This window comes from Lycium ferocissimum, chromosome 3, assembly GCF_029784015.1.
Source record: "Lycium ferocissimum isolate CSIRO_LF1 chromosome 3, AGI_CSIRO_Lferr_CH_V1, whole genome shotgun sequence".
NCBI lineage: Eukaryota > Viridiplantae > Streptophyta > Magnoliopsida > Solanales > Solanaceae > Lycium > Lycium ferocissimum.
Window position 1 is genome coordinate 4,752,736 of NC_081344.1, and position 72,089 is coordinate 4,824,824.

At 34.8% G+C, this 72,089-nt stretch overlaps 3 protein-coding genes and 2 pseudogenes across 3 annotated transcripts in view; 4 read left to right on the top strand and 1 right to left on the bottom strand.

Moving 5' to 3' along the window:
• Positions 1-1,240, top strand: part of LOC132049384 (uncharacterized) — a 9,986-nt gene extending 8,746 nt beyond the window's left edge. Inside the window, exons 3-4 of the mRNA XM_059440152.1 lie at positions 5-86; positions 802-1,240. Coding sequence (XP_059296135.1) covers positions 5-86; positions 802-950 — 231 coding nt within the window. The 3' untranslated portion in view covers positions 951-1,240. The remainder of the gene's footprint in view (positions 1-4; positions 87-801) is intronic.
• A 2,993-nt stretch (positions 1,241-4,233) lies between these two features.
• LOC132050847 (F-box/kelch-repeat protein At3g23880-like) lies at positions 4,234-6,469 on the top strand (annotated as a pseudogene).
• A 3,872-nt stretch (positions 6,470-10,341) lies between these two features.
• On the top strand, positions 10,342-19,823 carry LOC132049386 (rhomboid-like protein 15). Its single transcript, XM_059440154.1, has 13 exons — positions 10,342-10,558; positions 13,899-14,064; positions 15,522-15,825; positions 16,085-16,117; positions 16,209-16,300; positions 16,467-16,540; positions 17,520-17,614; positions 17,696-17,768; positions 18,482-18,651; positions 19,117-19,168; positions 19,253-19,309; positions 19,425-19,496; positions 19,575-19,823. Exons 1-13 carry the CDS (start codon positions 10,535-10,537, stop codon positions 19,578-19,580), a joined length of 1,218 nt encoding a protein of 405 aa, XP_059296137.1. The 5' UTR covers positions 10,342-10,534; the 3' UTR covers positions 19,581-19,823.
• A 3,279-nt stretch (positions 19,824-23,102) lies between these two features.
• On the bottom strand, positions 23,103-41,179 carry LOC132049387 (ubiquitin C-terminal hydrolase 12-like; annotated as a pseudogene).
• Positions 41,180-70,165: 28,986 nt separating this feature from the next.
• The window catches only part of LOC132049388 (myosin-binding protein 7-like), a 5,146-nt gene continuing 3,222 nt past the window's right edge, over positions 70,166-72,089 (top strand). The window contains exons 1-2 of the mRNA XM_059440155.1: positions 70,166-70,494; positions 71,213-72,089. The exon at positions 71,213-72,089 is cut by the window's right edge and continues 737 nt beyond it. Coding sequence (XP_059296138.1) covers positions 71,426-72,089 — 664 coding nt within the window. The 5' untranslated portion in view covers positions 70,166-70,494; positions 71,213-71,425. The remainder of the gene's footprint in view (positions 70,495-71,212) is intronic.

Below are 72,089 nucleotides of genomic sequence, written 5' to 3' on the forward strand. Positions count from 1 at the left end.
TCAGAGTCAGGAATGCTTGGAGAAAACTGCTCAAACAATTTCTTTTCTCATGAGACCAGGACAACCTTACTTGCTTTTACTCACAGGTACGTACTGAATTTTATGCAATGTTTTACGACCTGGTCTCCCGTTGTTCATTGTGTTAATGGGTCATTGAATCTAGTTATTTTTTCCCAAGGATCATTAAACATTAAATCCTGTTATCTCTGCCTGTCTTCATTCTTCATGGTTGTCACGAAACTGCTTACTAATTTTATCATAGCAAATATTATGACCTTATACACAAAAAAAAAAAAAAAAAACTAGTAGAAAATATATAAAAAAAGTCGAAACTATTGCTCCCTCCGTCCATTTTTACTTGTCCTGTATTGACTTGTCACTCCCCTTAAAGAGTCATAAATAGAATGACAATTTTACTATATCACCCCTATTATTACTAATGATTGAAATCAATCAAACATACTCTATCACCCCAATTATTACTAATGATTGAAATCAATCAAACATACTCTAAAAACAATCAAACATACTTTAAAATTTGTGTAAAAATGGACGGAGGGAGTAAATGATTTAGAGACAAGATTTATCGACTTTCAGCTGCCTCCAAAGCAAAAAAAAAAAAAAAAAAAAAAAAAAAAAGAGGAGGAACAAAAATACAAGAACAGAGAGTGAGAATTCTACTGAAGAAAAGAGAAAAGATAAAATGACAGGAGAAAGTGAAGAAGGATATCCCATCTTGAAAATAACCAGAGTGAATATCTTGAATGTTATTTCACTTCTCTTTCTTTTTTGGTCACGTAGGTGAAGTGCAAAGGGATAGGGCTTCAGAGCTCTTGGGTTTACGTCCATGCGCTTTTAGGCCACATCACTCCAGCAAACTAGGCAATGAGTTTCGACTGTTTACAAACTATGACCCAGGGACAAGGCTAGGTGGCTGGGAACAGACGTAGCAAACACTTCTCCAATTGGAAATCTTTAGGTTGAGATTGGTTTGTTGTGATCGAAGCTTTTTCGAACATACTTCAAGTTTCGCATCTTTTCATGAAATATTATCTCTAAACCTTCTTCAGTTACCTAAACATACCTAAAAGAGCAAAAATATTAGAATGATATAGTTGTATTCTGGTTTCTCGTTCAGTTTTTTGTTTCCTTAAATGGGGACCATTTTGAGGTGCTGGAAAACCTATTGTCTATGCAACTTGTGAAATTTTGTCAGTTTTTACCTCTGTTCTGCCTTCCATCTTACCTAGTGTTCATTTATAATTTTTCCATATATTTTACCTTGTTATCTTCATGTTGTACCTAATAAGAAAGATAGATGATGTACCTCCAATCTTCTTCCTCCTCCTCCTATAAATTACTCATGTATTTGCAGTGCCCATGCTCAATTTGTTGCACAGTTTAGTTACATTCAAGTTGGTTTCTTAGTAGGCGTTTGGCCCTAGATTCCAAATATTTTTCACCTTATTTGGAATTTATGGAGTTGGAGCTGAAGGTGGAATTGTGTTTGGTTGTACTTTTTGCAAAGAATATTCGGGATAATGTTCTTGCTCGAATGTACTTAAATACAACTTCAAAAGTGAAAAGTGAGTTGGAAAACATGTTACGTATAAGTTGTTTTCCAAATTTGAAATTTCATGGCCAACATTGGTTTTCAAATAAAGTGAAAAATTGTTCTAGAAAAAACTGAATATTTATATGGCCAAACGTGTCCTAATCTGAACCCTAACATAATTATCTAAGACAATAATGTTCAATATGGATCCCAAGTCCTACTGAACTACTCTGCAATCAGACTCTTCCTTTCTCGAGTCAAATCTTGCGTGTTCAAGCTTTGTTAGCTCATTATTACTACTGACTAGGGGTGTACAAAGCAAACTGACAAATCGCACCAAACTGATATAATCCGAACCAAACCGAGAAAAAAATCCGACTAATAGTTTGGTTTGACTTGGTTTGATTTTAAAAAGAAAAACCCGAACACTATTGGTTTGGTTTGGTTTTAACTAAAAAAAGTCAAACCGAATCAAATCAACCCGACATTACATTTATAAAATTTCAAACATATTTTATACATAAAAATATTTATGTATAATGTAATTTATAAATGTTTCTTTAACTTTTTCATAGTTTTTTGTTCTTTTAACATATTATTTTAAGCTTGGAATTAGAATTTTGAATGATCCAATAAGTTTTATAGCCTAATGATATTAGTAACTCAAATAAAGCTCAACAAAAATCAAATCAATACTAATGCTAACAAAAGTAATTCATATCTAACACTGGAATGACAATAATGTTTATGTATTCTTTAGTTTTATATTAGTTTAGAAAGTGAAAATACATTACTTAATTTTATTTTTCTTTAATAACTAGTCATGTAATTAATACTTATTAGCCTTACTTATTGTAGCATAACTTAAGATTTTTAGATTATGATCATTTTCTACATGCCTCATAAATTAGCCGTATTTATTGTAGCATTACTTAATACTTTTAGATTATGATAATTTTATTTTATGCAATTTTCGTTGAATATTTTAGCACAATGTCATCTCTCATCTCACTTTTTGTGTTATTGTCTTAATAAATATCTTAATTAGATAGTCGTATCTTACTAGGACTAAAGAAATATTTGAAGTACAAGTTATATGCTTTGTATGAAGACTTTACCGGAAAAAATCCGAAAAAACCGAGCAACCCGAAAAAACCGAGAAAACCCGTGGTTGAAAAACCTAACTTTTGTTGGTTTGGTTTGGTTTATAGATTTAAAAACCCGAGCAATTGGTTTGGTTTGGTCTTTCGAAAACCCGAACCAACCCGGTTCATGTATACCCCTACTACTGACACCAGGACGTATATATGCAATCGTTTCCAATTTTCAACTTACTTAAACTCACATCACGTCTTAATTTTCCTTCTATTTTCTGTTTCTTCAACCCCTGGAAGTATTGTCGGAATGGCCCTAAATCTTACCAAGGCAATAACAAACCAACATACCCAGCGTAACCAACAACATCGTATTCTTTTAGTTATATGTTATTAAGAGCATCTCTTATATAGTCAACCTATTTTAAGCAAGTGGGGTAAAAAAATTGGGTCAGGTTTAGGATGGATTGGATCCTAAATAAATTTAGTTGTCATGTCATTAAGTAGGTACCGGATTATGGAAGCTAACTAAGTTAAGTTAGATGACTTTTGAAAAACAAAACAAAGTTAAGTGATTTTGATGGCCAATTATTATAAATTGAGCGATCATTCAGGCATTCAACTTTCAAAACAAACACTAACCCTCTGTTTGGATGGTTGTTTGCCGCGGTTCATTAATGTAGTATGGTACGTGCATAAGTGTTGTATTGTATTATCTTTGTATTAATGAACACAATGTTTGGATAGACCAGTATCGTATGTTGTGATTTAATAACATTTGTATTATTTGGTTTTCATATGGCATCTATAATAACTTGTAAGTTTACTAAAAATACCTTAACTCTTAATTAGAAATTAGTTTATATATATTAATAAAACTCGGGTAAAGTATAAAATAGGAACTTTAAAAAATAAGTAGGTAGTGAGTGGGGGTGGTGGAGGGGTAGGTGGTGTGAGGTGGGTGGTTGTGGGATGAGGGTGAGGGTAGTGGCTGGTAGGGTAGGGGTGGGGTTAGGTGGTGGTGGTGTGAAATGGGTGGTGGAGGGGTGGGTGGTGTGAAGTGAGTGGTTGTGGGATGAGGATGGGGGTAGTGGGTGGTAGGTAGGGGTGAGTGGTTGTGGGGGTGGGGTTGCGTGGTGGTGAGGGGTAGTGGGTGGTTGTGGGTGGTAGGGCGGGGGGTGGGGTGGTGGTGAGTGGTAGGGTGGGGTGGGCTGGTGGAGGGTGGAGCGGGGGTGGGGTGGGGTGAGTGGTAGGGTGGGGTTGATAGTGGAGGGTGGGGTATAATGAAAAAATACGTAACCACGAAAAAATCACCAAAAGTAGTTACAAAAAGTGAAATTTTTCATGGTTATGTAACCATGGGATGAACCACGGGTTTTTAAGAACACCATACAACATAATTTTAAAGAATAATAAAAATAAACATGATTTCATATAAAATCATACATTAATGAACCACGGGAAACTACCATCCAAACTGGGGGTAAGATGTAAAAAAGTGAAAAAGGAGGTCTTTAGGTCAACAACATTTCAGTTATGGCACACAAAATAGAGAAAAAATTAAAATAACATATGAGGGGAAAATCTATCTATTTCAAAATATAATATAATTTTGACTAAATAAGAAAAATAACTATTATCAGCCAAAATCCAGAAGGTCCGTAAAATTATACTCCTACTAATAATTTTCAAACACACGCTGCTAATAGTTCTTTAAGTCATGCCACTTGGTAAAAAGTTTGAGAATACAGCGAAAAACAAAAAGAAAAGAAAGAAAATTGTTCTGTTACTTCCACGAAAGAATATCAAAACCTGGTGGAGGAAACCCTATTGGAGTCTCATGCAAAACGATGCAAACCAAGATGCCACGGTCAATTTTCGATGCAAAATTCAAGCTTTAAAATTCCTATTCTGCCGGCAGAACTCATCATTGAAATCCTCTCACGGCTACCAGTGAAATCCCTCTTACGATTCGGGTGTGTTTCAAGACCATGGCGTTGTTTAATCTCTAGCCGTAAATTTGCCAAGACCCATCTAAACATATCTGTTAATAACAAGGACTGCACCCACCATAGACTCATCATGAGATTTGTTCAACCTCACCACAATCTTATGGACTGCTCCGCTAGCTCTTTGCTTTATGACTCGGTTGCTAGGACATTTCGCTTGGATTATCCTATGAAAAATCCCCGTAAACCTGTTTTGATTTTGGGTTCTGTTAATGGGTTGATTTGTTTTTCCATTCATAAAGACTTCATTATCTGGAATCCATCAATTAAGAAGTTCAAGAAATTTCGTGATCCTAAATCTGGTTACCATTTCTTGTATGGTTTTGGAATGATCAGCTTCATGATGATTATAAGGTTGTGCGCATTCACAGCACTCCTCATCATGATGAGGTCAGAATATATAGTTCTAATACTGATTCATGGAAAACTATAGTAGATGATCGTCAATATCAGGGGCTATTTACAAAGTCGGAGGGTATCTTTGTGAATGGAAAGCTTCATTGGGCTAATTCTCCTTCTTAGGATTATCATTCATATAATGGTTGGGGCATCACTTCTGTTGATGTGACTGATGGAAAATGGGGAAAAGTGGAGAAACCCTCTTATGGAGAAGGAGATTGTGATTTAACGCTGTGCGTGGAAGTGTTGGGAAGCGGTCTTTCTGTTTTGTGTAATAATCAGAGCATTCAAACAGATGTGTGGATTATGAAGGAGTATGGGGTTAAAGAATCTTGAACAAAGATGTATACCATCAATCGTCTTCATGATCATCAACCTAAGGGATATCAGCTTTTTCCACTCTTTTGCATGTCAAATAAAGGTGAAATCTTGTTTGAGGGTAATCAATCAGCTTTCATGATTTACAATCCAAAAAATGACTCCATCAGATGTCAAAAGGTTACCAACAATTATTTCTTTTGGGACGCAAACATCTATATTGAAAGCCTAGTTTGGCCCACCTGCTAGAAGGAAACGATGCAAACACAAGGTGCGACAAATATGAAGGCTAAAATAGCAATTAAGGATGCAACAACTACAAAGGTTGAAAAAGCTTAGATGAAATCGGCCTAAAGCTAAATTATAATAATATATCTTAAATCTGTTTAATATAACTAGTCACTTAGTACGTATATTGCACTCATTATAAGATAAAACTTAAATATAAGACAAGTTATAAATTAGAAATTGAGTATGCGAAAAGTTAGTGTCGCCTTTCATGTTTTCGTAATTGTAATTTATGACTATATTATTCTTATGACATAAAATCTCTAGCTTCACAACGAACATTTGTTTTAATAATATTTATTTATATTATGAAGGGCTTTGAAGAACAAGCTAAATTACCTTATTTTGATGATATTGGTATATTCACTCGACATATGAGAATCTAACACATTATATTGTATAAACAAGGTGTTGGGTTTTGAGCATTTTAAGTGCTACCATTAAAAGTGTCTAATGGGGCTTCATTTCCCACGTTCTTTGGCTGAGTGTAGCCATAAGTTTCTTTGTACTCTTCTCACCTTTATCTCATTATTCTCCCACATTCTTATAAACCTAATACCCCACTAATTCATTCTTTCATCCAATAGTCATCCTTACTTTGTGGTGTGTAGAGAATTATAGAGTGCATGAAAAAGTGACTTAAAAGAGAGAGTTTTATTTAGTTAAAAGAAGGTGTTCTTATGGTGGAGCTTTGGACTCTTCAACTAGTGTGGAGTTGTTTGAGTCATACGACGTTGACGGGCTGTTGTATCTTGGAGGGGACAAGTCAGAGTTATAAAACCTGGACCAGTGAAGATTATGCCGCGGTGGGCTTGAATCTCTTTAAATAGAGCGAGATATCCGCGTCTCAGCCTGAAGAATATTTATTTTTTTATTCATTTTTGTTCATTTTATTTTTCAACTGTAATATATTGTTATTTGTGGTATATTCACCGACAAAATGGTATTCTTTTTTATATATATATATTTATATATATATATATATTATTTTCTTTTGGGCTAAAACCAAGCTTTATTGATCATAAGTAACGTTACATAGTAGAAGTTGAACACAAGTGTTCAGCACCTAAACATAAGTGTGCAGCTCCCATAGTAGTACAAGACAACATAGGGAAAGTAAAAGACGGAGGGTTAGTAGGTAGTAGTAAGGCGAAATCATCCATTAAAGCCAGAGATTTTCTATGTTTTGCCAGTGCATCGGCCACTCCATTGCCCTCCCTTGGGATGTGGCTGAAGCTTGCAATTTGTAGATCATCCATGAGCAACCTGTCAGGAGGAAAGCATTTGTGAGTATTTTGTAGTGGGATTCTTAAGAAGATGGAGAAGTACTTGTGAGTCTGTTTCGATTAGTATCGGAGTCAATTTGTTTTCAGTAGCAATTTGTAACCCAAGCAGCAAAGCTTGGAGTTCAGCATAGATTACAGTGGTATGATACAGGGGTTTCATATAGCCAACAATCCAATGTCCGTTGTGGTCTCAAATGACACCGGTCGCGCCCCCTTTATTTGGATTTTTGTCAAGAGCGCCATCCGTATTGAGCTTGTAAGAACCAGGTGGCGGAGGGTGCCATGTTGTTGGGGGTCGTGGAGAAGGTGGCGTTTGAGGAGTGGATCAATAAGGTAGTAGAATTCTAAAACTTCAAAGATAAGGGTAGAAATGGGCGTCGTTTCAGCGGGTTTATGGGGGAGGATTTTATTACAGTTGCGCCATAAATGCCAAAAGGCAAAGGGAAGAAGATGCAATTCGGTGCTGAGATGGTAGAAGTTAGGTGAGTCTTTGTTGGAGAATTGCAGGTGACATGGAACCATTTCATATAGTGGTTTAGTGGAGGAGAAATAGAGAAGTGATGCCAAAATTGAGTAGCGATGGGGCAGTGAAACAGGATATGGGGGAATATCCTCATGGTGGTGATTACATGAGGAGCAGGTGGCATTAGATCGAATTGTTATGCAGTGTAAGTATGCGTTGGTGGGAAGCTCAACATGAAAAATCAACCATAGAAAATATTTGATCTTGTTAGGAGATATAAGTGTTGTAGAGCAACTTTTTGATAAAGGAAGGGAGATCAAAAGATAGAGCAACAAAATTCCGCAAGTTATTGGCAAAGAATTGATTAAGCTTAAGGGTTGGTTCATGTCGTAACAGGGGTCCTGCAATAAGCTGTCGCAACAAAAGAGCCGGATAAATCCAATTATCTGTCCAAAGAATGATAGATTCACCTGTGGCTATGTGCGATGCTATTCCTTGTTGACAAATGGGGTTGGCACGAATAATGGATTTTGGCACGAATAATGGATTTTCATATGTAGGAATGATGGGATTTTTTATGAAGAGGTTGAGAATTAGCAGAGTTGGAGCAGTATTTAGCATGGAAGAGTTGCGATCAAGGAGTAGTTGGATTGTGCTTGAAAAGCCACGTGAGGCTGGCTAGTAAGGAGAGGTTTTTGTGATACATTTTAGGAATGCCAAGACCACCTTCTTTTTTTTTCGGGAGGAGACAGTGTCCCAACAAACAAGGTGTAGTTTACGGTGGTGAGAAGTAGAGCCCCACAGAAAGTTACGTTGCAATTGTTCAAGGCTGCGAATTATTTTTGGAGGAAGAAGATTGAGTTGCATTGCGTAGGCAGGGATTGTGTTGAGAGTGGAGCGTGCAAGAGTAGTACGTCCAGCAAGGATAAGAAACTAGGTTTTCCATCCCTGTAGACAGTGTTGACACGACCAAGTAAGTATTGATAGTCAGCAGGGGCGGAGCTATAGTGTTACACGGCGTTCGGCCGAACCCAGTAGCTTTTCCGTACACCCTATGTTGTAGAAAATCCAGAAAGTATATAGAATTATTTACATGCGAACCCACATACAAAAGCAAGTGTACGGTTCAGTGGTTAGTGCGCGGCTTGCAAAGCCCTTCTATTTCCAGAGATCTTGGTTTGAAACTGGTCGGTTTCATCTTTTATAGTTCTTTTTTGCTATATGCTATCTCTTTTTTCAGAAATAAAGCAAAATAGCTCACTCCTGCATAAGTGTTTCCTAGACTCAACCAACTCCTAAGCTTTTTTCTTTCTTTCTTATACGTAGGTTTTTTTATTTTAACAAAACAAAACATAAAATTGATAATTGAAAAATAAAAAAAAGCACCATCTACACTAAACAAAACATCCGACTGTTGGGTTTCTTCATAGACGCTCCAAGTTAAACCCAAAATTTGATTGTCAAAGAAGCTAAGAGTTCTAACTTTTGTTGATCATCGGCTCAAGCTTATGCTTATATAGTTTTTAAGTAGTTTGCTGCTTTTTTTTTAATATAAAATATTGGTACTTATTCGTTAGTTTAGTGGTTGTTACACATAGCTTGAGGTCATTGTCCTGTCTTAAAATGCCAAACCCCCAAACCTCAAATCCTGGCTCCGCCTTAAATAGTCTGTCGTGTTGGATTGAAGATTAGTCATGGAAAAACCAAGGTATTTCCCAAAATGAGTTGATGTCGGCATATTGAAGATGGAACTTATTTGATCACGTTGATGCAGGCAAGTGTTATATAATTACTATTTCATGTTGAATCTTATTCCAGTAACTTAATTAAAAAAATTATCCTTTTCTTCCGTACATATGTCTAAATAAAATTGAAATCATTGCTAAAAGAAAATTGGAGGGAAAAGGCTAAATGTCGTTGAAGTATGGAAATGTTGAGTGAACTTGCGAACAACATAGGCAATATTTGTCATCATGTAACACCTTTGAACAATTTATCATCAAAGGCAGAATGAAATGACACCAAAAATACAAGTGAATAATTGAAAACACACATGGTCACCTATCTGGTAAAACTTGTGAAGTGAACAATTTAATTTAATAAGATAGGTGGACTAATAAATTTTGCCCGACAAAACTTGAGGACAATTGAACAACACAAGTATGATTTTTTCATTTGACAAAATTTATGAACAATTTAACTGTATCAAGTTTTGACTGTTTGGCAAAATTGGTGAACAGTTGAACAAACATAATTTTTCAGCTTTTCCGATTGTGTAACACCAAGTCTATGTTTTCAAAACTTCCTTAAACGAGGACAAGATATAAGCAATTGCCTCAAATCATATTTGTGCAAGTCTCCCCGTATGTATATAAATTTATTCCCAAAGTTTAAGTAAAATCGGAGTTCGACAATAGAAAAGTAAAATGGAAGATGATTTACTTTATTTTCTCAAGACAAAACATAGTTAAGAAATTAGTACATAATAGAGTACAACATATAAGAGTTTTCATATCCAAACTTTTGCAAAAATTAATGGAACAAGCTTCAGTAGATGAAAGTCATATTTGACTTTATTAACTATTACTGTAAACATAATAATATTCAATATAGATAGATAATGAACAACTAATACACTATTCCAGCCTCCTCGCAAAAAGATGTAGTAGCAAACAGGTCATAATTTAATTGACTTAACTTATAAAATAATTTTCAGCAAATAAGTCATTTCTTATGTCTGATTATCAAAAAATATTTTTCACCAAGGAGGGAAACGGGTTCCTTTATTTTTGGCATAATTCATATCATTGTTCCAACCAACGCTTTAACATCATCATTATCCTATACTAATATTATTATCAACTTCTAATAAGTACGTAGTTTTTTGAATTTTTACTCTGTAACAAAACATGAATTTTTGTTAAGAAAATATATCTTTTAAATAAATTATTTTTCGAAAAATATTTGTTAAATCTTGGTTAGTTGCTAACAAATGGATTCGGGTCGGAAATATATTAATGACCCGACCCGAAACCAGGAGTATATATAAATGTTAGTGTTGAGTTCTACACTCTACCTGAAAAAAACAAACGTTCGAATTGGAAATCTCGAAAGAAGGAAAAATGAGACCAAACATTGTTTCTGAGGTACTTTTTTAAATCACTGTTACCAAAAATTAGATCTACAAGTTGTATCGAAATGCAAATGTTAGGGTTCTGATTGAACTTTTGAAAAGTAGTGGGGGGGTTTTAAAGAACAAAGAAATTGCTTGATTTTTGATATTTGAATATCTGATCATGTCATTTATGGAGAAATAGAGTAAATTGAGGTTATTTTTTAGCATTATTTGACAATTATATGGGATTATGTTAATTTTTTTTGGTCATGTAAATTGCAATTTATTGAGGTAGTTTTTTTTTTTGGGTCATGTAATTTATTGAGGAGCTATTTTTAGGAAATGGGGTATTCTGTTGACTGTAAAAATGCTTGATTTTTGAATCTCTGATCATGACATTTATGGAGAAATAGAGTAACTTGGGGTTATTTTTTTTAGCTTTATTTGAAAATTATATGGGATTTTCATGATGGGAAAGTTAGTTTTTTTTTTTTTGGTTATGTCATTTATTAAGGGACTATTTTTGGGAAATAGGATATTCTGTTGACTGTAAAAATGCTTGATTTTTGAATTTTGAATCGCTGATCATGTCATTTATGGAGAAATAGAGTAATTGAGGTTATTTTTTTAGCTTTACTTTAAAATTATATGGGATTTTCATGATGGGATTTTTACCCTTTTTTTTTTTTTTTTTTTTTTTGGTTATGTTATTATGAGGGGCTGTTTTTGCGAAATGGTGTATTCTGTTGACTGTATGTAACTATGGCACGTGCTATATAGTTTGATGATACAGTTGGAAGTTATTGTGATTTATGAATGAGTATGTATTGATTTCCAGTACAGAATATCCGTAATGATGGTGGCAAGTGATGTCTGCAATTGCATAGAGTTCTCTCCTTTTATTGCATGAATCTTTTGACTTTATGCTCTCCTAGTATGATCGATTTCAGATGTTCTTACAAAAGTTCTCCTGGAAACTTTATTCAATAACTGTGTTCTTTATATTCCTGTACTCATATACGTGATTATATCACTGTAAGGCTGTTGTGAGAACAATAAGCTTTTTATCACTTTTGGAGAATGATTATTCCTCTTGTATTTGTTAACATTTATTCCTTAAGTGATCCATTATAGTAATTGATTGTCCGGTGATATTTCTTGTTCAATCTGTTCTTTTTATTACGACTCTTATATCTATCTTTTCCTTTGTTCAAAAAAATTCTATTAGCTCTCTGTTTTTAAGTTTAATTCTGAAGCAAAAAGTGATATTAAGATCTAGGACTACTCGAGTTATTAGAGCCACCATTTTACTTTTATATTCTATTGATAAGAAATGTGTGGATAGGGGCCGTTTGCATTAGAGAAGGTTGCCAAAGTAGGTGTTGCGGTCTCGCATGTAGGTGGCGGGGTGGGCATCGCAGGGACTAGTCGTGGAATGGAGAAGTCGAGGAAGGTGGAAGGCATAAGTGGCATATGCGAAGTTGGTAGAAAGCAAGGATGAGGAGAGACGGACGAATAGGGAAAGATATAAAATTATAAGAGGCAAAGCTTGGCGAGTTACGGCAAAGCCGGCGACTTTTGAACCGGCTGGCCCATGCGGAACTAGAGGACAAACGCGCGGACAAGAAGTTATACACGGACTAGCGAGCGAGAGGAGAGGCGCGTGACTGGATCAAGTGAGTACGTCAAGGACGAAGACGGCAGAGTGCGTGGAGGATGGAGTGCCAGGTAGACGGAGATGGCGGTCGTACTTCGCACAAACTCTTAAAACAAAGAAACGAAGACACGTATGTTCAGAATTTGGAGAAACGCCTTCGAATGCTCTCGCAATTTGCCCCAGGTGTGTAGGAGTATTAGCCGGGATGCGCGAGGACGGCGGCGTGCCTAATGAGGGTTGAATTTATTGGAAGTACGCAGGCAGGGTTGGTTTGGGTGGCTGATTGGGTTGTTTAATGTGCAGGGCTGGTTTGGAGTAGGTATTTGGGTTGTTTAATGTCATTTTTAAGACGGCGAAAATGCGAGGAATGGAGGAATCTGATGATTTCTTTGTACAAGAATAAGGGTGACATTCGGTACATGGCTGTTAACTTATAGGGGTATCAAACTACTAAGCCACACCATGAAGGTTTGGGAGAGAGTGGTGGAGATGAGGGTGAGGAGATGCGTGTCTATCTCCGAGAACCAGTTCGTTTTCATGTCGGGCGTTCGACTACAGAAGCCATTCATTTGGTTAGGAGATTGGTGGATCAGTATAGGGAGAGAATGAGGGACCTGCACATGGTATTCATCGATCTTGAGAAGGCATACGACAAAGTTCCAAGGGGTTCTTTGGAGATGCTTGAGAGAAGGGGTACCACATTTGGCGTACACCGGGCGATCGAGGACATGTGTGGGGAGCTAAGGCCGGGATAAGGATAGTGGGAGCAGACTCTGGAGCATTTCAGTGGTGATGGGTTGCGCCTGGGGATCGGCTTCTTATCCCATTTTTTTATTTGCCTTAGTGATGGATGGACTGACGCGACAAATCCAAGGTGAGGTGCCATGGTGTATGTTATTTGCGCATGACGTAGTTCTGGTTGACGAGACTAGGGTTCGGACATGTGCAGAGGAGAAGTACGGATGCCCCAGTGCGGAGGTGTGAGAGGTTGGCTAGGGTTGGTTTTAGTAGAGGCAGAGGTATGTCGAAGAAATATTGGGGAGAGGTGATTAGACAGGATATGGCATAAGTCTAGCTTACCGAGGACATGGCCTTAGATAGGAGGTTATGGAGGTCACAGATTAGGGTAGAAGGCTAGCAAGTAGTTTAGCGTTGTCCTACTTAGTCTTAGTATTATTCTTGTATTTTTTTTTTATTTGGCCTTCGATTTCTACTACTTATCTGTTGTTTCTTGTACTTCGATTATCGTACTACTATATGGTAGTTACTGCTTCTTTGTTTTTTTTCCAGACGGCTTCTTCATGCTTTTTACAGTATTTTTTTCATGTCTTTTATATACTGCTTGTCCTTGTGCCGAGGGTCTACCGGAAACAATCTCTCTACCTCCCAAGGTAGAGGTAAGGTCTTTGTACATTCTACCCTCCCCCGACCCCACTATGTGAGATTTCACTAGGTATGTTGTTGTTGTTGTTGTATTCTATTGATAAGAAGCAATTAGAGAGAATACCTTCTTAGCTTAGCCATTTGAAGGGTCTTTCCATCAATGAAGGGAAGAAAAAGAGAACTTGTACTCCACATATTCCTACATCAAACAATTAAAATGGCTCATATTTCTTATACTGCATAATGTCTAGCTTGGACATTGAAAGCAAGATGAGTATCGGTGGGAAAATAGCTTTCATCTGGACTCTCACCTGTTTCAATTTGTTTGTAGGCGGGATTGCAGACAAGGATGGGACAGTGGTGGGAAGGAATTCCTATACTTACATCTGCAGTGGTGGCTGTTTGTGGGGTAATTTACTTGGTTTGCCTTTTGGTTGGGTATGACTCGTTTGCTGAAGTATGCTTCTGGCCGTCTGCTGTAATTTCTCGATTTCAAGGTACACAGTTATCTATAGTGTTAGTCATACATCACTTTTGCTTGTTAAGAAGAAATCCTGTTAAGCTGCATTCAAATTGCTCTATTCTTATCTGGAAGATAAATTTGATGGAATTTTTTCTACTGAATTTGGGGATAATTATGCATGGATTTGCTTAGATCATTGATGAGTTTTTTTTTTTTCTTTTTTTTTTTTTGGGGGGGGGGGGGGGGGGGGGGCTCTCATGGTCAATTATTTTAGTCGTTCGCTATCTCTTTCTGTAAGATTTTGGCACCTTCCTCTTTCATGTAATTTTACTCATCTCTTCTCGTGCATTTGCCACACGGATACTCAAATTTCAGGAAGACACTATCAAACCTTTGCAAACTACTTTTGATAGGTTAAGGGCAAACACTGATTGAGGAGTTAGAGAATTAAGGCTAATTGCACCTATTTTTAACTGGCATCCTTCTAGGTTACCGTAACTTGTAAATTTGCTGGGTGCTATATATGCTAGTTTATGCCTAAGAGAAAGGTAAAGAGCTAGTATTTTCCCTAGGATGAGGACAAAAATGGCAATCAAATATTTAATATGGATATAGCAGAGGAACTTGGGTTTCATATGAGGATTTGGAATGTATCTATTTATGCTCGTCACTGAAGTTAAATAGGAGCTAAAGTTTGTTTCTAGTTCTAACTCTTAGGTCTCCTCAGTTGTGTTTGAGAACACTGATGTTCTCGAAGTCCATTAAACCATGATGTTTGAAATTATTTAGCAGTCTAGGCACAAGTTTGTTTCTAGTTCTAACGCTTATATACTGATGTTCTCGAAGTCCATTAAACCATGATGTTTGAAATTATTTAGCAGTCTAGGCACAAATTATATACTACTACTACATAAACCACAAAAAAGGACAGCCTGGTGCACTAAGCTCGTGCTATGCGCGGATCCGGGGAAGGGCCGGACCACAAGGGTCTTTGTACTACATAAACCATGTATAGTAATTTAAGAAGCATTATTAAGTTTGTAAAGAACAGCTATATTTGAACAACTGATGAGAAGGGATTATGATGTGAGGTTTGCTTACTTTATTCGTTTGGGATGAACAGTAATAATCTTTGACTTACTATACATGGTTTAAGACTCACTTATAGCATCTCAATGATATGTTTCAATACACATAGCTTGCATTGCCTTGATCTGATTAGCATCCGACGGAAAAGCTTGGCCTATGGAATGAGTTAATATTTCTTGCTTAGTTTCCAATTCAGATACATAATCATTGTAATAACTCTCGTATTTGTCAACCATTATTGATGAATCACGTAATTCAACTTTGATTTGCTTGCTCTGTAGTGCATGAAAGTCTTTTTTGTGGAGCTATAATTTTGATATCCTGTCTTTCCTTATCATTTTTAGCATAACTTTGTATCTTAGTTGTGTTGATACTGATTTAGTTTTTGTGTTTCTGTTGCAGTTTACAGGATTTTCACCTCAATTTTGTTTCATGGTTCTCTACTGCATGTTCTGTTTAATATGTTAGCTTTGGTCCCTTTGGGTTCTGAGCTGGAGAGGATTATGGGATCTGTGCGCCTGTTATATATAATTGTTCTGTTGGCTGTTAGCAATGCCTTAGCCCATCTTCTTATTGCATTGTTGGTTGCGCATAATCCCTTTCATCCTTATCCATATTTTATGGACGAGTGTGCTATAGGTTTCTCAGGGATCTTATTTTCAATGATTGTAATGGAGACAAGTCTAAGTGGGGCCCAAACTAGAAGGTTTGTTTGCTTTCCTGAATTTGCATCCCGTTTCCTCTTTTCAAATCATTAAATTATGATTTTTCCTCGCTTCCTTCCCTTTGTACAAGTTTGGAATTTCTTGTATAAATCAAATGATCTTGTATATGTACGTCACATATGAGCACCGATAATTTGCAAAAAACTGTTTGACATTAGATTTGTTGTCTGGTCACATTAGATCAATAATGAGTTGTTGAAATCATGTGTTTGTTAATGTGAGTTTTCCTTTCTTTTGCAGTGTGTTTGGGCTCTTTAATGTGCCTGCTAAATGGTAACTATTTGCTTTCTGATAATTGTACGTTTGTTTTATGTTTTGTATTATGCGCATCTTATGCTATAATATTTTGTTATTTTTTCACTAGGTATGCATTGATCTTACTGGTGGTGTTTCAGCTTGTTATGACTAATGTCTCCTTACTTGGACATCTTTGTGGTATTTTGTCTGGATTTGCATGTAAGTGACTTCCACTCTGCTGGACCCTCTTCAAGTTCTCTAAATTCTGTCCCGTGTCATTTGTGGTATCATGAATATTATGTGCACAATCTTTACATATTAATTTTTGTTTACCTATCTTATAATTTTTTTTTCTTTTTTCCTTCCGTTTTATTGATGGTACCAGATACATATGGATTGTTCAATGTTTTAATACCTGGGACTTCTTTCTTCTCGGCTATTGAATCTTCCACTTGGCTAGTAAGTTCTCCAAAGAAATGATAGTAAGATATTCTGATATTTCTCAATTTTTTGGACCACTTGTGTGCTCAACTTTGAGGTGCAAAGATATGTGAGTGCCACCCTTCTGATTGACCTGGCTTGCTTGTTTGCTTCTTTACGTTGATGCTTCACTTTCCGCATTGGTTTGTTGGCATCTTGTAGACAATTAATTCTTAAAGAGGACAAAGAATAAGTTAAGCCTATGATCAGGGTATTTGCATGGTAAATGGTCACAAACAGAGACATCACTAATAGCATGACAGGGAATGGATGATTTAATCCAAACTGGTCCTGTGGTGTTAACCAAGCAACGGGTGTAGTGTTTGCACCTACAAGAAATCATAGGCTCTCTTTTCTGCTGCTCCCTCGGGTAGTCCGTCCTAGGCGACGACAATGTCGTTAAGTATATTCTGCTTCCTTAAGTCCTTGTGCTGATGCTATGTGTTCTCTTCTCTGAAATCCAAAACTAAGTGTTTAGTAGGCCGTATTATTTCTTTGGTTCATTTTTTTCTCAATTGGTAAATGTAAAATTTTACTGGAATAGCACTCAAGAGAGTGTACAAGAACCCTAAGAGTTGATAATAGAAGACCCAAAAGATAACCAACTCCTCGAGAGATAAATTTATAGATGTCGAAAAGAATCCAAATTTTAAGGCATTCTCATGTGCCCATGTACAAGTAAGGTAAGTGATGTATCTTTTCTCCCTCTTGATTGTCAAACCGGTTACGTTCCTTTGGGATGTGTGCATTCAACTTGAACAAGAGAGAAATTGTGCTGCTCATTATATCATTATATTGGAAGTTTGGATCATTGTAAACCATTTTTAGTGGTTGAGCCATGCTTTTATAAGGCACAAAAAAACCCTCGGCCACCTCTCAATTTCATTTGTTTGGTCTGATGCACTTCAATAACAAAGTGAATTTTGCCAAAATACTTATATATCTATCTTTTGGGCAGTCAACTTGTGTGAGGAGACCAAAGTTTATAATGTGCACTGGTGGTAATGGTGCAGGATACCTACCCACACATTCAAATCAAAATGTGACCTCCAGGTGGATCCTGTTCTTAGCTTAGTAGAATATTACTGATTTAATCTGAGCATGTGCAGTAATAGTGATGTTTCTTCCTTTCAGAAGTGGAGTGCTTTCTGGAAATATTTGGGAGAACCTTTCTTCGTGGATGCCACAGAGAGAGAGCTCTGCTCAGGTATCTCAGATTATCCAGACTTACTTATCTGACTGGAAGATAAACATATGAGTGTTGGATTGATCTGTCCTTCCTACTCTTTGGAAATATAGTACATGCATGAAACTGTGTTTGGAGATTTTTGGGGAAGAAATATATGAATAGCAGTGAGAAAGATGGTAGATAAATCACAGAAAATAGATAAATAAAATTTGACAGAATGGAACACTATACTTGTTTGATTTCAATGCTGGTGATGAGTAGCTTAATGAGTAAGAATAATATGTCTAGTTATCTTTGTGACTGTTACCTTTGTACTCCATATTGCAACCCTGTAACTTATGAGAATAATTGCACAACCTGCTCAAAGTTTCATGTTATCACATTTATAGGTAATTACCGGAGTAGTGATTGAAATTAACAAAGGTGGGGTTGGGGTGTAGCTCAGGTGGTGTGAGCCCCTCATCCTTCACCATGTGGTGAGAGATCGAATCCCATGGATGTAGTATTCCACCTATGGGCTGTGAACAAGGGGAATTTAATGCCATTTTCTATCCTGTGTATTGATGAGTTCCAGATATGTATTAACTAACCCTTCTCTTGCAAAATTCTCTACTACATAACTGCTTAATAATCACTACGTACTTAGCTCTCTTGTCTGTGTGCCCTAATATATACATAAGAAGAAAAAGTCTATTGAAGTCTATCAAGATATTAACTTGTTCAAAATGCAGCCGGCGGCGGATGATAGCAGGTTTCCTGGGAGAGGAAGAACTCTTAGTTCTCAGACCACCGCTGGAAATCATGATTCAACGTTACAGGCGAGGCTCCTGAGTGGTAGTAACAGCCCTGAGCGTGTTTCACCTACAGCGACAGTAGGTGGAGAGCGGAGCTTAGCTGGAAGGTGCTAGACACAGACTGTTGTTACATGCTAAATTGTTAATAATCATATTGATTTTGTATTTGTCCAAGTCATCTGGTGGTGCACCAAGATAGATATGTTTTTAATTGCATTTTCACGTGCTGCTGCCTTACATATACTGCTCTTGGATTGAATGAGTAGCTTGGACTACAAGGTGTTTAAATTGGCCGATCCAGTAACCAAGTCTAAGTTATATTGCTACTGATAGGAAAAGCTGGAGTTTCTTCAATGTGTTCACAAAACTACAATTCTCTTACACTGTATAGTTTCTTCTGGATTTTCTGATTTCTATCTAGATCAAAGTAGAGCCTCCAATTACCATTATTTCCTGGCATTCTTATCACGGGTTGAGTTTGATAGCTCAACTTTTATTGTTAAAACCGAAGAGCTTGGTGTCTGTGATTTGCTCTAAACACAGTTATACTTTGATTCTTTGTGACATCTCAGACAATCAGCAGTAGATACTACCGCTGCAGCTACCAGACCGCTAGTACAGCAGGTATATGACCTTGACTTGGACACTTGCTAACTGTTTATCCTTACCATTATTAATGCTAAAAATTATCTTTATCTTTGACTATAGGACTCCATTCCCTCAGATGAAGCGATTCAGAAACTTGTTGCAATGGGTTTCGAGAAGGTACAGTTAGTTCGAATGCATCATTTATCATTCAGGGAACACAATTCTTATCACAGCTTTCTGGGATTAAATTAACTTCTGGCTCATGAATGCGCTAACAATCTTGATTTCTCAGACACAAGTGGAAGTTGCACTAGCAGCAGCTGAAGGGGACTTGAATGTTGCTGTGGAAATTCTGAGCCAACAGGTACTTCTATTCGGGTATTATTATCCCAGGCATAAAGGGGCTAATTCTTAACGATTCTTTCTAACGTCTCATATGCAGAGTTAATATAAAATGAAATCTTCAGATAAACATCAACATTTGACTCACAAAGCCGAGGCTCTGCAAAAACTAGTGATCTGATTGCTTGAGCCCTGGCCATTTTCCTCTTTGTTGTATATATTTGACAGAAGTTACACAATTTTTACAGAGATGGCCTTATGTGTGACTCTCACCTGACCCACTAAAACAGAGATTAATTGTATACCTTTGTGATTTTAGATGCTGTAATATCAATAAATCATTTCTCTCTTTTCTTATCCCTCCATCCAATGTGGGGATGGATTTTTTTATTTTATTTTATTTGCATTTCTGTCTAAATGTCTTTCTTTTCCTCCGAGTTATAGGTTAGGTATTCTCTTTTTCTAACACAGGTTGTACTGTACATTACAGGAGCAATTTTTATCTTGTTGGGAAGAATAATGTGCTTTAATGTTGTCACTGACTACGAGTCTAGTAGGCTAAAAGGTAAATACTTACCCGTATCGTGATGCCTACACCAAATCAGTGAATACACGACATGTCTTCATAAGCGTGGTTATAACAAAATCATACTATACCTTTTCACCTTAAATTGCTATTTAATCATGGTAAATTAGTATGGTTTCATATAAACATTCGTGCGGATAAGTTTTACCAAGCGAAACTGTTAAATAAGCCCCAGGGTTTTCGTTCCATGCGGAAAAAGATAGTGCAGATGGCAGTGTATGATCAAATCACACATCATGAGTTTGAATCTCCACAGTAAACCAAGCTTGCTATTTAAGTAGAAAAGGTTAGAAACAGGTATACACTATTCACTGAGTTTTGAATATGACAGATTCATTAATAAGTGAATAACTGCATAATGAAATGATTTTTTCCACGTGAAGATATTTGGCATCTCAATCATTAATGGATGATGTAGCCTTTATATTAATCCTTGTAGCAATAGATTGCTAAGTTAGTTTTAACATTACTTCATGAAGTCTCTTGGCGTGAAAACTTTCCAGTTTGGATTGTCAATGAGGCTTCCTACTGCTTTGTACAATTGATAGTGTTTGATTTATGCAGTATCGGTTTTGTTGGGGGGAAAAAAAAAAACAATATTCAAACTAAACGCAACCTTAAAAGATTTTTCCTTTAAAAATAACAAAGGAAGCAACTCCCAAATCAGTTGACCAAATATTTTGTTGCTCCTAATATGTAAGGTTCAAGGTTCACTTATCAACTGGTCCACATGATGACGTGAATGGGCCATAAGTTAAGGCCCCGGGCCATAATCCGCAGAGATGCGGGCTCAGTAATGGGTTATGCTTCATGGGCCTCGGAGTCCAATCTCATATTTGAGGTTGGGCTGAGACGAGGTGGAGCCTTATGACTCCGGCCCAGAAAGCCCACTTGGCCATTATATAGTTATTCACGTGGTCTAGTGTAATTACCTACTTAGACTAACTGAACGGGGCTTACGAATTACGATCATGTGGTCATCTCTTTTTGTTTTCTAACATTTCAATTTGTTGAATAATTATTGGGTAATTGGCATTTATGTCCCTATTTAACTTTTTTCGCAGGACTTATATTTTCGCTTCACAATATCCCGTAAAGTTATGCCCCTCGCCCTTAAAGAACTAATGTCCCCGCTAGACATAAGTCGTTAAGGACAAAAATTAAAGACCAACCAATTTGAAGGACAAACCGTGCAATTTCTTCATAATTATTGCTTATTGATAATTATTTTGATAAACTATATATCGTAAATATATTAATTAGTTGTTATATAAGATACTCATGTTTAACATATTTGGAGAAAAAACATAATTATGAGATTTGAAATTTCTAATAGGGATCTTTTTCTTCATTAATCTTTAGGCTGTTTTTCCTATTCTATTTCCTCTTTTCCCTTTTTGTAATTTTGATGTTTTTTAAATATATGAATTACGATAAGCTGAAGTTTTAAGAAAACCATGCTGTTTGGCTTGTACATCGTGTCAAAATGCCGACGTTCATTTTCGCATGTTAGCAATTTGGCTTTTAGGTGAGTTGCATTTTTTGAGAAATTAAACATATAGTTCAGTGATTTAGTAACACTGATTGGCTTTGTGACTTTGCTGATACAACGTGTAAAGTTTAGTGTGTTTAATAAGGATGTATTATAAAATGAAATTTAGAAACAATGTTTAGAGACAAAAGTTCGGTTAAATAGGAATCGACACCAAACTATGTTCAGAAAACAGAACAAGAACAGAATATGCAAAATCTCATGAGAAATGAAATGTCAACCAGATCTGCTATTTGCAATGGCTCGGCTATGTAACATGTTGCTAGTCTATCTATCAGTCTATGCTGGTGTAAGGTTTTTACTCCCCATCGAAGACGGGCTTAATCTAACGGTACTAGCTAAGAATGTTATTAGATGAATCCTAGTCATGACTCCAAAGACCTAAAAACAGAACTACTTTAGGCAGGTCCTTTTTTTTGGGTCCTTGGGTTTAAGCATCACATGTTGGGAACCAGTTGGCCCCAAAAATCCAATTCGCATCGGGTGGGGCCCATTTAAGACTAAAGGCTCTTACTTTAGAGTTTAGATGGGTCGCCAAACCACAACCAAGTGTTTCCTCTTGTGAAGCACTAGTCGTGTTAGATAGACCAAGCCAGATAGCATACCTGTGACCTCAAGCTGAGGGTGGAAGAAGATATCGTGCATCTCACCACATCCCTTGATGATCTTTAGGCAGGTCCCCTTATTATCCCCTTCATGCTACCAAATCCGAACTAATGAGTGCATGTAGCAGCATGGAGTGACCACCTATGTAGGCCCACTAGCTCTGACAACTCTAATTTGCACCACGTAGGAAGCACGACCACTACTTCAATCAAAAGACTAACAATCTCTACTGAAGTCAGGTTGTCAAATTACGACCGAGAGTTACGCCTCTTGAAGCGCCAGTCGCGTAAGTCGACGAAGCCACTCGCAACTTTCAGTTAAGGATGAAAAGATCTCCTTGCATTTCAACACACCCCTTGCTGATCTTTAGGCAGATCCTCCTCATCTCCTTCTGGCTTCCCGATCCAAACTAATGAGTGCATGTCATGGAGTGACCCCCTATGCAGACCAATACCTGGGAGCTATTATGTATGGTGCCCAGATATATAGCACCTTCGAAATCCTTAGGCATACTGAAGAATGGATCATCATCTAAGTTCTTTGTAGAGGTTACTGTGGCCATCCAAGATTGACCCAAGAAACAAGTGCGGCAATATTTACTAATTAACACATTCACATTTTCGAAAAAATTTCAACAAAAAAGCGCTATACGTTGATAGGCTAATATATGCATAGAATAAAATATGCATCATTCATAAATAGCTTAGGAAAAGATAATATTCCCTTCGGATGTTTTCACTTGATTATTGTTCTTCCAACTCTGGGCTTTCATTAACAAAAGAAACGAAAAGTAGCCAATAAATAAACTATTCACATGCTCAACTGCGTGTAGGTTTGTCATTTCGGCCAAAGTAAACCTACAGTAAAAACAACAAAGACAGAAATGAAGCAAAGTAACATATACCAATACTATAAAGAAATTTTACAGATCCATCCCCCACTCGTATGACATTTAAATACAACCCAAAGAGGAATGGGAAAATGGAAAAGAAGTAACAGAGTATAAGTCCAGAATGCACCCGACGACTATATCAACTATACATTCCCTTCAACCAAAATCTTATATGCAGAATAAATCATGCAGAAGACAATGTCAAAAAGACCAGACCCTCAGCAGAGTAATAGCTGAAGGCGAGGGCAGAAACTACAGCGCGCATCCTAACTAAACTAAAGGGATAAAACCTTCCCTTCCCAAACCACACCGAAGGGAAAACTTATAGCCTGCAAAACCTAACCAAATCACCAGGAGGAAGCAAAGGTGGTAAAATCCCCTATATGAAAACAATAATCATGCTAGTCTCCTCTCCATCTTCTACTTATCATCATGCCATACTACAAACTCTTTTACATGTCTCCCTTCTAGCTCATGAGGGGTGAACGCTACAACCAAAGCCCAGCTGGAATATCACAAACCTCTTTCAGTTGTATATCTTGACTGGCTTTTCAAATGCGTGGCGGTTCTGCAATTTTGAGTGTAAACTATTAAAGCATAATAAAGGTTCTTTCAACACAAAATGACAACATTATCAGGCAATAGGTAAGGTCCAGCGCACAAATGTAGGAGTTGTATACATGTAACTAGCACACCCCCAGAAGAGAAGGTCCAGAGAAATTAAACCATATCCTCAACTATTAACGGAATTTTTTTTAATTTTTAGTAAGCAATCTACTAACTGAATACCTTGTCACATAGCAAGATCTAGTTCACAATCTAGACACTAGAACAAGTAAAGACAAAGCAAATTTTAACTTGACCATAAAAGCTCCTGAAGTACTAAAAAGCATGCAGCGACAGAAGTGAAAGTAATACACACCAGGTTTTGTAGATTAAAAGAGCATAATATAAGGCCCGGACAGATCGAATATTATAAAAACTAACAGCCTTTAAGAGGAGCCAAATTAATATACTAGGATTGAACCACTTTGTTTAAACTGATATGTAAAAAGGTGACTTCTTGTATATTGAGGTCATGCAGAAACCATAAAATCTGGAGAATCTACCTGATTAACATATGGCCTCTTAGTTGTATTATCTGCATGCTCCAATCCAAGGTACTGCTCCCAAGCACCATAAACATCTCTCCTCTGCAACAGGATACAAGCATCTTCAGCTTGGGCAGAATTTAGAAACAAGAAGACGCAACTAAAGCTGACCCACAAACTTAAAAGGAAGTTCACGATGAACTTCAAGGAGAGGAAGAAAGTACAAGATAACATCAATGCACTACCTGAAAACGGCTGGATACAATGTCCGAGTCCTGAAGGTATTCTGGGCGCCCCAATGATAAAAATGCAAATTTCCACTAGCCATCAAAAAAGTACAGAGTCAAACCCCAATCCAATCATAGGGCTTTAATTAAACCATAATGCTAAAAGCATGCGAGCACATTCCATTTGCTGCAAAAGCTTTCTGCTCAAGCACTATACCTTAGAAAACTCCTCATCTGGAACCTGCAATTTCTTTTGAATGCGCACTTTAATTTCCGCTAAAGTTTCACCTTCACGAATGACCAGAAAGAAAGGTTCTCCAAAATTCTGCACTTGCTGTTGAAAAAAGATCCAATTACTAACTTTAATAATTAAAGAGACGCGGCAGTATATCAGTAACAACCAATCAAGCCTATAACCTATTTGCAATACCATTTGATTTTGTGGAGTCTCTTTTGTGAAATGGTAAACATGAATTAGACGATCATGGGGACCAAGGTTTTTCTCCTCCTCCGGTATCTACAAAAATTAAAATAAAATAAACATAATAGTAAGCAAGTAGGCAAGACTAACACATACCACAGAATATCATCATTAATTTTCCAGAATCAAATGTCTAAAGCAGAGAGGTCAGTGCAACAGAAGACACCTATCTCTGCTTAAACTTTCAAAACCTCGGCAAATTTTTTTAGAGGAGGAGAAGAAGAAATCAGCCATACAACACCTAGAGAACTTAAGAAGAAATCAGCCATACAACACCTAGAGAACTTACTTCCTCTGCCCGCAATGTCCAATATTGGTCATTTATATTCTCAATCTTTTCACTGAGCGGAAAGATCTGCAGATTAGCAATGGCAACGAAAGGATGAATTAGATACAGGCAGACAAAAAGAACACACAAGCTAGCAGAACAAGTCTTGAAAGGTCATTTAGCTGTCAAACTAAAATGTCAGCATAAATATAATAAAGGACAAAAGTATTTTTTGAGGAAGGTAATAATTGTATGAATCAAGAGCATAAAGGCTGTGCTAGAAGCTATATTTACATATTCCAATGAAGGACAAAAGTAGCTATATTTACATATTCCAATGAAGGACAAAAGTATCAGACTTATATTAGGACTGCTCACCTTATAAATCTTGTGATAGAAGACCTCGAGTAATCTAAGCTCTGCATTTGGATGGGACAACTCTACCTGTTGCAGCACACCAAATGCCACTAGTTATATTCTCATACCATAAATGGAAGCCACCATTGAGCAGAAAACATTAGAGAAATAACATTGGTGCACAATATAAATGACAGGTCTAAAACTCATATTTCCATACCAACTCCGCATCCTTTTTTTCCATTTTCTTTTGTAGATAGGAAGCAGGGTTCAGAAGATGGGGAGGCAAATGTCCTTAAAAACGCATGTAGAATGATTTTCTTCATAACATATACACCACAGAGAAACATATATTACGGTAAATTAGGGTGCAGATTCATCATCCTTTGTTAATGGTTCTAAATAAGATAATCTGATAGAAAAGAGAGTACTCCCCTCGCCAAAAAAATGGAAGATTGCCATTTCCTTAGTCAAAAAAGTTCACAAAAAGATTGTCAACTCCAGATGTCAACAAGTGATTTTTATATATTCAAGCATGTTCAGAAAAATTGAAAAGCAAAATTTGCTAACTTGAACTTCTCATGTCACTTCCAAATCTCTAAATTTTATTTTCTCAAGACAATCTTGCACTGGAAAAATGGCCAATTTGACACTTGAGAAACAAAATATGAATATCTGATTGGGGGTAAAAAAAAATTTTTAAAAAAAAGTATTATCTGAAGTAGCACAAAAGCACACACTGCAACATTGTAGGCAACGAATGCAAATACCAACTCTTCAATTATTAAGGTACATAATACAAGTTAAACAAGATTGTACCCTCCCCTATATGTTATCCACAGAACCTGAATCCATCTAATGACATTTACAGTAATGATGCATAAATCAACTAAAGAACATATAATCATTCTAGACATCAGGAATCTACCACATGAGGAAGCTGCTTATCTTATTCTGATGGGTGTGGAAATTGCTTTCATCCTTTCAGAGACTCAAAACTACAATTAAAGTTGATAAACACCTATGCATACCTTTGATTTAATTTCTTTAAGAACATCCCCCACGGTACTCTGCTTAGGCAATCTTACATTCAGAATTTCAATCTGAGAGCGATGGAAAAAAATGTAATGAGGAAAGGTAATAATTTGACGGGATAAAAAAAAATTCAATTTTAGACAAACCTCATCCTTCGTAGAATGATGGAAGGCAACTTTGAGCGTCTTCAGACATTGTAACTCTGGCAGAGGTATGTCCAAAACTTCATAATACAGAATATCGGAGATCTACCAGCACCAAAAAAATAAAGAAAAAAATGAGATGTCGTTAGTTTAGACACATCACATCCTACCAAAATACTATGCTACTGTTATGATGAGTAAAGCATTAGAAGTACCATGTACTTCCAAGATAAAGTCAATTCATGTTAACAAACCTGATTGTAATGGATAAGCATGTCTACCAAATGATCAACAGACCGATATTTGATGGGGTTGGGCTTGGGTTGCTGCGAGTAGCAGTTGTGAGGAGTAAGCCTAATTTTGGAGGGATCATCCACACCAAGCCGCTGAGCCACTCTCTCCACTACTTCATCATATGTATCACTTTTTGCTCTGTAATATTACCAACAAAAGATGGTCATAGATGTACCAGGAGCAAATGCTCTGCACCAAAGTGAAGGATAAAGGTACCAAATAAACTCACAACTCCAAACAAAAATCATCCTCCTTCGGTTTCTCCAGCGCTCTGAAATGTACAATCTGTATATAATAAACTCAGATATGAGGAATCCTAAATGGAGAAAATAAAAAATAAAGCGCCAGTTGTATGGTGTGCACAAGCATAACGCATATATTAAAGGAGAGGAGGTGAGAAAGATGTTGCAGATACAGTAACAACAATGATGCAACTCCTCAAGGCAAAGACCAAAGGAAGTTTCGAAAGTTATTTCCCTTGCACCACCATAGAGGACCATAAGCCCGAAAAATAGAGGATAAGAGAACATCAAAAAAATAGCATCAACAGCCTTGCAAAAACTGGAGCTCTATCGGGATTCACCTGGCGATTTTTTACATACTCCAGATATGAAGGAACGTCTGGAAATCGGACTTGTTCTTCAACTTCAGGAGAAGCTTTCTTCTGAAAGCATATTATATCCCCATCTTCAATCTGTAAGAAATATGTCAGCAAAGCAAATCTAAATATGAGAAGATAAAAGCTTTCAGCCACCGAGCAGGGAAAACAGAAAGGACAAAAACCTGGCTAAATCGAAATGAAGCCTTTTTGTCTAGTCTTTCACACATGACAGAAGGTTCAAATTTTATTTCCTGTAAAGAAAAAAGACCAAATTCCCATGTCATCTCGATTAATAACATCAATAAGAACAATAAGTGCATCGATAACAGAGAGAAGGCGACAATAACACACCTCAAAAAGATCAATTTCTTGGTCAGGAGCAAATCCAGCCAACTCGTTAAGTTTTGGAAGTATTTCAACAGGCTTGCTAGTATTCTTCACGAAAAGCCTACCAACATAACTGGAAATACAAAAGGGAATAAATTTTGTTGTTAGACCTTGCCACAAAAATATATCTTCCATGTGGGCTCCATTAAGAGCAAACAACTTACCGGAGCTCTTCTTTCTCAGGATCATAAAGCTTAAAGAAAAGGAGTATATCGTCTTTACTTTTGTCAGGTGGAGGACCAGGAATGAGATCCTGAAATATTAAACGAGTTGAAGTATAGTAGAATATAAGGCAAAAAAGCACCTGTCAAAAAAGGAAAGTAATCCATGACAATTTATGATCTATAAGATAGTTAAGGAAGGTACCAGGCCAAAGTCCACTTCCAAAAATAATTTTAACTCAGCATTGTTGGTCTTGGTAGAAACTTCCCTTAACTGACCAACCTGCACTTGCAGATGGTTGCCTTAGACAACAGTATACGTCGTTCAAGAAAAGTTAAAAGGGAGGAATCAATTACTGTAAAGAATCATAGGGGCAAATAAAGCACAAGTGTTTTTGTTGGACGGCAGAAGAGAATGTATGAACTAGAACATCATGCCTTCTACAAATCATCAATTTAAAACATTAAAGATATCAAAAGGTGATATACCAGGATAAAGTGAAATGTTTCAAGCACCAGAACTGAAAATCAAATTCACATACTCAAGCAGTATCCAAGATGACCAAAATATGAATGAGGCATCACTTTAATTGTTTAACACAGTGTACATTCAGGAGCTATGCGGTCAATCTATTGGATAAGTATACCTACATTAAGACTATAGTGATACTTATTAATCCACGGGCCTCATATTTCTAATTTTTAACATGAATTAATACAACAAAAACAGCAACTAATACTACCCTCAATCAAAACTAGTTTGGTTTGCTAATAAGAAGCTGTTTCGCTCGATTTACACCCACTTGATTCCAACACATTTCTACTTATTTTTTTGAGATGGTAAACAAGCTTGTATTTTTTTATTTTATTTTTATCCGTGGTGTCCGGGACTTTAAAGTGGAATTATTACCTCCACCTCGGCCCGACTAATTCCACGGGAAACCTGCCACCTCCAACAGCAACAAGTACCAAGTAACGCTGTCCACAAGGCTAGGATAGAAGAAGAAATCTAGGGCTAATTTCTTTAAAGTAGAGGGGAGACGAAGAGAGTGTGAGATGAAATCCCACGTGGTGTCGGGCCAGCTTGCGCGCGCCTCGACTAATTCCACGAAACAAAACGACTAGGATAGAAAGAGAGAAATCAAATGCTTTGGTCTCACATAGGCAACAAGTACCGCGGTAACAAGCTTGTATTAAATCACAAAAAAGTTGTTAGGCCAAATTTACAGGGAGTATGTAGCATAAAATCTAGACTATACTATATCTACTGATCTATAGAGACTCTAGGACTTGTAGTAGACTCAGTATCTTCTATGTCCTCTCGTTCACACCAAAAATGAAAAAGAAAAATACAAATAACAAAGTTGCTTTTGCCTTCAAAGCGTCTTGAGTTCCTTTCTCTCCAGATAATCCACCATACTGGATTAAACTCCATCTGCTCTTTTGTAGGAACCTGTGCTATATTCTTTTCAACAGACGAATTTTCCAGGAAGTTTGAAGGTTCAAAATCAAGATAAACGCTACATCACCTAAGAAGTGATATTAGATTACCCTCAAATTAATTCTAATTACCAATCTTTTCCAAAGAACATAACACAAGACCTCAACAAATTATCTCCTCCTTGTGGCGCACACTGATTCTACAAAAGAAAAAAAAACCTGCTAGCTAGATGAAGTAAATTTACAAAAAAAATCCCTATGCCTTCAACAGCGGAGAATAAATCCAACAGACTCAGAAATTAAGCAGTCATTATTAATGCAAAAATGTGATGGAACTATGACAAGTATTATTTCCCAAAACAGGCAAACGGCCAGTTTGGCCATGTTTATGAATGAAAATACATTTACTTGATCAAAAAAAAAAAAGGTATTACTCCGTATTTCCCAAAAACAGGGAAACACCGTCATAACAATACCAAAAAGACTCAGAATGGAATGAGAAAGATACAAGGACTCACAGTTTGTAGTTCCTCCTGCAGAGTTAATGGGCGATTGGGCCGATAAGTGTGATTTTGCCGCTTTGCCCAAATCCAAAAACGCTGGAACTGAACTGGGATACCCAATTCTTTTGCAACCTCCTCCTGCAGCAACGGATATTTTGGTCAAACACAAGGTGAGACTATCCAAGAAATTAGAAGACCACTTAAACATACCAAAGATATATACAGACACCACATATAGAAATTAGTAACTCATTGATTGTATATACCAGAAGGAAGGTCATCCTTAGAAAATATAACTCTGCTTCCTGATTAAATTCCACAGATCACATTTACATCTTGTTTTTTTGAAGAAAGGTTATTAACAAGGAATTAAATGATAGAAACAAAGAATCCACATGGTGATTAAATTTCTTGGGAAGTGGTATATAACGTAAAAAAAAGAAGGAAGAGAAAAAAAGAGAAAAGGGAAGAGGAATTGTCATCGAAATGAGACTCTTAAAGCAGTCAAAAGGAACTAAAATCAAGCATGTGAGAGATCTAAAATACTGGACGACATTGTACCTGAGGCCCCTAATCTCTTGCATTTTGGCAATCATCCCGTGCTCAGCTTTTTTTTTTTTTTTTTTTTTTTTTTTTGAGAAGGTAACAGTATATTATTAAAGTTTCCAGCACAAAGGCTGTGCTGAAGCCATAATTACAAAGAGGTACAGCCAAAAAACAAAAACAAAAAAAAAAGATGTGGTGTATGAATCTGCATATCCACCATCCACTAGGATTTTAGCCCAGGTGTGATTGATTAACTTCATTCAACGTGGCTACTCCCTTTGCTACTCTCTCTCTCACATTCTCATCTCTCCTTCGACTCCCTCCTCCAAATGAGTCTACGCAAGTCTTTTATTAATGCTAAAAGTGAGAAGATCATTTACTTATCTACACATTTAAATCAGGAATGACAACAACATACCCAGTATAATCCCACAATGTGGGGTCTTGGGAGGGTAAAGTGTACGCAGACCTTGCCCCTACCTTGGAAGGTAGGGAGGCTGTTACCGAAAGACCCTCGGCTCTAAATCAGGAATGACATAAGGGTTAAATTCAATTCAATCACTGGATGTGCTACTTGAGTCCAAACTAAGCAACAAAAATTATAGAAAGTAAATAGTACCTTGAAAAGGTTAAAGGGCATCTGTTTCTGGATCCGAAAGCTACGAACTTTGTCATGATCAACAAGATCAAAATATATCTCCTTACCAATCTGTTCTCTAAGATCCTCATCACGTGCAACCTACATACACAAGTAGATTAACACAGCATATTCAAGGAGAGAACTTATTATCGGACACTTAACACATTTGAAAATGACCTTGATGATTGTATAAAGGTGGGCTTGTGCTTTGTATCTTCTCTTGTCCTCCTTCTCTTCTTGTTCTTTCTTCAACCTTATCTAAAATGAAAGAAAAAGGCTTTATCACGGCGAACTGAATAACAGATGCAGAAAATCTTATTCTTGCGTCGAAAATCTTTGAGAACATACCCTTAGGTGTTCCGCAATGTCCTTCTCACCGACATCACAGATTATTTATCCTTGTCACTCTCACGTATATAAACAAGCATGTAAGCATTGGAGTATTTTGTAAACTTAAAGGGAGTGTTATTGAAGCCAGGATTTGTCTGTGGCAACTGTAAAAAGCAAAAGTTAGTCAGAATCAAAGCATGACACGGCAAGACACAAGATATGCTGTTAGAGACATATACCTCCTCCTCTCCACCATATTGTTCCTCTAGAGCCCTCTTAATGTCTTCTTTTGTCACCCGTTCATCATCAAACTTATACCTAACATAGAACCAAATAATCACATTCAACCAGAGCTCAAATTACATCATCACATCAATTAACTTATCTGTATGACAATACGATAGGATGCAGAATTTTTCCCTACTGCTCTGTGATCCTGCAGGAAATGTTTAGAAGAAAGAGACAGAGACGAAGAAAATGTCCTATAGAGAGTGCATACCATTGATCTGACAGTGTTGGCCTGATGAAAGCATAATAATGTCCACCATGCACACCACCACTGTGAACCAACACACTGCCATTAAGAAGAGCAAGGTGATACTCTTAGTATAAAGATAAAAGACAATGCCACACATCTAGTTAAGCCAATGCTTGAAACTATCATACCACTAACAAACAAAAGGAAAACAGGACATGATGTGAAATCATGAGATGAAATCATGTTTGGACATACAATTTGGATTTCTTAAGTTGTATTTTTTCTTATAGACATAAAAAACCCACAAGTTGTGAAAACCATTAAAACTTTTCCAATTCTTATACAATCTTACCAAATGAGCAAATCATAGTTCATAACAAAATTAATACGCTACTAGAAGGCCTTTCTAAAAAAATACAACATCAATTGATCAAATTTTAGTTCAACTACTCTTTAATATAATCCTCCAACATGGTTGGTAAGAGTAGCTTTGTTATAAATATACTACCAACTTGTAGATCTTTTGATTTTTTATATTAATTGCTGGTAAACATGATTGGTAAATACATCTACCAACTTATGGATCTTTTTTTTACAAAATATAAACTTATGGGTCAACTTTTACATTTAGAAAATTTGAAATCGGGACTTGAAATCCCAAATCATGCCTTCTTGGATGATTTGGTTCATCTCATGAGATGAAATCGCATGTCCAAACGCCTACTAGGAATCTCATAACCGTATATCCCAACATATCAGAACATGAACAATGCCCTAAAAGGCCAATTTTATCAGATTCAATGACAGTTTGTCGTTTCATCGTTTCAATCTATCCAATATAATTTTGAAATTAAAACTGCTGAGCTCTACACAATCTAACCAACAGCAGTCAGAGAATGAAAGCAAGTAACTTCATTGAGATAAAAAAAAAGAGTGAAAGAGAGAATATAAGATATAAAACTAAAAGATGAAATAAGAAATGAATCTTAGCAACTACAAACAGGTTTTGGTGGTACATTGGCTTATAAAAAGCAACAAAACACAAAAATAGATGTTTGTGTTCTTTTTTATTTTTCTTTTTTTTTTTTTTTTTGAACAGTTAACATTAAAAAAAAAAAATTGATGTTTGTGTTTGAAGCATAGTTGAGTTACGCCGAAGGCTTCGCACCATAGTCCTACCTAACTACTCCTAGCCAACTAGCTAATGGGACAACCATAGCGAAGGCATAGTTGGGATTTTGAGGACTGGGAATTACCATTTGTAAGTCGGCTGGGTCCACGTCAAATAAGTATTTTGGGCCAGAATACAGAGTAGGGGAAACCACAGCAGCTTCATAGTAAAGTTTTCTACACCTTGCTTATGTCAAGTCACGGGATTGAGGTAAGCAATAAATGCTTTAAGAATGAAAAATGTAAAAACTTGGTGAATGACTTTGTGTATTGAGAGGTAGAAAAAGAGGTGTGAAATGTATTTCTTGTTCTTTTTGGAATAGAATGATTAAGACCGAGATCAATAGTAAATGTTTATCTCCATTAAGAGGATGAAAATTCGTAAAGAGGGAAGTTTTGGGATACAGCTCACCTATGCATTATATGGCATATATAAGCAGAAAGAAATAGTACACTTCGGCGCCCCAGGGATTTCTCAAGTGGCAAGAGGAGTGGTATTTAAGTGGAGAAGGGGAGAGGGCAAGCGCGTCATCCACCAAGTTTCGAACAGTACACAACTTGTCAGAGATTTCTTGGTATCAAAAAAGAGGAGATATTTTGAGGGAGGTAAGAACAGTGTATAGCTTAAAGCACAGATGTTTGACAAACAACTATTTTCACTTAATTATTAAAAGGATGCAGATTAATCAGAAGATGCAACGATTTGTCCTGTGTGTCTCAGAGATGTGATTGAAAAGCTTACATAGCACCAACTTAGCTTTTGACTTGATGTGAATATTATAACTTTGGTTATCAAAGACGAGAGACGACTTATTTCATACAAAAATGAGTAGACAAAGAAGTCCAAACAAAAAGAGCCTTTGAGATTGCATGCTAGTGTGCTTATCCGCACATACACATAGAAAAGATCTAAATTTACCTGTGAAGTGTATAGAGATTCCGAACACTCCTATCCGCATCAGGAGACAAATATTTTCCGTTCTCCCTATCAAGGTCAAGCTCTAGAGGAAATTCATAGCGGTCATTTATCTGCAACATAGGAGCAAAGATTGTCACATTTGAGAACTTGGACACTACAATATGGGATTGAATACTATCATTCATACATTTGAAGACCATTTAAACTACATTTCAAGGGAAATATTTCATGGTAGAGAATGCTTTAACAATTAAAACTACAGTTAAATCATTTTCTGATGTCCAAGATTTAGATAGACATTGGCAGCAGCTGATAGTAGCAGGACAGGAGATTTGGGGTCATGGTGGTTGTTGATCGGTAACAAAGTTAATAGTCAGTAACAAGACAATTTGACGTGAATTTTATCAAATAGATGCAGAGCAGTCACAGAGAAGAATAAATCATGTCCCGTGGTTCCTTTCATTGATGGAAAAGCTTTTATTAAAAAGGACTAAAACTGTGCCCACACTTCGACAAATAAAAAGTTGGAAAACCTTCCACTGAAAATATTCCAACTACCAACTAGCGCCTTCTTAAAGGAAATACCATATGGTTCTACACTTTTAGAATATCATGACCACAATTTTCCCACCTTGGTTTTTTCCTTGATATCTAGTTCTTTTTAACAGGTTTCACCTTCATGTTTCTTTTCTTTGCTCCATCATTTCAGACAAGGTAGTAGAATATCGAAGTAGTATACTTCTCTTGTTGAACATAAATGTTTGGACCAGCAAACAGGGAACAACACTCACTCTAGTAAGGCCACGAAACAACCCAAAAGCGAAGTGAACCAGCAGTGCCAAAAGGTATACTCTAGTTCTTTCGCCAAAGGTAAATGCTTGAACAAAATATAGGAAATAATGCCATTTTAGAAAGGGAATTTGCAACAACACAAAATCTAATACTGCAAATCAATCATATAGCAAGCTGAGAAAGAAGAAACTGGTACTAACCTTAACCATAGTATCTCGCATGAAATCATATTCAAACCTTTTTAACTGAAGCTGGAGAACTGGAGGGAAGTCGATAAATAGTACACCCTTTTTGGCATCCTGAAATCAACACGGCAATCCAAATTAATTTTTTTAAGATGAATTCTCCTTATTTTTTAGATGGTCAGCAATCCAATTTCATAACAAAAGAAAGAAGGCAACAAATAAGAGGCAGTTGCTGGCTTAAGGATGTACTTCGTGACATCTCTACTTTTTAGCTTTATGAGTTCAAGTATCTTAAAATTCAACATGCTGGAAGGACATCTTCTTGCTTCCTTCATAATGGCTTAGCACCAACCTAGTCCCGGGCCCCACAAAACAATTACAGATAAGATGTTTGATGCTCCCATTAATAATACTTCATTATTCCTCAAACAAGATGTCTCCCTTAGTTTTAAACACGCTAACCCTCATCCATTAGGAATCTTTAATCTAGATTAGGGGAACTACCAACACCCTCTGCCCCCAAAAAGATGGGAAACAAAAAACAGAAGGAAGAGTTAGGCTCCAAATTATATGTCTATTCAGTCAAGACGGTTAATATTCTTGTTGCATTTTCACAAGAATATAGATGGTTTAATGTTTTATAGAGCTGCTAGTGAATAACAATCTCAGAATCTGATCTATTTGGATTCACACTAAGATTCTACTTTCCATTGTTTTGTGGGACCATTACAAATTATCATCGTAAGTAGATCCTTCTCAATTTCTATAAGGGCCATAAAAAATAATTGATTTTTTTTAAACTGTTAACTTTAAAAAAAAATATATATATATATATACACACACACTTTTGATTTTTTTTTATTCGTACTGTTATAAATGAGGACATGCAACCGCAACAAAGGCCCATCAATTTATTGTTAATTGATAGAATACTGAACCTGCAAACCATGTTCTTCGGCATGGTACTTATTATCGCCTTCTAGACGTTCGACTTCAACATATTTGTCAAAAGAGGCATAAACATCGCGGCAGCCTTTGACATCGAGCTGAAGATCTGCAGAAGTTTATACAAAATATAAGTCCATGAGCAGGCATTAAGGATCCAAGGGGAAAACCTGAGGATAACTAGATACCATAAAACGACTCTTTTCTCGTTGATTTGAAGTCCACATTAATACACTCTATGTAGTTCATATGGTGCCCCTCAAATAACTTCTGAATTGTCCCTTCCACAACCGTACCCTGGACAAAAGCAATCATTAGAAGATCCAATAAGATCTTCAGAATTTGCAATTAGTCATTTCATAAACATACCTTCATCTTGTCTTCAAGCTTTTCACACAACACTCTGTTTAGTTCTTGCACATCATGCTGCAAGAATGAATCATAAGTATCCCATCCAAAAGATTTTGTCAATTCTTTTGTCGCCACACTGGTATCACTATATTGGAGCTTATAAAATAAACTTTGCAGAGCCAATGGAATGCTCCCCGATGGCATGTCATTCTCTGTGGTTGGCATATGATACACAGCCTGTGGGAGACCGAAACCAAAATTGAGGATATCACGTTCTAGAACCAATACTAAAGATATACTTACTAAAAACTTGCATCATAAAAACTTAGAACATACGCTAACCTTTCGAAAGTAGGGGATATGGTACAAGGTTTGTAGGAGAGAGTTCATGTAACAAGTAGCTCCCTGATTCTTAAGCCCAACATATCCCGTCTCTTTCTTTGAGTCATACGTCCAGTAATCAATGACCTTCCGTACAGCAACATCAGCTTCAATAACAACTTTATCATTTACAAGATATCCCTTATTGGGGTCATAAAGATCACTTAGAAGCATGAATGATGTGAAGCCCCAATCACTTTCTCTTTGGTTAAACTGGTGCTGCGTCTCTGCAAAAAGCAAAAAATATTAAAATCTATGCCAGGATGAAAAAAACCAAGCTCCCTGGCCATTCAGTTACCCAATCTCGCAGTCAAGACAATTTTCTAGCAAATTTGTAGATCACTAATCCAATACAAGTTTCACAGGCCAAAGCAATTACTTAGATATTGTTAAAAGCTCAAAAACCTTTCATTTGCAATTTTCTTGCCATTTTTAGTTGAAGGAGCCTCATTCTTTCTTTCTTTTTTATGATTTTTTTTGGGGGGTTAAGTCTCCCAGACTATTAACAGCAAGCTTCAAATAGTCTAGGAAGCCTCATTCAGGAATTTGGAGCAGCCTGGAGTAACAAAGTTGCAAATTTGTCTACTTCAATAGGTCCAAATATATTTTCCACGTGTTTATTGCAAGAAATAGGTAAAGATTCACCATATGTTTGTCCCAGGCTGGACAGTGAAACATGTAATTGATGTCTCTTTCATCTTATCTCGGTGTCTGATTCTTGTGCTAGGCTGCTTGACCAGTCTTTTTTTGAATAAATTAAACTTCATTTATTAGGTATTAAACGAAGATGGTGTCAAATATACAAAAACCTTTTGCAATTATAGTTAAGCGTTTATCAAATGAAGATGATGCATGTCAACTCTATAGACAGAAACATATGGTTGTACTCTTATCCTTGTGTTGCAGGAAAAGGTTCTAATAAACTGCCATTTCTTTTTACTTGTTGCATACTTTATTAATCTGAAGTTTTTTCACCGTTTCAATTATTACAGGTAGGGCATTCATCCACTCTACAAAAAGGAGCAAGGTAACAGAAGACGAAAACCAACATTCAAGAAAGGGAGGGCTTCACATTATGGTCCACATGGTTTTCTTTGTGAACTGCTTTTGACAAGAAAATAAACCAAACTCCAAAAGATAAGATAGTCTGGTTAGATTTAATGATTTGATTACCAATTCTACAAAACATCATAATTTAGTTGTGCAGCTTTTGGATGAGATAATTCGCGTGACTGATTGGCTGTTTCTGATTTTGCTGATTTTTGTCTCGTAGGTTAATAGATTGAAACAAAGGTAGATACACCCTTGGTATGACAATAAATAACGTCTCTAACTTCACTTATTCAATCAAACTCCGCTCAATTCCAAGTTAGTTGTGGTGAGCGATATGAATTATCTATATCCACTCAGCAGTAACATTGAGCCAAGGTGCAACCACAGTATATGCATTCTTAAAATAGCACACTTCTAGAAGAAATAGTTAGTACCGTATTGTAGAATTAAAATGTGAAAGCTGTTCTCTAAGAAATACAAGAGGGCAAAATAAATAATCACATAAATGACTGGAATGAAATCCTTAACAAACAGAAAAGTTGGTGAAGCGCTGTTATACACCATAAATCTGCAAGTTCTTGAGCAAAAAGTCTAAAATAAAAAAGATGTTGGTTTTTATGACAATTAGAAAGGGAAGATAATTCAAAAGAGGCATACAACTTACAAACATAAAGAAACTTAGAGAATGAGTCAAGTTCAGGAAAGGTAAGACACTGGTTTTTCTTTTCTTTTTTCCCTAAACAGAGTTCCAATAAGTGTACTTCAACCGAGGGAGAAATGGAGAATATTCCTAGACACGTGAAATGGCAATGAAGGAAAAACCAAAAACTGACATCCCAATAATCATACAGATGAAATTTAGAATCAAGCTTAAGCTGCACTGATACAGGACAGGAAAATTACCTTTTTTCACTGAATATTTGGGGTTTATTTGATTTACAACCGTTAAGCTGAACTGGGCATATCTGTTCCACCCATATGGCAATGTAGCTGAATCTGCCACATCTAAATACATTGACAAACACTCCACGTTGTTTCCTTTTGGAAATATAAGCACTCGCCTACAAAACAATGCCAGCCATAGGCCAATTACAATCCGATCTTTAAAAAAATTATTAAATTTAACCACCAATGTAAGTGATAAATGCCAGTTACCATTTATAACTACCAACAACAAAAGGCTCAGAGTATAGCTTCTTCACAGATAACCGAGAAAAATCGTCAATTGTCCAAGTAAACCGGGAAGCCTGTGGTTCGTCCACGGCTTGGTTCTCCCCCGTAGTAGCATTCTCAGCAGGTGTCACTATAAATCAAAATTCACCATACGATCACATCAAAACGTTACAACAATATCCAAGAAAAGCATAAGACTGATCAATTGCCAACCTAAACTCCTCTTAAACAGAAAAGAGACAGAAATAGTAAACAATTAAAAGAGGAACAACCTTCCATTGGCTGAGGACCTTCAACTAACGGCTGAGGACCTTCAACTAAGTCAGAATGTGGCACAAGCATCTCCTCTTCTTCCTGCTGCTGAATTGTAGCAAAATAAAAATAAAAAACAAGGGATTTCAGAGATTTCTAAACTAAAGGCACTTGCCCAAGTGCGAACTCATTCATCCCAACCTTGCCGGATAGGTTTACCCGACACATATGCTTGTAGGCTCTATCAGGTTGCTAGTTTATTATCCAAAATCCAGAAAAACTTGCCTCAACACCAATGTTGTCAAATAAACTAAATAAAAGACAAATACCCAATCTGAGCTCATCTGCCCCAATCTAAGTCAGCAGGTTTACCAGGGACCTATACTTGTGGGCTATAGCAGGTTGCCAAGTGATTAGTTGAGGGGCACGCAAGCTTCACTGGGCACCATTAAAAAAAAAAAAAAAAGCCCGATGCACTAAGCTCCAGCTATGCGCGGGGTCCGGGAAAGGGCCGGACCACAAGGGTCTTTTGTCCGCAACCTTACCCTGCATTTCTGCAAGAGGCTGTTTCCACGGCTCGAACCCGTGACCTCCCAGTCACATGGGCGCAACTTTACCAGTTACGCCAAGGCTACCCTTCAAGGACACCATCATTGACAAAAAACAAAAGAGTTAATGGTCAAAACGCACCTAAACTATCACCCTTTCGCGAGTTCCATATCTCAACTATCCATTGTTCTCTTTACCTACCTCAACTATCACTCTTTTTCTATTTAAAACACACCTCGATGCTGAGTTGGCCTTCAAGCGCCTGTTGTCGATTGATTTTAAATATTTGGCCAACTCAGCTTCGAGATGTGTTTCAATACAAAGAGAGTGATAGTTTAGGTAGATAAAGAAAACAATGGATAATTGAGGTATGACACTCGCGAAAAAGTGATAATTTAGGTGTGTTTTTGACCATTAACTCGAAACAAAATAAAGGAGACATGCACCCGTGTGAGCCTATCTATATCCCATATTACTTGTCCACTTTCCCCTTTACACGGTCCTTAAGAAATCATAAATAGAAGGTGTATTTTTACTAATTTAGCCTTATCTCTCTCCAATAAACTGCACTCTGATCAATATTGATTATTTTCAAGAACACTTAATAGTAAGGGTAAATGGTCAAGATTTAATAAATTTTATCTTGGTTTTGTAAATTGACAAGTAATTTGGGACGGATATTTTTAGTAACGTTGACAAGTAACATGGGACGGAGGGAGTAGCAAATTAGTCAATGTCCCTGGACAATACATGCATCATCATACAACAACAACATACCCAGTGTAATCCCACTAGTGGGGTCTGGGAAAGGTAAGATGTACGCAGACCTTACCTCTACCTTTATGGGATAGAGAGGTTGTTTCCGATAGACCCTCGGCTCAAAAGAAATACATGCATCATCATAAATTGCAAAAAATATATACTCCACATAGAAGCAAAGCCAGTCATAAGCATGATCTAGTGACTAGTTAAACCCTAACCCTATCCCATCAATCAATCAAAAAACCCTAACTTTTTCACATCCACAATATAACACAACTCAATTTACCAAACAATCAACACAATTTAGTCCCAAAACCCTAACTTAACTCTCCACAAATAAAAACCCTATCCGATCACAATTCACAAACCTAATAAATGCAAGCATCAATTTCAACATACAAGCGATTAACAAATTTCACAAAAAAACTAAACCTAAAATTACACATACACCAAATAGTAAAAAAGTGAAATTAAGCGAAACTTACATCCAACGGTTGAGGATTCAGCATGGTCATACTTTAGATTAACGAGTGACCGTCCGATCAACTTGATAAGAGCGATAGGTGGGGTGGGGTGCGTAGGGGGTGGGGTTTCGAGGGTGGGTGGGTGGGTATATGAAGAAGTGAGTTTAGAGAGAAAAGATGGGTTTTCTGGAGCTTAAGAGCTGTTTGGTGGGTTTACGATGATGGAAAAGGATACGTTTGGAAATAATGGAAAAGATAAGGGTAGACTAAGGGAAGGGAAATAGTTACCCCCTCCTTGTTCGTCAAGGGGTCGTTTGGTAGAAGGTATAAGCTGGATATCCCAGCACTAATTTTTGTACCATATTTAGTAGAAGGGATAAATTTATATCTTATACCAAACAAAATATAAAAAATCTCACATGATACAATGGGATATATCTTATACATACTTATCTTGGGACTATTTTATACCATCTCCTAGATGGTATAAAATAGTCCCAAGATATGGGATAAATTAGTTCCGGGATAATTTTGGCCATGCACCAAACGACCACTAAGGGTTGTTCGGTTCAAGGGATAATAGATAAATAATTTCAGAATTATATTTAAGATAAATTTATTTCATATTTAGTTGGAATAAAATGGTGATATAATTAATTTTAGAATTAATTATTTCGAGATTGTAGTGTTATTTTATCCCTATGGAAGGATGGAATAACCACTCTCTAGATAACTTGTTTCCAACAAAATGACCCGTTAATCTTTAGTACCCACTTAATAAAAAATACTAACTCCTAAAAAATAATAGGTATTTTAATTAAGCTATCATTAATTAAATACTAGTACCGGATAATTATTCCATCTGTCTCAAATTACATGACATTGTTTAACTGAACACGAAATTTTGAAAGGAAGACTTTTGAATTATATGATCTAAAATTAGCCAAATAAATTCTTGTAACTAAAAATTATTTGTTTAAGGATAAAATAAAAAATTTAGAGATAAATTGTTGCTAATATAAAAAGATTTCATTTTTCTTTTAATCTTAAAAAGAAAAGATTGCCCTGTAAATTGAAACGGAGATTGTAATGTTAATGAAAAGGATGAAACAGGGGAAGGGGAAATAGTTATTATTATGCTGTTTATAGGAATTTTTTTTGCTAATGTTACTTGTCTGTGAAAAAAGTAGGATGTAAGATGGCATATGAAAAGCTGCCACGTTATAGGTCTACCGTCTGAGGCATGACCGACAATCCACTATTTTTGTTGATTTTCGTGAAAAATAAGGTGGTGTTTTGAATAAATTAAAAGAAGTGTGTGGATAATTCTTTATGCTTTAGTTTCCAAAAGATTCTTTTTTTTAAAGTGTCTCGACGGTGTTGCTGAGAAAATAGGAAATTTTTAAAAATATACGATTTTTTAAATATTTACGCCGCATAGCCTGATATTATATAATATTATATGACATTATACGATATTATAATTGGGAAAAAGCATTATACATAACTATCAACCTTGTATAAAGTGTATATAATATGCAAAAAAGTGTTTATACATGCATATGAGCTAAATCGTTTGCTTCGGTTGCTTATACACAAAGTATGGACTACATGACGTAAATATTTTCAAAAATAGACATAGACCATAATTTTCTCAATAAAAAAACTTCCAAAAATAGTTGTTATTGGATTAAAACAGTTTGTTAAATGTTTGAATTTAGTTTAGTTAGATTATTATATGAGGTTTTCATGATGCGACTCTTAATGGAGTATTTAAGTGACTATTTATCAAAAACTAAATGGTCTCATTTCCTTTATAATATAGTCGTCAAGGCTTTGAAACGTAAGTATTTTGGGACTAGTAAAATAGAGGGCGAAAGCTCAAATATGTCATCGAATTATTAGAAATGGCACACCATTCGTTAATAGTTGGTCATAAAAATGCCCCAGTCGTGACACTTTAGCATGTTCGTGTCATTAACCATTGACTGTCCACACATCCGGTATTATAAGTCAATTTTTTAGTTTTTAAATACCAGATTTGTCATGCGTCATCAAATCTCTCACATCATTTAATTCGTTCCCTCTATTTTAACTCATTTTTTATTTTCCATATTATAACCCGATCTAAAGCCCACTTTTACCCAACTCTAAATTTTCCACCCTCTCTCTTTATTTTAAGGATTTGTCCGAAAGAGCCTTGATTAAAACAAGAATTCAAATCAGACTCACCTCAATATTTCACTTAAACGACACAAACCTCAATTTTGTCAGGCGAACATCTAAACTAGTGATCAATAAAGTTATATTCACCATTTAATACCCAAACTCCAACAATTTTACATAAAGTGTTCATTAATCTCCTAAACACACTTAAATTATATCAATAAAGCACTAAAGAATAAAAAAAACTCATAGGAATCTTAACAATGATTCCAATTAGGGGTTCTCGAGAAGAATAATGAAGCGAATCGGTGAAAATCTATTACAATCACCAAAAACATGTTTAATCGATGTAAATTGAAGCTAGCACTTCAAAGGTTGTTGTTGATGGTGGGATCTTATAATCTGACAAATCTTCTTTCTTGAACAACCCCAGTTGAGAAAAAATTTCAAAAACTCGATCTTCTTAAATTCTACAACCAAACAACAGAAAAAATCAATAGAATTAAAAAAATCTGTTTGGTTCTTGAGGTTTTTGTGATATGAAGGTTAAGAAAAGAGAAAATTGTAGGAAAATGAACTGAAAGAACGAAAATTGAAGGGAAAAGATAAAGAAGATGTGATCTGAAATTGGGAAAAGGAAAAAATGTTAGAGAGGGCAAAGGAAGAAGATTAGGGGTTGGGTTAAAATCTGATTGGGGTCGGATACATGAATAAGGTTAAAAATAAAAAAAATATGAGTTAAAATGGAGGGATGAGTTAAATGATGTGGGGATTTAGTTTGATAACACGTGGTAAATTTGATATTTAAAAACTAAAAAATGACTTATTAAATCGAATGTGTAGGCCATTAGTGGTTACGGACACAAATGGGCCAAATAGGCTGTGGATGGGAGGGTTTATGAGATAAAAAGACTAGTGGAGGACTCCCAAGGTTCGTGACAACCTCTAAGTAAAAAAAAAAAAAAAAAACTCTGCATAAAAAAGTGCAAATTAGAGAAAAATAAAATTTTAAAGCTATAACTTAATTCCGGGGATTTGACAGTTAACAACAATTTACTTTTGTCTTTGATGTCATTTTGTTCCGGTATTAGTACAATTTTTAGAGAAAACAAAAGAAAAAATAGTATTTCAGTGACAGCAATTATCTCCTTTGACTTTCTTCTTTAGCTTCTCTTTTTCTACTTCTTTACTGGTTTGCGGGAGGTAGTTTAGTTCTCTACCAAAACTTTAAGATAGAAATATAATATGTAATTTTTCTTAAATAAGTATTTTGTGTTATATTTTTCTATTAGATAAATAATTTAATGTATTTGTAGGTTAAACATATCTTGTTGATAATTTTTCATAAATATTAAGGTCTCTTCGTAGTATAATTCGATAATTTTCAAAGACAATATATTGATCAGGAAGTACGTTTAGTAGAAAAATTAGCAAATACCAAAGGGATGCAAGTGATTAGGTATTCCATAAACTAACATGATTAAGTATCTATGATAATTATAAGTCACGAATATTATAAATTAAAGATTATTTTTGTATTTTAATGAATTTGTGAGCATTTAATTTTTATTTATAGATAGAAATAAATTTCTTTTGATTATTTATTATTTTTCACTCATTATTTTATGCGTCAAGTGTTTATGCTAGTTAAATGTGATTTTTAACTTTAGTTTTAGATGAAATTCAAGAAATGACCTAAGTTGATTAAAACGACCCTCAAGAATCAATTTAGCTCTTATTTATATTTTATGTTTAAAAATTTTAATTCTTGATTAACCAAACAAGAGATTTAAAAGACAATCCGATCTTGATTGACACGCTACCTTCATTTTCAATACTTTACGACACCATGTAATAATTTTCCTTTCTATATTTATAAGCACATATATATGAGCTTGCTAAAGAAGCAAAAATTTGGAGGTTTAAAACAAATAGAGAGTAAAATATGAAGAGAAACATACAACATAGAACATATTAAATGTAAAGTAAGACCTAATAATGCATCAGTTAAAAAAAAAATTGCTCCAAAGTTATCTAAATTAATGTATAAGGACAAATAACGTAAAAGGTACTCTCAAATTCCTATTATAGATGTTTTTAAAGACACTCCTTAGAAATTACTCACCCCAAAAAAGTAATAAGCGTTTTTACTAAATTATTCTTAATTAAATAGAACTAATTTAATATGGGTTCTTAGTTATGTAAAATTTACTTATCTAAATAAGAATATTAAAAGTAATTTATTTTGTACTAACTATAAAAGTTAAACGCATACTCCAAAGTAAACCTATACTTGAGTAGATGAAAAATAATACTGCAGCAAATTGGTGAAGGATTAGAATTATTTTTAAAACTTTTAAATGTAATTCTAAAATTGTTGATTATAAAGAAAATGCTATATTAGATCAAAAATACTTTAGAAATAGAAATTTAAGGTTGCTGATCGCTGGATTGCCTCCACTGTCTACTGTCAAACATTTTAAAAGAAGGCTTAAAAGAAAACCCCACATCAGAAGGTCATTTCATCTCTTACACGGAAAATATACTCCCTCCGTCTCAAAAAAATTATTCTAATGTGATTTGACACAAAATTTAAGAAATAAATAAAATATGTGGTCCAAAATAAATCTTAGATATTTATATGCCTGTAAATCATTTTATAAAGTTAAATTATTTCTAAATATAGAAAGGTCTTAAATTTTTTTTGGATAAATTAATAAGGAAAATAGGATAATTTTTCTAGAGTAGAGGGAGTATCAATTAAGCCTTATAGAAAGGCATGTAAAGATGGACTTATTTACAAAAATATACAAGACAATTAAAGTAATAAAATGGAAAGCAAGGGCAATAAATAACCAGCAAAAGTTGAATGGACGTGGGACCCAATTTAAAAAGGTCTATGAGGGTCTGGTCTTCATTAATGAATGAGGGCAATGCATGGAAAAGCTAAATTATAGCACCCACGTGTAAGTATACAAGGATTTGAAATTGTACCCATAAAACAATAAAGAAACACAATTCCTGAAAGACCCCTGTGAGGACGACCAAAAGCAGCTATTAAGTAGTAATTATATTAGGTAGTAATGTGATCAAAATTTGTATAAGTTGAGTTTGTACTATGAAGCAACACCATAATAAAAAAATAAAAAATTGAACATTTCTCTAAGTTTGTTCTTGACTATTAAAATGTTGTTGATTTGTATATGAAATAAAAAATATGGTGGGATCATTTTCATAATAAAGTTTTTTTTTTTTTTTTTCTAAATATAACTAGGCGATAATGGCTTGTGCTAGCACTGGCCCAACATTGTCAAAGTAGGATCGACTATTTATAGACGATGAAATACATGACAATTTTTTATTCGTACACCAAACAGGTAAAGCCAGATTAGTCAACATTTATCTCTTTTGATGCAACAACAAGATCTTATTTGTAACAAGTGGTTTTCTTGGTTGGGTAATTGGTCACATCTTATTCATGAAATGGCTTGGAGATCTTTGGTTCAAGTCTAGGATGGCCCAGCTGTGCCGGGAAAAAGAATAGAAGAAGCATTGGACTGCTTCATGCATGCTCCACTTGGCTCGAGGTATCAGTACTATGACTTTCAACCTAAATGGTTTCAATTTCAACCAATATGTAGTTGACAGTCAAGATCGTGTAATTAACACTTGGGCTGATATCATTAACCGTAGGCCTATAGCTCGGAGGATTAGAGCATGTGGCTACGAACCACGGTTGTTTACTATCGTGACCCAAATCGTAGGGCCCCGACTGGCACCTGGTGACCTACTCAACCGAGCGCCAACGTACATATTGTTCCTTTACCGTAAGACTTGTCTTAGGCCAATAAGACCGTACTAACGTACATCCATAAAATGGGAACATTGAAGCTTAACTTATAAAATATAAAATCAATCTAAAAGGATATAGGATATACATACATAGATAAACCATGACATTATACTAGACTGACATAATACTACCAAAATTGTACATATGACACTAGCCTCTAAAAGAAACATGGTCATCGTACATAAGTAGGGACAGGGCCCTCGACATACGCATAAACAAACAGACATATACATAACCCATTAGCTCGAGAACTCAACTCGCATCCACTTCTCGACCTATACGATAACAAGAATGATACTATCGTCAACCACGCGAATAATTCTCTTAATCGTATACCGGAAGGTAATCTATCCTATAACGAAACAAACAACATTTCCCCTGTTCTTATCATTCCCTCAAGCCTACCATAGGAAAGGTAACATAACAACACAACCACCAACTCAACCATAATCTAATGAGCGACAAGCTCTATTTAAAATCACTAAACAACAAGTTTCCAACTTCGATATTCTTTCAAAACACAAGACAACCATTCTAACAACTTTATCAATTCTTCCTTAATCATAATCAGCCATAAACATTAATAAAATCAATAATAAAACCCTCAACATAGCCCCAATAGGGCGCAACGTCAACAACATAACAAGTATTCCAAAACCAACAAGTTCTGACCTTTATAACAAAAATACAACCTCCAAAAGATTAAACAAGGGAAGTAGAAGCATAAACTTACCTCAATACAACTAGAAAACTTAAACTTGAGATTACTTCACCTTGAAGTCTTCTAAAAAACAGCTATGACACACAAGAAAGGTAACTAGCAACCACCACGGGACTTTCGGCACCTAGAACGCTCTTTATCTCTTGCTATCACTTAGGGTTAGTATGAAAACCCTTAGGAGAGTATTTGGGGTGTTTAGGGTCTGAGTATATGGATAAATGAGATAAAATGAAGAAAAATTGAATTTATACAAAAGTGGGAATTTCCACCGACTCCATTATACGATGCATTATACGGCCCATTTAATGGTTGCAGAACACCCTCCTCCACTGTTACCATTATACATACGGTGGGGGTTGAACCATTCTATATACGGTGGGGGTTGAACCATTCTACGGGCCGTATAAATTTATACGGTCCATACAATTACCCTCCAAGCCCAAATTTCATCAAAATGTATTTTTGTCGATTCGTTTAATCTCGAATCCTTCCAACACTTATTAAACATGAACTAAAACCCTTATATACTTAAGATGGACATGTCTAATCTCGTATAACCTCGAAGATGGTCCCGTTCTCCAAGACTAGGACTACTAACACTCGGCGAAACTCGACGTACAAAAGTACAAGGTGTAACATTTACCATTAGATTTGATATGTGTTGATCAGTTTTGAAAGTTAGGGTACTTAGACATGAAAGAGAGTAAAAATATGTGAATTTGGTTTAAAATCAATATGTGGTGTGTTGGATAATTATGTAGTTCAATGAATATAAGATGACGTGTAAAAATTTTTTTACTAGAGTATCTTGATGCAGCCTAATTCCCAGTCCTTATCCAACAAATCATCCTTGAAAGTCTAGCCTATTTGTTGAGCTACAATAATACAATAGTTAAATGCCGTTAGAACATCTTTAGTTGATGTAATTTTCACATTGCACACGATGTCGACCACTTTTTGAAATTCGTTGACTCCTTACATTTTCTTAAAAGTAAGCTATGATTTTTTTATCCGATGTTATCCTTCCTTTTCATATGAGAAATAAATGGGTCTGATAAGGAATCCTTGATCCACAATGATGGAGTAGAACCTTTTTCTTTGCTTTTTTTTCCCTTTCAGGTGATTACATTTTATTGGATACATGAACAAAAGAAGTTTAGTAAATGAGCACGGTGTCATGGTTGTCTTGACTTCACACTCTTTTGAAGTCTTTTCTTCAAGTATTTTAACTTAAGCGCCAACCTCACAGGGATAACTAAATAGTATTCTCTTGGAAAATGCTGTCATGGGTTAGTTGTTGGTGTTTGTGTTGATTCTTAATTTTGAATCTCGAATACATAGTTCATTCGCTAAAGCGCACATCCAGTAAGTTAAAAGAATTAAAATCTGTGGAACAATAGAGATATTTGGGAAAGTTGTTTAGTCTTCCTATCCTTTGTTTAAGCTGATTAACTGAATTCAAGAAAAGAGCATAAAGCATATCACTATTGCAGCCATATGTGGATAGAGACAATGTTCGAAAAGGTATGTTTTAGTTACCGATTAAATCTGCAATAATGTGTTTAAGTTCTACTCAACTATTCTCTTATTTTCTTTTATTGTTTTGTACCCCTTTACTATTCATACAAGGAAGAAAGAGATGAACTAAGTCTAGATGTCAATATTTTTGTCCAAGACCCTACGAAAAGAGACTATTCACATCGTAGTGGTGGCATTACATTTTATCAATATGCAAATAGAACTTATATAGATAGATTAGTTCACATTGATGAGAAAAGTTGTTTGAGACATGGGCACTAACATTTGATCACTACATATTCTACAAGTGTTTTTTATCAAGAATAACTAAGAACAGCAACCATCCACCATCGATGAATGAATATTTTATTCAACCGTTAGTGTGTGATGTTATCTATATTTGATGCATATTCATTTAGATGTACCAATTTTTCTTTTCTCAAATTTCACATTAAAACATGATCAACTCTAGTATGTGTACATATATTTTTTCCATTGCTACAGTCATGATCAACTCTTATACTACTAGAGTGACAAAAAATGTGACGGGGATTGCTATGACCGAAAATATGACTTGTGCTATTTTATGTCATGTGAAAACAGCCTGTGTGTAGCCGATACGCAGCTTTGTCTTCCAGAGATGCCCGAAGCAACCACTTTGGGCTATGCAAGCGACACGTCTCGTAAGTGACAGTTTCTTTTTCCACTAGCTTTCTCTGCCTACGCCTTATTTGGATGGTTGTTATCTACTATTATTATACCTCATTTTTTAATTAATTTGTTTGTTTTACTTTTATTTTTAACATGTTTTAAAAAGAATGTTTCTTTCTTAATTTGATAACATTTTAATTTCGACTTCTCACGTGATATTTTTATGTCCACAAGACTAAAATGCATTTTAGTACATTATACATATACAAAAAGACCAAATAAAGAGACTAGAGAATGATAGAAAAGTTAGACGTAACAACCTTAAATAAAAAAATGCAAATTATAGGAAAGCAAAATTTTACATCTACAGCTTAATTCCGGAGATTTGATAGTTAACAACTATTTGCTTTGGTGTTTTGATTTCATTTTGTTTCGGTATTAGTATAACTTTTAGAGAACACAAAAAAAAAAAAAAAAAGGTATTTCAATAGCCACGGTTATCTGCTGACTCTCTTCTTTGGCTTCTCTTTTTCTTCTTCTTTATATGATAAAATTTTATACAAGTTGAGTTTTTACTAGTATACAACACCATAAATGAAAAAAGAAATTTGAAGACTTCTCTAAGTTTGTTCTTTGCAAATAAAACATGTTGATTTGTATCATAAGTAAAAAAATATGGTTGAACATTTTCATAATTTTTTTTGTTCAGATAATTCAAATGCCTAGACAATAATATTAAAGTTTGATAAAAAAAATCATTGTTATAGCAACAAAATGTCCTAGACATAACATCACTTTTGATTTGTTATTATGGAGATTTCATTTATTCCTATTTCTCCATCCATGTCATTCAATTTTGAATTCTCTTCAATGTCCACTTTCTTTATGTCTTTTCTTCTTTCCTTCACAAACTTAGTGATTAAAGGTAGTTCTAGGCAATTAATCTTTTGTTTTGTTTGCCTCATCTCTTCTTTCAAAAAATTTATTACACTCTTTAGATATTGTATAGCAGCATATGATTTTATAGGTTCAAATTTTTCTAATACTCTTTACATACTAAATGGTTTCACTTTTGTAGTGGATTGTTCATGCAAGACTACACTCGTGCAATGCACAGGCCCAATGTTGCATTTTATGTATTTTTTGTCGTTCGAATTTGTTCTTTAGTTCATAACCGTACATTTTTTCTTCACCTGGACAACTTTTAACGTCTTTGATTCACTGAAATCTCACTTGTATTCCTTCAGTTGATCTCCTAAATCTCTGTTGTATTCCTTTGTGTTCTGAGATCTTTATATCGATCCTTACCACAATGGCACCTGTTATACAAATAATTACACTTGTTTATATCATGCATGTTTAAAGTACGGCTAAAGGTTGCGCTCTGATTTCTTTAAGCTACTGTAGGGTATACTGAACGCCACAATTTAAGTTGTGTCTATATGATCTTGATATGATAAACCCATTTGTTAATGTTAAAGACACAATAATTGTAGATCTCATTGCACCTGAAAGATAAGATCATCAGCTAAATGTAGAGAATTTGACAATATATCTTTGATGAGCTTAAAAGTTACAGATAGCTAATAGAAATCCCTACTGAATTCTAAGGCTATAACTTTCATGAATTTGCTTCAATTTAACTTCTTGAAACAATTACTGTATATTTTTTTAGTAAGATGCTAAAATGAAGCCAATAATACTTCAATGTTTACGATAAAATATTATGATCAAGTGAAACTTTTTATGAGGTTCATGGTTCGAAAGTGTAATACAACAAACTCAAATGGATCTAAATTTTACGGATCGAGTTTTTTTAAAAAGAGATGAGTGGACAGAAATTCAAATATATTCAAATCAAACTAAGATAATTGAATAAGCGTTGCATTTGACAAGATTCCAAAATAAATTTGTAGCCTAATGTGTGATATCATCTTCAATGTGCTTTTGCGGACACTCAAATGGCTCTCAATATTTGCTAATTTACCAACTTGCATGAAAACACTAAAGTAATAATAAAGAACTACTATTAACTATATCAGGGGTCAAAAGAAACTCGAAAAAAGTTAGCAATGCAAGCCATGTGAAGGCGAGCCGTAATTATCGGGATAGGAATAAGAGGAACGGTGGTACTTTAGTCAACTCAACCAAAAATTCAATTTAATCCAACTTATACAACGTAAAGTACAACACTACATAGCTCATTAAACGAAAACAGTTTATCCAAATTCCAAGCTTGCTCTTGAAGTGTCAAAGCATGCATGTTGACCTGCTGTCTGCTTATTCCCATTTATAAGATAGTAGAATATAATGTTCCTATTCTGAGCACATGCTCGAGCTCAAGAAATGGTGCAACGCGTATATTTAATTTTTACTATAATAGTAGTATTTTTAATTTTTTTTTTAATGTATGGAGATTAACATAAAAAAAATTTAATGGATGGACATTAACATAAAATTTTTGTTAATAGAAAATCTTCTTTATAATTTCGTGAAAGTTTACTGTTAAAATGGTCATTGTCCTAAAATAGAAATTAAACAATTCACATATTTTGTTAATTCACTATGCTGATACTAATTATACAAACAATTAAAAAGTTGATATACAAATATATATATATATATATATAGAGAGAGAGAGAGAGAGAGAGAGAGTATTAGGGAAAGGTTCACGTGGGAGTCTAGGGAATTAATGGTGACAGAAGTATTGATGAGTGATGACAAATGATGTAAGCAAATGACAAACTGGTCAAGGCACCTGAAGTTTTGATTGAAGCTACAGTAAAATGCTTTCACAACCAATATAATAATTTATTATGATACAAGAGAAAAGACATCATTTCACTCCTAAACTTGGCCGCAAAACTCACTTTAGCAACTAAACTTTATGAGCGTTTAAATACCTCCCTAAACAACTTTCATCTTAATTAAATACAACCCCCAAATGCTTACATGGCAAAAAAAATTAAGAGAGTAAAGAACACAAAAAGGTGGACCCGCTAATATATATATATAATTAAAAAAATAAATTAAAAATAATATACAATTAAAAAATAAAATAAAAATAAAAATGCGCCCCCCTCAACCCGTTCCTCTTCCCCTACCCACTTAAATCAACCCAACTGAAACCCCTCCCACCCCACTCCTCTTCCCCCACCCCACCTAAATCAACCCAATTGAACCCCCCCCCTCCTCAATCACCGCCACCTCCACCACCACCACCTCCTTCATATCCACCTATACCACGGCTACCCACCGTCATCGTATCCACCACCACTACTACCATACCCACTGTCTCGACCACTACCATACCCACCCCCGCCTCTATAACCACCACCGCTACCGCCGCCAACTTTCCCCACCACCGAAGCTACAATAATTTCCAACAGACCATTTTCTTCCAATTTTGCTTCTACTTCTTATTTAAATCACCAAATTAAGAAAAACCACAAATATTGGTTTGCTTCATCTTCTTATGGACAACCCACAAACCTTCCCCACCTCCATACAAATTTTGATTTCATCTTTTTAAAAGTAGGCGTTATTGGTTAATTTTGATTGAAATTCGGATTGGTTTCAACAAAAAAAATTGAAGATGGGATTTTTTGTTGATGATAATGAAGGTTTGAATAACAAAAATAAAGAGGAAGATGAAGATGACAAAGATGGGATTTTTCAGTTGGGTTGGTTTAACACTACAAGAAATTAGGCTTACGACGACATTATATAAATGTCGTATTAAGTGTCATAAGTGTCGCAAAATCACTTAGCGACATTTATTTTACATTTAGTACAAATGTCGTAAATTGAGGGTCGGGAATTTTTCGACATTTATATTAATGTCAGAGATGATTTACGACATTTATTTGCGACTTTTTAAAAATGTCACAAAGAAAATTTCCAACATTTAGATTAATGTCGGTAAAATAGTTAGCTTACATTTATTTATGACTTTTATTAAATGTCACCGATTTTGAAATTAATTTAATTGCGACATATAACGAAATGTCATCAAATCATACCATCCACTACGCATACATAGAAATGTCGGAAAATCATCTCTAGTCAATAGCCTCGTTTTTCATTTTTATATATTGAAAAAAATCTAATCTAATACCACAATGAATCATATAATTCCAGTACACAAGTTATACACTACAATAGAATTTTGAATAAAACAAAAAAGTCACTTCCACAAACTTTTGAAAATCTCATTAACACCACTAAATATATGGTTCCCAAAGAATACAAAATTTTCTCCCACTAAGCTGAGAATACTATAAATAAAATCTAATATTGACTAGTGACCACAAAAACACCAATTCATTGATTGTCACTTGTTGAGCCTTCATACAAAGCAGCATCTTGAATCTCTATGACAACATGCATCCTCTTCAAAAGACTTCTCTTCTTGACTCTAATTTTTGCATATCAGACTTCTGATGAAGATAAGAAAGAGATCTCTGACAACAAACCAAGATAAAGGCAAATATTAAAATTTAGAAAAATATGGTTTAAACAAAATAGCAAGCAACTTTTATAGAACTCAAAAGATCGTGAAATAAGAGTATTGCTACATTCATGGTACAAGCTTAAAAGTAACATACGTATCTCAAAATTCAAAGGTCAATCGTAAAGCCCACACCACAGAGGATTTACCTTCACATCCACAAAAATATGATCCAATGCAACAATCATATTATACAATTAATCTCTTTTCGGACTCCACTTTGTAAAACCTACAAAAGAAAAAGTAAATCAAGAAAAGTACTATATAATGACACATAAAATTCAAGTAGATAGATAGATAGTGAGAGAGAGAGAGAGAGAAATGGAGAAATTAGGCCACGGTACCTTTGACGTAAAGGGAATTGGAGGAAGGGAAAAGGTTGGGTTCCAGCTTTTGTTCAAGGGAGTAGTATTTGGTTGAGTTTAAAATTATTAGGGGGAAGATTTAGTCTTGGGGATTTTTTATTTTTTTTGGGGGAATGTCTGAGTCCAAATGAAGAAGAGTATTTATTAAAGTACATAGAACCAAAAAAAAAAAAAGAATACCTCTCCTATTTCTATAACTACTATAATTTCATAAGATTTTTTTTTTATTATAGTAGCAATAGTATTCCTTGCAAAATCAATTACTTTAATAAGAGCTTAAATAAAGTTCAAATGCATATAAATAGAATAAATATGAATATTGATACTGACATCTCATCTAAATGTTGTTTTAAAGTACATACAAATACAAAATAAATAATATAAAATGATAAAATTTCTAAAGAAAAACATATACTTTGTAGATAACAAAAAGAAACAAATATAATTATAGTACGAAAAATCTCTTGATTGGCAAAAATAGACTAGTAAAATAAATATTATTCTTAAAATACTAGACTAGTAAAAGGGAACAAAGGGGAAATTAATAATTAAGGGTTTTTTTTTTTGTCGGCAAATGTGTTAGAAAAATCATACTTTTTAACTATAAAAAGATGAAGACAATTAAAATGAAGAATGGTGAAAAATAAAATCAATGTTTAAGAACAACAAAATATTTCAGAATAAGAAATTTGTATATTTATGTTAATTATCTAAAGAACAATCCGTGAAACCACTCCTCGATCCGAACCGATATCGACAATGAGAGACGAAAGTTAGGTAGTGCATGACATTAAACACCCTAGTATAAGTGCAGAATTGATTGACATGAACATCATGACATGAATTGTCCCGTAGTAAAATGTCACACCCTTAATCCGATAGGGTGTGATGGGCACCCGACCCTTACCTAGGGCCGAAATAACCCGCACTTTCGTAATACACACAATCATCCCGGGCCCGCAAGCCGCGTCAAAATACAGAAGGAATTTTTTTTTTCGAAACACAAACATGCTTTTCGTCTCTTTCAAATCAAAGACAATCAGAACCATAACCAAATCAGAACACATGAAATTCACAACACAATGCGTACATCGAAACATCGGCTTACATAGCCGCTTACAAACGGACATCTCATACACACGACACTGTCTGCAAAGTCTCTAACATAACTCCGAATACCATACAAAACATTCTCGACTCTAAAAAGACTCCGAGGAAATGGAGCTCGCCAATCCAAATCGAACATCTTTTGCTAACATCATCTCGCTCATCCGTGGGTACCGCGCGGCACGAAACGCAAAACCCCGAAGAAAGGGGGTCGACGGAATATGACCGAGTATGCAAAGCGTAATAAATACAGAAAACAAAATAAAGTGTACCAAACGCGAGCATGATCGTTCAAATACCAACGTACTTACATCTGCCATCCAAGTCATACATACACCAATCATACACACATACCGCGGCCAGGAACCCAGCGGTAATATCACAAATATACACAGCTACACATACGTACATACCAGCATCAAGAATCAGAATCGGTCATTAAATTGCGCTAAGATATCCAATGGACGATATCACACACATACACATGCCGCGGCCAAGTATCCACGGTCGTAGCACGGCCGCATGGTCAAGTATCCAATGGGACAACATCACACATACCGGCCCGGGACTCGGCGAAAGAGGTAATAACGAAATGCACGAGCAAAATCATAAGTAGCCACACGTATATAATTTCTTTTATTGCAAACTCAACAAAACAACCAAAGCAAGCCATTCTTTTAAAAGCAAGTCATTAGTCAAGTCGTTTATCTAATTAGTATACAATAGTTACAATCTTCGAAATCGTTTTTATGAGTCAAAATGTATTATCAAACGCAATAAAGTAGTTAAAATAATTATCTTATGATAGTCGGGCAATGGTCAAAAGTTCTCTTTTCAAAATCACACAAATACACCAAACAAGGCTACATAGGAAGCTCTCGGAACGCGTGGGCCCCGCCTTGGTCAAATTGAGGCGGCGTACCCCAAACTATGGTCGTTAGGCCTGGCGAGGTCATAGACAAAGGATCCAAGGCCCTCCAATATCATTTAGGCGAACTACGGGTGTTTAAGCAAATATTTCAACAAAACAGGACATTTTCAATTCAATTCTACTGAATGAAAAAGGGTCAAAATGAAGCTCGGATTCCGAGGAGTAGAATCGTCCTCAAAGCTCGAATCTCGGCTTAACATACTTAGGACATGCCAAGAGAAGGAAAGAGCAAGCTTTACATACCTTGATTGTGCCTTACGCTCCTCAAGTCTCATTCGTTTCGTCCAAAAGTCTAAATGGTCATCTTTACCGCATTACTATTCACGCAAGTTAACACTTCAACTTTGGTTAAGTACTTGGCCACCGAAATTCCGGCAGCACCTCCCCTATACATATAACGCCCCCGAGACTCAACTCGGCTCAAAACAGCCAACAACAAGCCAACAACAATTCCAACAACAACAATTATCGATTAGAATCGCTTACTAACATAATTAGTCTTCTTTCTTCATAAGGCAACAACTTCCAACTTCACACTATCAAACTAATGTCACATTTCTATATTCATTAACTAATGCAAGATTATACAAATACATTCCATTAACATTCCATACATTATTCACGAATTCAAGTATTTCCATCAATTCCTTATTCCATCCAAACCTTCTACAAACACAACAAAGCTTCCGGACACATTAACGATGACCATAATTCATATTTAAACCTTACTCCCATACTTATTCAAAAATCATATAAAATTCACCAAATTCCCCATAACAACATAAAACCATTTTCGATGCCGTCTCAATTCATTAAACCTTTATTTATGTCATACGAATCATAACGACACACCTACCATATCAAACAAAGCAATTCATTTTCATTTCGATTTTCTCATGGCTCACTACCAACTTCTATTTTTTTTCCAACTTCTATCAAATTCATTCAACTTTCATTTCCAACATGAATTTCATCATAACCACAACTAAAACACAACACTAAATAACATTAATGCATTCTTGGCATTCATACTACATACACACGGTTTCTACACCATCCACACGGCTACATCATTAACACACCATTTTCATTATTTCCATCCACTTCTACACATTACAACAACATGCAACCATGCTAAAGACCATTAATTCATTACTCCTACACACTATCCACACATTCGGCCAACACCCTCACTTACACGATTTCACTCCAACATGCAATCTTTCATGGTTTTTGTTTATTTCTACACACTACAACATCCACAAACCATTCATAACATATAAAAGAAGATTAAAACTCACCTTCTTCCATGCCCTTCTTCATTCGGCCATAGCAAGGTTTTGCTAGAACAAGAGCTTCACTTGATTCAACAACTACTTCATGTTGTTTAGCACCTTCCAAAGAGTAGAAAACATGGAAGAAAATAATTTTTCTTCATCAAACTCTCATGGTCAAAACTGGCCAGCCATGGCCGTATATGCCTCACCTCTCTTTCTCAAAGTTTCTTGATTTTTCTCTCAAGTGAAAAGATGAAGAATGAGATGACAAAGTCATCTTTTATTTGCATATTCTAGCCAACCATGTGGCCATGGCCCACCTAAGGTGGCCGGCCACATGGCCTCATATTTTTCATGGATTGGCCAACTTTACACAATTAACTTTTTGGCCCCCAAGCTTGCATGGAATGTCCAACTTCCCAATAATTCACCTTTGGTCCCATATTTCATATAATGTCTAACTTTTCATAATTCACTTTTAACCCCAAATTCCTTGATATTTCCATCCAACAAAATTCATAAGCAACTTATATCTTGAAACAAAGTCGGAAAATAGCCTTGTCTTTAACTCTTCGCAAACAACTTAAAATATTCCGACGTACAAAGTACGGGGTATAACATAAAATCAATTGTCGCCGATGCTTTCTTCTCGGTTCTTTCCTCCATTACCGCAGTTCGAAGAAGAAAAATAAGAGTGCCCTATGAAGAATGTTGTAAAAATTCATAATAGAGTCCGACCACAACAATAATGAAGAGATCAATAATGGATAAACAAGCCAAGTCATTTACCGAAAAATAATTAATATTCTTTAAATATTATCCGCAATGACACCTATTCTAATATACTAGTTAAGTGTTTTTTAAAATGTCATATGTGCAATAGTTTTTTTTTTTTTTTAATTGGTAGAAATATTATTATTATTATTATTATTATTATTGTATAATTTAATTTTAACTAATTTACACAAATAATTTAGTCACATGGGATTACACTTGATATGTTGTTGTTGTTTGTAATTATACATATAGATAATTATTACTAATTTATGCATCCACTAATTCTTTTCCTCGAGTTAAATATAAAGAGTGATGACATAATTTAAAAAGGTTTAGATTTCCAACATTGTGTAAATGTCGGTAATTAGCGACTAATAATATGACATTTGGAACAAATATTATAATATTTTTGACATTTGTATCAAACGTCGTTGTTTTAACGACATTTTACTCCAAATGTCGTTGTTTAGCGACATTTTAGGCCAAATGTCATTATTTTACCGACATTTTTCATCAAATGTTGTTATATATTTACGACATTTTACATCACGTGTCGTTATTTTTACGACATTTTTTCATAAATGTGTCGCGAAATTTATTTTTCCCCGACATTTATTTCAGATGTCACTAAATAAATGTCGTCATATCTCCACTTTCTTGTAGTGTAAGGAGGCGGTGGTTATGGTGGTGGTGGAGGTCGTGGCGGCAGCGGTTCCTACAAGTCTTTGTGGTGATGAGGAGAAAGAAGAAGAAAGAGAAAAACAAAAAAAAGAAGGGTTGGTAATTTTCGACATGACAATGATGTGGTAATGACGTGGCACAAGTGTAATACACCTCACATTGTGAGGGTGGTATTATTTTTTCAGGGTGAAAAATAATTGAAACTTATGTTCTTTGGGGGGGGGGGGGAGGGGTTCTATAATTAGAAGTTAAGTTTAGTTGCTAAAGTGAGTTTTCATGCCAAGTTCAAGGGGGAAATAATGTCTTTTCTCATGATACAGCTATCAAAACACCCTTGAGCACAAATGACCATGAAACAAATGGCTGAAGCACCTAAACTGTTGCTTCTTATATAAAAAAAATATAGTTTAATTTCTTCATCACCTATTTGATCTGTTAATTCAAATAAAAATTCTGTGTTTTATCTAGTTATTACATTAATGGGCCCCCTCACATTAAATATTCTCCTTTGTATTCACAATTATTTGTCAAAATTTTGGTATCAGAGCCATGAGCAACACAAGAATTTCAATTTCTGATGCTTTAAAGCTCCTACACGCGGCTAATGAAATTACCTTTTTCCCGCACACTTCTTTCTTTGTCATCATTCAAATTCTTAATATCACTCCACCTGGACCTTTATAGTCGTTGCATCATTGTTTGTCTCTTATTATGTTATATTTTAAACAATTTGTCCTTATGCATTTTAATGAATTTAGGCAATTTTGGAGCAAAAAATTTCTTTACAATTGAGGTATTTATTATATTTACTATATATTATACATGCCTTACGTCATACATTCCTTATTATATGCTTCTCTCTATTTATTTTGAACCTTCAAAGTTTTCTTTTTCCATAAGCTCATATGATCATTCCTATAATATTTTTAGACATAGTTTTATTTTGCTTACTTTATTTATTCATTTAAAATATTAGCTACTAATATCCTTATAAAACAATTAGGTTTCTTTGTTTAAATGATTATTGAATATGAAAGCGTGAGTTTTGCTCATATAGATGACTATCAACATATATATTAAAATTTAAAATCATAAATTAGTTCAATATATGCATAAAATGAGTTTGAACTTTGAAGTAATGATTTCACCAACAATGAAAGTTAAAATGCTAAATTAAAATTTCACTTTTACATATTTGAAACATCATTATTTGAAATTTTAGTTATTGGGTGGGATTGTTACTTCTTGTTACTTATGCCTTTTTGAAGTATTTATTTCATCTATCATTAATTTCTTAAAGAACCTTTCTTCGTGTTTTTATTAAGACTGAAGTGATTAATACACCTCTAAACTTAGCAGGAATTGCAAATTTAGTCTCTAAACTATGACTAGTCTCCAAAACACCCCTAAGCTTGGCTAAGTGGATTTTAATGCACCCCCGAGCTCATACACCTTAGTGAGTGAAGTCACTCGCGGTCCAACTAAAATTTTAACTGATGTATCATCCACGTGGATAATTTAAAATCCAAATAATAAAGGAAAAATTCAATTAGGTAAAATTTCCGACCTGATAACCCCCCGGTGAATTAAATCACCCTAAACACTCTAGAGTTCTCCATTTATCTCAAAACACTCTCTGTCAATGTTCTTGACCACTTCAAGTCTTGCTCATATTTATTATTCTTATTCAACAAACGCAAATAATAACATTAGCTTGCTCTGGAAATGGTGGTTCATACCACTCAAAAAATTCGCAAAAACATTGACCTCTAACCTATACAAAGTGAACAAAAATCAGTGACAAACCCAGCTAAACTAGATTTAAAATTGGCCCTTCTAAATAGAACAAACCCAACAAAATTATATTAAAATTGACATACCAAAAACAAACATTACATACCTTCTAGTTTTGACAACCCCAAAATCTCCTTCCGGATTGTCATCGGACTATGAAATCCTCACCACTGCTGGAAATCCACATCTACAAAATCTAGTCATGAACACAATTGAGAGAGAAACCAACAAATATGACTAAGAACTTTAGCAATTAGAGAAGGTGAAGAAAAAAGCTTGAATTCAATTTGGGGTGTATTTTAATGGAGGATGAATTAAATAGAGGAGAAATCGAGCTTCTTAGCCATTGCAAAAGGAAAAAAAAGGGAAATTTAGAATTATTTTTTGTACCGTTTGGAAGCTAATGTGGCAGGTCTCACATGCGTGAAAGAGTTTGAGTACACTTGTTGTGTCGTGTGGCAGCTCGGGGTTGTATTAAAATCGACTTAGCCAACTTGGGGTGCTTTGAAGATAAACCATAGTTTGAAGAATAAAGTTGAAATTCATGCCATGTTTAGTGGTGCTTTAACCACTTCTACCTCTTATTAATGATCAAAACATATTTTTTTATGAGTTCATGAATAAAATAATTGGTATAAAATATTTGAAAACAGTTACGATCTTTTTCATGGATCCTTTCAAAAAAATATATATTCCAATTTTAAGTTCTAGTTTGAACTTTCTTCTTATGGGCGCAAAAGTCATTTTTTATAATTATTTTCTCCTCATTTTTAAATTTGTATTAGATCTTATTTTTCCCATGAAAGAGGTTAGTGGAATGTATCAACTATTTTCAAGAATTAATTATTTAACATCTTTCAAAGAAGAAAAAATAAAAAAATAAAAAGAATCTTGTTATAAATATTATTATAATATTGTGATGTCTATCTTTAGGAGAAATTTTAGGGTTTCTTAGGGTTTGTGACTTTGGCACCAAGTCAATTCTCTCCTATAAATAGAGAGGTTCTCTTCATTGTATTTGATCCCTTCAAGAGAAATAAGAACTCTCCCCTCTTCTCTCTTTCTCCACAATATTCTTCTTGCTTGCTTTATTATTTTATAACACGTTATCAGCACGAGACTCTAACCAATTGAGGAATTGGACGCCGAATACGTCCACTAATTAATCGTCCATTGGTATGATTTGCCATATTAATTTCTTGGTTATTAAAATATTGTGGATGGCCGTGTCTAGCTTTGAAAGCTGAAACTCAGCAATGAAAGTCCACTAGCTATAAATCGGCTTCCACGAGGTAAGTGAAATCATTTCCTTAGCTTTATCTTAGCAAGTGCATTTTTTATTGCCATGGCTACTGCTGAGTTATTTTATTTAGTATTCCAGTTTTGGAAAATTGACAGTGAAAAAAAAAAAAGGCATCCAATACATTGCTATTGTTGTGTTACGAAGTCCAATGCAGTGATAATATTTCTTTTCTTAAGTAAATTCATTTATTCATAGGCTTGTTGTGATTACAACTGAAGATGTGTTAGAGAAAATTTATCTACATCATATGTATGCCTCGATTTGCTCCTGAAGTAGCAATATCTTAAAAGAAATTCTAAGCTATTACAATTTGATATGCTTATGGCCTGCACATTCAGATGATTGTGTTCCATTTCTGAAGAATGAGAACTTTTGATATAAGCTATAAATATAGATCCATTCCCTGAAGTGAATGTGATAATATGTAGTAAAGCCTATAAATATAAACGTGCATTTGATTGTGAAAATATCATGATTCATCTCCAGAAGAGGTAGAGTAATCGAGAAGAAATATTCTGAATATTATATGTTTTACTCCCGAAGTAGTAAACTCGGAAATTTGCTCCCGAAGTAGCAAAACTCTGGACCCTACTCCCGAAGTAGTAGAACTTTGAACTCAACTCCCGAAGTAGTATATCTTTGAAATCTACTCCCGAAGTAGTAGAACTTTGAAATTTACTCCTGAAGTAGTAAGACTTTAAATTTTACTCTCGAAGTAGTAAATATTTAAACTTTACTCCCGAAGTAGTAAAACTTTAAACTTACTCCCGAAGTAGTAAGACTCAGAAAATAAAGCGGATAAATATTATCCTATTTTTGTACATGTTTTTACTTTGGAAACGAATTGTCAAGTACTAATCTTGGTTGAGTTTAGACATACTGGACCTAATATCAAACTATGGAAGTCGTAGGACAAAGTACATGCCGTTAAAATATATCGTGGTTGAAAGTGTCCAACCGTTTCAATTCAATATCTTGATATCAATTGCAATTCTCAAAATCCTTTGGTTTCAAACGTCAAATTTATACTATATTTGGAATTGGCTAAGGGTTTTATGTGTAACTTTTGAAATTGATATAATATCTATATTTGTTAAAAGGAAAAGGCATCCGATTAGCCTTATTTTTATTTGCAATGGAACTCATAAATTGCCTTCTTTTCACTATATTAAACAGAATATATTTTTGTCCCTTCCCTTTGCTAGTTTGGTCATATTATGAGAACTTATTCCTGTTGATTATTAATTTGGTATTATATGCATGTTTATGGAAAGTAAGTTGTTAGCAATTTGTGGCGGATATAATTAGTTAACTAGAGATTTTAAAGTTGTCAGCATTCGAAAATTACTAACATGTCTTGGTATTACGTAACTTACTACTAAGGAATTGTTCTATATGTATTTTGGTGGTCTAGAAGTATCGAAAGATAACTTTTTGATAAGTAGAAAAGTTTGGGAAATTAATTAAAGCGGATTATACATATTGAAAATTATGTATAAAGCTCATCTAAATGACCAAGTTTTATTCCCTGAAGTGAATGAAGAAATACCACAACACACCTCCTGATGAGATAAAATAACAAAGGATACATATGTTATTTTGTGGTATGAAGATCATTGCTACACGTACCTGTCGTATGTCAAATCATCTTGGATACTTTTATTATATATCGTTCCAAGGCAAATGAAAAAGATTTTGTAGAATATTTTCTATTATAACCACATTGATAGCATGATTAGTTGTTATTGATTTCCCCGAAGGAAATAACAAATTCATGTATTTTTCTTGGTCAAGGATGTAATATTTATGTGGTCATCATTAAGATACGAAATATTCGTATATTAATAGTGAATCTCCCCGAAGGAGATGTTTGAAATCATCGAAGTTTAGAACATAATGTTTACTTTTCGTTATTATGAATTTATTATCTTTAAATGTAAATTAGTCCCTGTCTTCTTACATGACATCGGAAAGATCTAATCAAATTCTCTTTCATGACACCGAGTGTCTAAGCAATATGTGATAGTACAAAATTAATGATCAAGGTCCGTAAGAGCCTAATTATTTGTCTACAAGAATCATGACACCAAGTAGTGTCCGAACAATATGTGATTATGGAGAATAAATTAAAGGCTCCGAAGAGCTTATATACTATTATGTCATTCATTCTTGATTGTAATATACAAAATTGTTATGATCGAAACCCAAGTTGTAGTAAACCCGAAGTTTACTAAAGTAAATGGCTATCATATTGAAGCTATAAATGATTGGAGGACTAAATATCTTCAAAATATCATAGTGGAAAAGAAATATGAATATGAAAGGTTACTCGATTTGTACAACAAATATAAGCATGATGAATTGCATGCCACAATAAACCAGAAGTTTATTGGTACAAAAATAATTCATGTCATAGTAAACCAGAAGTTTACTAAAACAAATAGCACATGGCATGGTAAACCTGAAGTTTACTAGTATAGATAATTTTATCAGTTGGCATGAGCAATTTGGCCATCCGATTCAAATATGATGTGCAGCTTGAATATTCGACATATATCGAAGAACTTGAAGATTCTTCAAGAATTTATTTGTGTTGCTTGTTCTCGCGATGAGTTTATTATCTTGGCTAATGTTGGGATTGAATCCCTAAATTCGAAAAACTATAAGGTGAATATGGGCCCGTTCACCTATTATGTGATGTCTTAAATAGATGCATCGATAAGACAGTCACATGTGCGTTTATTGTCAACTTGCAATTTGACATATGCAAAGTTACTTGCTCAAAAACGATTGAGTTGAGAACGCAATTTTCAGATTATGTAATCAAGATAATTCATCTTGTTAATGCTAGTTTGTACCAAGCTGGTTTGGTGTTGAATGCCTCCGATAAATAGCTAAACCATTGCTTATGAGAACAAAGCTTCACGTGGTGGTACGAGATATGATATATTGTATACAACATCATTTGTATGCTTCTGCATCAATAAATTATGATAATTCTCCCTTCAAAATTGGTTCGGGGTTAGAACCGATATTTCCATTTAACCGTTTTTTTTGGGGTATATGATTAATTAATCTACCATGATGCACAAAGATGAATTCCTCTAAAGAAGATGGGATATATGTTAGTTTTTCTAACATAAGGGGGAAAGAATAAGCAGCTGAGGAATATGTTATGAATTATCATTAGTGTGATCCTCATTCAAAAGATAATTCAACTCAAATGCCAGAAGCATTTGCTAACCCAAAATTAATTTCTAATTTCAGCTGTAAAATGCTCCTATTAAATTCATGTCCCTGAAGGACAGAGTCTACAGCATGCATAAAGCGTGGTAGACTAATCGGTTCCAAACGCAATAATCATTGAAAAGAAAGAGGAGCAAATGATTAATGATCATTATAAGGAGGCAATGTGCTCTTGAAGAGCCTTCGACATAACACTTCATGAAACCTCATGAGAGGTTTAGGTACCTAAAAAATAATGGAAGTGATGAGATCTCAATAAGTTATGTCACATTGCGAACCGATACAAATGATATATCGTCGACGATATCTTTGGTACAATATAGCGCAATATTGTAAAAGATTGTGAGGATCTAAACTCTATGTCTATTAAAGCATGCTAACATAGAAATTATTATCAAGTGAAATGACGCATCTTGGTAAGCGTAAAGCTTATTGGACTTGTCATTCGCATACACGAATATGTCACATATTTAAATAGAAATAGATGTTGTCACAACTTATATGAATTACTTGACAAAACTATATGAAAATTCTCGAAGAATTTTAAATGCCCAAAGCATATACAAGTTGTAGAAATTTGTTCATAATTCTTATATGAATTAAACAAGGTGAGCGCGATTTTATCACCTTAATGAATATTTATCGACTAAGGGCACAAATGACTCTATTTATCCTTACGTCTTTGTAAAAATCAAAATCATATTGGTTAGTGCAAGTTGGTAACTTAAGAATTATTGAAACTCTTGAAGAGTTTTCAAAAGAAATAGATTATCTGCAAAGAAGTTGAAATGAGAAACTGCGATTTTTTGGTCCTGAAGTGCCATATCTTTATGCAATTAATGCATTTATATATTTTGCTATGACTATGGGGGATTATAGTCATACGATGTTGTTCTACGTGACAATCAAGTCATATAAAGATAGCATCTGTTTATAAAGCAAGTCAGGAATGCACTTGGAGTGATTTCAATAATATTATATACCAATACAACTCTATTCAAAGACCAAGACGACCAAAGATACATTGCCCAACTAAAGAGAGGATTCATAAAAGCACAAGACATGTTTCACCAAAGTTGTTCTTTACACATGAGCTCCGTAAGAATGGTGATATCAATGTGCAAGAGATTTGCTCGAGCGATAATATGATCGATTTATTCACCAAGTCTCTACCAATTGCAACTTTCGAGAAGATGGTGCACAAGATTGAGATGTGAAGATTCAAGTTTTGGATTCAAGTTCTCATCGTGGGGAGTTAATACGCGTCATTTGTACTTTTTTTTCCCTTTCAAGGTTTTTGTCCCCTTTCGGGTTTTTCCTTGTAAGGTTTTTAATGAGGCAACCAAATAGCGTATTATTAGAAATGTGTACTCTTTTTCCTTCACTAGATTTTTTCCCACTGGGTTTTTTTTTAGTAAGGTTTTAACGAGGCACATTATCTATCAAATAGACATCAAGGGGGAGTGTTATAAATATTATTATAATATTGTGATGTCTATCTTTGGAGAAATTTAGAGGTATCTTGGGGTTTGTGACTTCGCACCAAGTCAATTCTCTCCTATAAATAGAGAGGTTCTCTTTCATTGTATTTGATCCTTCAAGAGAAATAAGAACTCTCCCCTCTTCTCTCTTTCTCCACAATATTCTTCTTGCTTGCTTTATTATTTTATAACAAATCTTTAATTTTTTTTTTTTTTGAACGTGGTCAAACGTTGGGGTTGAAGAAGAGAAAAAGGAAAAAGGGCTAAGAGCCTGTTTGGATGGGCTTAAAAAAGCGTTCCAGCTTATAAGCCACAAAAAAATAAGTTGGGGTAGTCCAACTTATTTTTTTGGCTTATAAGTTGGAGGGGTAGTCCAACTTATTTTTTTTTGGCTTATAAGCTGGATTTAGATAAGCTAAGCCAAACGGGCCCAACTAATTTTTTGGGCTTATTTTAAGCACAAAATGGCTTTAAAACGCTAAATAAACACTCAAGAAATCGAAAATAGCTTATATGCAACTTATAAGCCAATCCAAACGGGCTCTAAATCACTCATGAATTCTGCTAATTATATAAAGTTATGTATTATTAGTAAAAATTTACTCGCATCGGTATTTACATTAGATTAATATACAACTTATTATAATTAAGTGGTTTAATACATAATAATCAATCACGATTAAGTAAAAAAATTGTATATTCAAATAAACGACATGCATATATTAGCCTGTTAAAAAACACTAGGTGCATGCAAATAAATTCTTACCTACATTATTTATCCATGTGGAATCAAGTACTATTTCCATATAATGAATCTGTTTTTTCTAATTCATTTTTTCTGAACTGAATAGAGTTTTATCATCGTTTATTTTCTTCATAGTTTCCTGCACGATATCTATAAATGCTCCAGTAATTTGTATAAAACTCAAGATTCAAGACATATGTTCTTTAAAATGCTATAAGCACGTGTCTTGAGAGCTGTATTGGAAATTATCGGAGCATTTATAACTGGAGGGGTTCCAAACCCAAATGTGTAATTCTCAATGAGAAAAAAATAATACTCCCTCCGGTCCAAAATAATTGAGGATTTAGCCACTAAAAGCTGGTCTAAAATAATTGAGTTTTTAGTTTATCAAGAAAGTATTTCATTCTTTTTTCAAATTACCCTTGACACCTTCAAAGCCCCTCTTAATTAAGGGTATTTTAGTCAATATACCACTTAATTTTTAGGAGTAAGTGAATCTTTAATCCACGTGTCCAAGTGTAAAACCTCAATTATTTTGGACCGGAGAAAGTAAAAAAAGAGCATCTATACTTTTCGGCAGACTACATAATCCAATTTTCAAACTTCTTCTTTATTTACATAAAAATTTCAGTATAATCAGTCAAACATTATTAATGATTCAGCATAACTAATTATAGGATATTCTTCAGTTTCTTTAACCAAAGTACTTTATTAATTTAACACTAAAAATGGAATGGAGATAAAAAAAAAAAAAGAAAAAAAAAAGAACATCTTAAAGAAAACATGGCCCTCACTATTTTGTCGATCAAGATCTTTCCTGCAGGATATGAAAAAATCATTAGGTAAGAAATAGTCAAATACCTTTTGAGGATTTATTTTGTTTCATATAAAAACAACCACTTGGTTTTAAATGGAATTTTGTAGTCATGGCTCAAAAATACCTCTAAACTGATAAAATAAATCCTTGTCCCAATCATTTGGATCTGTCAAGTCAGAATATTATGATCAAATAACACATGATTAGAAGTATATAGATAACAATGAATTAAGGGAAATTACTGAATGAAGTTGGGAGACTTAAAACAAGAAAAAGACATCCATCGTTGAAAAATATACTAGTACTAAATTATGACAAATTAGTGTTTGTCCAAATTATAACCAGTAGTTACTACTTATTTCATAACTCCTAGAGCAAATAAAAAAGGAAGAAGATATAATTATAGAAATAAGAAACGTCTTGTTTTATTAATCAGAATATTTGGTGAGTGGGTCATATTTATCTTTCACATGAAGATGACAACGAAAGATTTTTTTTTTAGGTTAAAGACAACGGAAGATTAATATAAATGCAAAAGAGAAATACTTAATACCAAAACACAAAATTATTCTTTTTTAATACTCAAGTAGATGAAGTAATTCAGAGCAATGTGTTAATTACTACTCCCTACGTCCTAATTTATTTGACACTTTTCGCTTTTCGAGAGTCAAATTTTATAATTTTAACTGCGTGTTTGAACATGGAATCTTTACATTTTTTGAAATAAAATTTAAATATTTGAAAACGACGTAAAAAATACTATAAATCACCATAATAAATAATTTAAAATATTTAAAAAACATATAAAAAAATTATGGTCAAAGAACAATTCGTTTAACTCTCAAAAAACGAAAAGTATCAAATAAATTGGGATGGAGGGATTTTTTATAATATATTAAACACTTTGATTATCTTAACACGTAGGCGTTGTTACTCTGATCTCTGTATCGTTTTAATTTTATCGGATAATCAAATATCTAGTGATAAAATACTACTCCATTCAAACATTAGGACACGGTTTCTGTTACTACTCTCCGAAGAAAACTCTCAACCAAAATTTCCCTTTTGCGAAATTCCAAAAATCACCCCTTTTCTTTTCCTCTCTAAATCATCCCACATTTTCCTCTCCTTAAAGAACTTAGAGAGAAAAGAAAAAAAAAAAAAAAAAAAACTGAAAACAACAGTCATAATATCATATACAAAATCCACAAACTGAAAATAAAAATAAAAAAAGACAAGGGTTTTCAATTTTCCCTTCTTTTCTCTCTCCCACGTTTTTTTTTTCCTCTCCTCTTTTTGTATTTTTCTCTAGATTTTATTTTTTTCATTTTTCCCTCGCTTTACCTCGATATATATATTTCAATAATTCTCCGGGAAGCTGGAAGAAACTATAATTTCCATTTTCCCGTGAGAAATTCACCTCCATTTCTCAGCTACAGCTATTATCTCGTTTTGTTTTTCAGGTATACCTTATGATCGCCTTTTATCAGGTAGCTTAATGTTATATAAACTGAAAAAATATGGCTACCTGGCGTAATATTTTATGTTGGGTTGTATATTTTTGAAAATTTCGCTTTTATATATGCATGTTTTATTATGCATATGGATATATTGTTCGTATATGTGCATGGATGTCATGTTAAGAAAAATTAACCTTGACAATTAGGCGATGCATTAGGTGTAAAACTCTGCTTAATTTATGTGAAAAATGTAATTTTTTGTTCCCTTTTTTGGATTTAGAATTAAATTTTACAGAATAGATTGTGGAAAAAGATACAGGAGGATAAAGCTAATATTGACATTGTTATTGCACACAGCAATACATGTATTAAACTATTAATTATAGTTCATCTCTATTTATTTTTGTTTTTGGAGTACAACAATGTAAACCTAATTTAGCTGGATATTTGTGATTGGACTTGGAATTTGAAAAAAAAAAATGTGGTTGTTTTTGGAGGAATTTGTAGAATTACATTGTTATTGCATTTGATAAAGAATTACATTTTACAGAACAAATTGTGGAAAGATATATGGGAGGATAAAGCTAATATTGACATTGTTATTGCACATAAGCAATTCATGTGTTTTTGTTTTTGGTACTAGTACTACAACAATGTAAACCTAGCTTTAAGGTATTTGTGCCTGGGCTTGGAATTGAAAACAATGTGGTTGTTTTTGCAGGAATTTGTATTGTGTGTTGCAATTGAGGGAAGGGGGAATTCATCCTATGTGAAGCCGAGGGGATAAATACATTAAACATTTTATCGGAGAGGGAGGGATTGAGAGCTTGTTGTACAGGATTAATCGTCTTTCGGTTTGTGAAATTTGTGTTTTTTTCACTTTCTTTTGTATTTGTATTTGAGGTTTGACGATTGATTGGATGTGCATTAGAATATGGATTCTCAAAATTCGGGCCCGACGACCAGCCAGGTCAACTGTTGTGATTGCGGGTGCAGCAGTTGTTCTGGGATGAACAGGTCCTATTCAGGGACTTGGCTCCGATCTGTGAAGCGAAAATTCGATGAATATAATGAGAATAAGTTTATGATCCCAGGCTTTGTCTTACCTCTAAATGCTCGTATTGAAATCGAAAATGAATGTACAGCACTTAGGGAAATGGTAAGTAAGCAACAACACTCAATTCAGGATTTAAGTGCTGAGTTGGAGGAAGAAAGAAATGCATCATCCTCGGCGGCCAACGAGGCAATGTCAATGATTTTGAGGTTGCAAGGAGAAAAGGCAGAGGTTCAGATGGAATTTAAACAATTCAAGAGGTACACTGAGGAGAAAACGGCGCATGATCAGCAGGAGATTATGGCATTGGAGGATTTGTTATACAAGAGGGAGCAAACAATTCAATCATTGACTTGTGAGGTGCAAATGTATAAGCATAGAATGATGAGTTATGGGCTAACAGAATCTGAGGCTGATGGTGATTGTGAGACAGAAAAGGGCCGTTTTAGTCGGAACAATAGTATGTCCGAGACTATCAATGGGCAATTCGACGCTCCTCCATTTGATTACCCTCCGTTGAAATGCACTATTAATGAGAATCAAG

Bases quoted from the DNA above. Each gene is read 5' to 3' on its own strand.
- LOC132049386 (XM_059440154.1), top strand. From the start codon at position 10,535: ATGAGACCAAACATTGTTTCTGAG. The intron at 16,301-16,466 runs GTAAGTGACTTC...TGATGGTACCAG, and splicing joins TATTTTGTCTGGATTTGCAT to ATACATATGGATTGTTCAAT. The intron at 16,541-17,519 runs GTAAGTTCTCCA...TCTTTTGGGCAG, and splicing joins TTGAATCTTCCACTTGGCTA to TCAACTTGTGTGAGGAGACC.